This window comes from Dermacentor variabilis, chromosome 8 (assembly GCF_050947875.1).
Source record: "Dermacentor variabilis isolate Ectoservices chromosome 8, ASM5094787v1, whole genome shotgun sequence".
Lineage (NCBI taxonomy): Eukaryota > Metazoa > Arthropoda > Arachnida > Ixodida > Ixodidae > Dermacentor > Dermacentor variabilis.
The window spans coordinates 128,551,939-128,624,027 of record NC_134575.1 but is presented as its reverse complement, the minus strand read 5'-3'; the positions used below and the strand labels follow the sequence as shown (position 1 = coordinate 128,624,027).

The window sequence follows — 72,089 nt, the reverse complement described above, 5'->3', positions numbered from 1 at the left end:
AAAAGCAAATAGCAGATCCCAAAAAGCATAGAGAGGAAATCGGAGGCGTTTACTACACAGTCTGGAAATATAAGAAACTGGTAGATATTATACAGCAGGAGATCGGATAGACACGGCAAAAAAAAAATTACACATTGGAACGCGGAAACCTTGCTTTATTTCCCTGTTCTGCCGATTACAAGTTATAGAAATTGAAAGGCGCAGTACCAAAAGTAACTTTGCATATAAAAATAAGAAAATACAATGCAGGTATTCACGGTTTAGCTCGAAGGGCAAAGCAATGACTGCGACAGCAAGCAAACGATGCCTCCTCTGCTATGTAGTGGGAAGGGCCCACCGTAGGCCACTGGGCGTCATAGGTATATATCCGACGCGACAGTTAGTGCACATGCTGCGAAACTGCGTCGTTCGCGCGAACTAATACACACGTTTAAAGGTGAGCAAGCTTGCACTCGGCGAGCGCGGTTAACGAGCGGTACCTGTGGGCTTGTACTTAAGGGACCCCATGAGTACTTTGTTTAGCGCAAAACAACAGACACAAGAAAGACGACCCCCAGGACAAGGCGCTACTCTCAACTGACATCATTTTATTGCGTCACTTCTTTATACACAGCTGAAACCAGAGGAACATGCGCAGTGGGCACCATGTGGTGGAGCCAAAAACATCCGATCACAGGAGCGCACTCATGCGACAGAATAAAAAAAAAAAACCAAATTCGGCGTTGTACAAGGTTAAGGAAGGCACACTAATGCACTGTGACCCCAATGACTGAATGCAGAATGCTTCCGATAACTCTCGGGCGGTGGTGTCACGGCTCTTTTTCAAAATCGTGGTATCACGAAACATGGGTTTACGCTTGCATATTTTACAATGCTGAGCCAAATGGGAACCTGTGCCTGTTGGTATGGATCGCTGATGTTCTCTAAGGCACTTGTTAACACAGCGGCCTGACTGCCCTACATACACTTTGCCACATGACAAGGGAATCTTATATACCACACCGACGCTGCAATCTACAAACTTCGCGTGGTTGTTTTCACAATCTGGTTTTTTAATTCTTTTAGAAATACGGCTGCACAACAATGACACTTTCTGAGGAGCGGAAAACACTACCGGAATTTGATATCTAGTGGCGACATTGTTTAGATTGTGAGCCACTCTGTGGCAATACGGCACAGCTTCAGGTCTCTTCTTTTGTGTAATACAGTTACTTTTGTGCCGCTTCCCTTTCAGTTTCTGAAGCAATACCTCCGAGACTGACGTCACCACCACGCTTGGGTAACCAGCAGCCTGCAGCCTATTTAACTGTGCAATGAAACTCAGGTTCGCAGAGTGATGACAAGATTTCATAAACGAAGATTCTAGACACATCAAAGCAAGGGCGCGTTTCACAGTCTTTGAGTGCGCAGACGCGTAAGGTAAAAGTTCCTTACGTGCACGTGGCGAGTACATCCAACAGGCATGGCCTGTTTCTAAGGATAGCTGCAAATCTAAAGTCTGGAGTTTACCATCCCTAGATAGCTCATGTGTGAAAGTTAAACTTTTGCCATTGTCATTGAACAGAGTTAAAAAGTCAGCTACCCTAACGGAGCATTCGTTGTTAGTCTGTTTTATCACAACAAGAAAATCGTAAACTCGTCTAAAAATTTGAACCGAGTCATTGTTTAAGGCACTCTTAAGAGCGCGGTCGACAAACGATAAAAAAATATTACAAAGAGCAGTCGTCGCACATGAACCAATACACACATCATTTTTCTGGATAAAAAGGTTATTTTCGAACCGGATAAAAGTCGCACTTAAATAAAATTCACGAAGGGACATGAAACTTTCCGAGGACAACGCGGTCGCATTGCGAAAATCTACCTCGCCACTTTCTTTGATGCACGTCATCACACTGAGAAATAGCTCATCATGCGGTATTGGATAGTAAAGATCTTCGACATCAACAGAAAAAATCTTGGCTACTGAATGCTTGTCTTCCAGAAAGGAAACAACATCGAAAGAATCCTTTATACCATAAGGATCGTCAATAGTTAAAAGCTTCAACTGTTCTTGCAAAAAGCGGCTAACCAAAACCTGCCAACAGTTGTTTTCACTGACTATTGTACGGAAAGGCACATCCGGTTTGTGCGTTTTTGCAGTGAAAAAAATCTCTAGAGCAAGTACCTTACATTGTTTTACATATGTCACAATCTTGGTGAGGCCTATATTTTCCAACAAAGAAATGGCTTTGCGTTTTACCTTCTGAGCTTTCTCATTTGCCGTGACGAAATTCTTGTTGACAGCCTGAATGGCTTTTTTGTTGAAGACCGCAGACGGAGCTATCACAAAGCCGCCCTCTTTGTCGCTCAGTACTTCGTTCTGGCCGCCATTGGAATATGAACCTGGCAACGTTTAACGCTAGAACGTTATCTAGTGAGGCGAGTCTAGCAATGCTATTTGAGGAATAAGAGGGCAGTAAATGGGATATAATAGGGCTCAGTGAAGTTAGGAGGCCGAAAGAAGCCTATACAGTGCTAAAAAGCGGGCACGTCCTGTGCTACCGGGTCTTAGCGGAGAGAAGAGAACTAGGAGTCGGATTCCTGATTAATAAGAATATAGCTGGTAACATGCAGAAACTCTATAGCATTAACGAGATCGAGGGTGGCAGGTCTTGTTGTGAACCTAATAAGAAGTACAAAATGAAGATTGTACAGGTCTACGCCCCTACATCCAGTCATGATGACCAGGAAGTCGAAAGCTTCTATGAAGACGTGGAATCGGCGATGCGTAGAGTGAAAACTAAATACACTATACTAATGGGCGACTTTAATGCCAAGGTAGGCAAGAAGCAGGCTGGAGACAAGGCAGTGGGGGAATATGGCATAGGCACTAGGAATAGCAGGGGAGAGTTATTAGTTGAGTTTGCGGAACAGAATAATATGAGGATAATGAATACCTTCTTTCGCAAGCGGGACAGCCGAAAGTGGACCTGGAGGAGCCCGAACGGCGAGACTAGAAATGAAATAGCTTCATACTCTGCGCTAACCCTGGCATCATACAAGATGTGGACGTGCTCGGCAAGGTGCGCTGCAGTGACCACAGGATGGTAAGAACTCGAATTAGCCTAGACCTGAGGAGGGAACGGAAGAAACTGGTACATAAGAAGCCGATTAATGAGTTAGCGGTAAGAGGGAAAATAGAGGAATTCCAGATCAAGCTACAGAACAGGTATTCGGCTTTAACTCCGGAAGAGGACCTTAGTGTTGAAGCAATGAACGACAATTTTGTGGGCATCATTAAGGAGTGTGCAGTGGAAGTCGGTGGTAACTCCGTTAGGCAGGATACCAGCAAACTACCGCAGGAGGCGAAAGATCTGATCAAGAAACGCCAATGTATGAAAGCATCTAACCCTACAGCTAGAATAGAACTGGCAGAACTTTCGAAGTTAATCGAGAAGCGTAAGACAGCTGACATAAGGAAGTATAATATGGATAGAATTGTACATGCTCTCAGGAACGGAGGAAGCCTAAAAACAGTGAAGAAGAAACTAGGAATTGGCAAGAATCAGATGTATGCGTTAAGAGACAAAGCCGGCAATATCATTACTAATACGGATGAGATAGATAGTTCAAGTGGCTGAGGAGTTCTATAGAGATTTATACAGTACCAGTGGCACCCACGACGATAGTGGAAGAGGATAGCCTAGAGGAATTCGAAATCCCACAGGTAACGCCAGAAGAAGTAAAGAAAGCCTTGGGAGATATGCAATGGGGGAAGGCAGCTGGGGAGGATCAGGTAACAACAGATTTGTTGAAGGATGGTGGACAGATTGTTCTAGAGAAACTGGCCACCCTGTATACGCAATGCCTCATGACCTCGAGCGTACCGGAATCTTGGAAGAACGCTAACATAATCTTAATCCATATGAAAGGGGACGCCACAGACTTGAAAAATTATAGACCGATCAGCTTACTGTCCGTTGCCTACAAACTATTTACTAAGGTAATCGCAAATAGCATCAGGAACACCTTAGACTTCTGTCAAGCAAAGGACCAGGCAGGATTCCGTAAAGGCTACTCAACAATAGATCATATTCACACTATCAATCAGGTGATAGAGAAATGTGCGGAATATAACCAACCCTTATATATAGCGTTCATTGATTACGAGAAAGCGTTTGATTCTGTCGAAACCTCAGCAGTCATAGAGGCATTACGGAATCAGGGTGTAGACGAGCCGTATGTAAACATACTGAAAGATATCCATAGCGACTCCACAGCCACCGTAGTCCTCCATAAAGCAAGCAACAAAATCCCAATAAAGAAAGGTGTCAGGCAGGGAGATACGATATCCCCAATGCTATTCACAGCGTGTACAGGAGGTATTCAGAGACCTGGATTGGGAAGAATTGGGGATAAAAGTTAATGGAGAATACCTTAGTAACTTGCGATTCGCTGATGATATTGCCTTGCTTAGTAACTCAGGGGACCAATTGCAATGCATGCTCACTGACCTGGAGAGGCAAAGCAAAAGAGTTGGTCTAAAAATTAATCTGCAGAAAACTAAAGTAATGCTTAACAGTCTCGGAAGAGAACAGCAATTTACAATAGGCAGCGAGGCACTGGAAGTCGTAAGGGAGTACATCTACTTAGGGCAGGTAGTGACGGCGGATCCGGATCATGAGACGGAAATAATCAGAAGAATAAGAATGGGCTGGGGTGCGTTTGGCAGGCATTCTCAGATCATGAACAGCAGGTTGCCATTATCCCTCAAGAGAAAAGTATATAATAGCTGTGTCTTACCAGCACTCACCTACGGGGCAGAAACCTGGAGGCGTACGAAAAGGGTTCTACTCAAATTGAGGACGACGCAACAAGCTATGGAAAGAAGAATGATAGGTGTAACGTTAAGGGATAAGAAAAGAGCAGATTGGGTGAGGGAACAAACGCGAGTTAATGACATCTTAGTTGAAATCAAGAAAAAGAAATGGGCATGGGCAGGACATGTAATTAGGAGGGAAGATAACCGATGGTCATTAAGGGTTACGGAATGGATCCCAAAGGAAGGGAAGCGTAGCAGGGGGCGGCAGAAAGTTACGTGGGCGGATGAGATTAAGAAGTTTGCAGGCATGGCATGGCCACAATTAGTACATGACCGGGGTTGTTGGAGAAGTATGGGAGAGGCCTTTGCCCTGCAGTGGGCGTGACTAGGCTGCTGCTGCTGATGATGATGATGACAGATTTGTAGGCAAGAGTTTTTACCGAAGGAGGGGCACATATCAGATGTCATCGGAGAATGTCTAAGGTGCGGTTAGCCTCGTTAATTAATTTAGCGATGTAAGAGGACCATGAACTATCGTGCTTTAAAATAAGCGCTATGTATTTATTACAGGTCACAGATGATATTGTCGAATTACCTAAGAGATACGAGGGCGCTACATAAGAATGCCCACGATTGAAAGAGAATAATGAGGTTTTATTTACATTCAATGGTATTAACCATGTCTTACACCATTTTTCAACTGTTTTTAAGTCACGCTGCAGGACAGGGATATCTGAGCTATTGTTAATGGGTCGGTAAATAACACAGTCGTCCGCAAATAGGCGTATGTTAGAGGATATGTCATTAGGATGCTCATTAATGTAGATTAAGAAGAGAAGGGGGCCAAGAACAGAACCTTGAGGTACTCGAGAAAGCACAGGAGACCGAAGAGATGAAAAGTCATTTGCAAAAACGAACTGTTGCCGGCGGGTCAGAAAACTGCGCAACCAAAAATAAATTAGGGCCGAATCAGTGACCGCCTACCTCGGTCAATGATTAGGCAGTGACTGAGGTAGGCGGGAATACCGTTCGACACCAACAGGGAATCATACATACATACATACATACATACATACATACATACATACATACATACATACATACATACATACATACATACATACATACATACAGAGCCCCAGCAAAGAACGCGAAATACCCAAAGAATGCGAATACAATAAAACAGAAACGAGAATCACAAAGACTTGATTTTAATAATAGCGGCAGAACCTATGTCATGATGACTGTCGACGGTAGTGCTTAAGCACTAAATCAATATAACGACATAACTTAGTGTCACTGTCAAAGCGAGTCATTAACGAGGCGCGCGCTGCAGCGCGACTCCTCTTTCATGCTTCCATAAGAATACTCGGCGACATCTAGCGTCGCCATCGCAAATCCTGCGCGTGGCCTCCGAAATGCATGACGTCTGATAAACGCGCCAAGTAACAAGGCTTCTTCGTTGCCCTTCTTTGCAGATACACTGCGCCATCTACTGGTAGTGGTGAAAAATCCCCGCGTGGCTTTCGAGAGGATAATTGTGGCACACTGGGGTCTACGAAGGCGCGGCATTATTCCCTCGCTTGCCGCACACTCACTGGCACATACTGATTGGCCTAGGTTGGCAACAAATCCACTAAGGAGTGGAACATACCCAGTGCTTAAAATAGACAGCTCGCCAAAGCGTTGGCGCGAAAGGCGTTCATTGAAAAGCCGCACGTATCCTTTGAATTTGTGGCGCAGCCTGCTCATATAGGATTGTTGTCCTTGAGGAACCCGAACCCGTTAGCCTTCGATTCGGCCCGGCAATGCAGACAACTGAATTATATTTCTTTTTCTAATTTTAGAGTGACACATTCCCAATGGTGCTTACCTTGTTACCCAAGATAGTGCCAAAAACGTTCACTGAAGAGCGGCACACACCTACTAGCACATACCCAGTATTCCAAGTCGGCGTGAAAATGTTTCTCCGAGCTGCAGTGCTTACCCAGCCTCGCATCTAAAGCGACCTGTGTCTGCGTATAAGAGAGAGAGAGAGAAAGAGAGAGAAAACATTTATTCGGACCATCGAGGTGGTTGCTCTTGAGGTCGAGTGGGTGGTGTCCTCATTCCAGGACTCCACTGGCCATGGCTGCTCGACGTACTTGCTGGACGAGAGCTTCTTGTCCCGCCAGGGTATCGCCGGTCAGCTGTACCTCCAACCGCTCAGATGACGTGCTAGGCGTCTTTAAGTGTTGAGGTATGCCCCCGCACCCCCCACGAGATATGAAAGAGTGTAGAGCGTGTGTCGGCGCACCAGGGGCAGATGCCGCGATATGTATGTCGGAACATTTTACTGTATCTGTGTAGGTTTGGAAATGTGTTGGTCTGAATAATTTGGAGAGCTACAGCATCTTCAGTGCTGAGCCTTCTGTGAGGCGGAGGACAAATCCTGCGGTTTAGTCGCTGGATCTGTCGACGCGTGCCTTGCGTCGTCCTTCATGGAGTCCATGACTCATGTGCTTCGGTATCGGGTTCGCCTTGATCTTGCCTCTGACCTCAGGCGGGAGTGATCGTTGCCCATCGAGGGCAGTGAGCTCTGTTGCCGTTCCGGTCCGGTGGAGGATGGCTCTGCCCGCCGCCGTGTTCTGTAGTCTGGCCTTTTGCGAAGCCATAACCGCGTCCGACAACTCAGCGAAGGAGTTGTGCATCCCGAGGGCCGCTAACTCCTCGTTTGAGGTGCTGACAGGGAGATCCAGGGCCGTTTTGTACGCGCCTCTGATGATGGCATCGACTTCTTCTTGGTCGCGTTTGTTTAGCGAGTGATAGTGATACGTCATGCTATACGTTATTCTGCTGATCACCAGAGCCTGGACGAGGCGAAGCGTGTCCTCTTCTCGTATGCCCTTGCGGCTTCTTGTGGTATAGAGTTTGTAAACAGGGATAAGGTGCCTCAGAAAGGCTGGCCAACGTTTCGATAGGAGGACCTATCTTCGTCAAAGGCGGCCTCGTCATCCTCGGCGTGTTAGTTTTAAAGGGTTAGTGCAGTGACGTCACGTGCGGGTGTTGTCGCTGGCGGCTGGTTTTAAAGAGAGAGATTACCAGAGGAAACAAGCGCTGTCGTCCGACGTCTGTAAGCTTCATTCCCAAGACGAGGGGACAAGAGCGTGAGAGTGGGCACGCGGGGAGAAAAGAAAAGAAATAGAAGCAGAAAAAAAGAAAAACGGGGGTTGGGGAAGCCAGGGCGGCACCAAGACAGACAAAAAAAAAGGGGGGGGGAGAGTGAAAGAAAAAGAAAGAAAAATGAAATTTTTTTAAGAAATACGGGGGCTTGGGAGCGTGTTGGGGATGCGAAAGGTTAGGAGGTATTCAGGGGGAGTCGTTGGCGGCATGTTTTTGAGGCATTAGAACGGCCGGTCAAGCTGTCAGTGCGCGAGTAACACAAAAGACAAAAAAAAAAAAGAAAAACAGGCACACGCACACAAAAAAAAGACCATGAGTTGAAAGTGACTTCAGTAGCATAGCAGCAATACGTCGAGTAATTTTGAAATAGTTAAGATGGCGACGAGGAGCCTGCGGTGCAATGTATGGGGTGACTGAAAGGCAGCGGCATGGTCTTTCAAGGGGCACTGCCCCAGTCGGTCATCGTAGGTGTCGTTACGGCGTCATCCAGAAATGGCGATACTCTGGGTTGAGGCGCCGAAAAAGGCATATTGACTTCGGAATGTGTTGATGAGGGGGTTTGAAAAAAAAAAGATTTAAAAAAAGGGGGTGAAGGGAAGGGAGAGGGGGAAGGGGGAGCGAAACCGGAATAACAAACAGGAGGGTGACGCGCGCAGAAGCGGGCGGGGGCAAGTGTACATGGAAGAAGGGGGTTGTACAGTTAGTATTGACGTAAAAACCTGAAAGAGTACATTAAATTGAGTAGTAGGCAGGTAAAAAATTTTTTTCGAAATGGAAGAGTAGCTGAGGTTAAGAATTAAAGTTAGCTGGTGGCCTAATGTGTTTTGTGTCTTGGTTGATGATATGAGAGTTTCAGATTTAAGTTACCGCTTTTAAAGATTCTAAGTTGCCGCGTGCCAAATTAATTCCTGTCGGGTGTAGGCAATTAAACTTGCGTATGAGGTATGATTCCGTATACTTCCTTTCGCGAGGGGAACGGAAATTTGTTTGTAGTGTATAGAGCCTTGCTTTGTCAAATATATGACCATGTTCATTAAAGTGACTGGCTACTGCTTTGGGTAAACTGTGTTTTGTGTCCGCGCGGTGACCATTGAGTCTTGTATTAATTTGTTGCCCAGTCTCACCTATGCATTGGTGGCTACAAGCGGCGCATTCTAGACAGTAGACTACGTTGCTTGATGTGCAGGTGAAAGCCGAAGTTACCTTGTGTGTGTAATTCGACGCTGTACTCTTTACTGTAGTAGTAGATTGAATGTGTTTGCATGTAGAGCACCTGGGGCGGCCACAGGGATTGGTTCCCAACTTCCTTTTTTTCTGTAGTTTGGCGTGCACAAGAACATCTTTAAAATTAGTGTTGCGTCTGTAGGCTACTCTGGGAGGGTCGGGAAAAATGTTCTTAAGTTTCTGGTTGCTGGTGAGAATTGGGTAGTATTTACTTAGGATGTTGTTCACGTTTGGGAATGCGTTTGAGAATTTAGTAGTAAGAAGAGGCGTTGTTGTTCTTGTGATCCTCGGGCGGGGCTTGAGGACCTCGGCTCGATCAAGTTTGGTTGCAGCGATGTAGGCTGTTTGAAGGTCACTGTTTGGGTGGTTCCTGTTTGATAGCGTTTCTTTAAGGTGATCGAGTCTATCTATGTAGTCTTGGTTTTCAACGCAAACGCGATGTAGTCGTGTGGCTTGGCCTTTAAAGATGCCTTGTTTGCAATGTCTGGGATGGTGGCTGGTATATTCTAGGTACTGTTGTTTGTGGAAAGGTTTCCTCTACATCGTTGTCCTTAGCTCACCATTGTCAATGTATATTGTTGTGTCCAGAAAGTTTATGCGCTCAGTTGAGGATTCTGATGTGAACTTTATTGTTGGATGAACAGAATTTAGAAAGGCTACACATTTATCTAGACTGTCTTGACCATGTCCCCAGATTATGAGTATGTCGTCTATGTATCGTAGGTATGTGTGGGGCTTGGTAGTGCAGCGCGATAGCAAATCTGTTTCTAGAATCCCCATAAATATGTTCGCGTAGGTTGGTGCAAAAGGCGTACCCATGCTTGTGCCATGTATCTGTAGGTAGTAACTCTCTTCAAATTCGAAGTAGTTTTGTGTTAGAACTAATTCAAGGAGAGACAAGTAGACTTCATTTGAGTGCTGTGCATTATGTTTAGACAGCGTTTGTTTTATCGAAGATAAACCATCAGGGATTGGAATGTTGGTGTACAGCGCCGTGACGTCTAGTGTTGCGAGAATTGTGTTGTGGGGTAGTGTGCCTTTAGTATTAATGTCCTCTATAATTCTCAGCAGGTGGGGCGTATCTTGTACAAACGACGAAAGTGCTTTTGGCAAGTCAGCAAGGTAGTGGTAAAGGAATGTGGAGATGCTCTCTGTCGGGGTGTTGTTGTTTGATACTATTGGAGGGCCTGAGATAATAGCAGTGTATAGTTCAGCGGATGGAATTTTATGAATTTTCGGAAGGAGGTAAAAACGCCCGGCAGTTTTGTTGCTTGGTTTAAGAAATTTGTATTCTGACGGTGTTATCAATTCATCAGCCAAAAGTGATTTCAGCCTGTTGGTAATTGTCACTGTGTAGGACAATGTCGGATCGTTATCTAGTTTGCGGTAATGTTCTGAGTTGTTTAGTTGTCTGTAAGCCTCGTCCATGTATTTTTCTATTGGTCAAATAACTATACTTCCACCCTTATCTGCTTCCTTAATAACAATGTCATTCCGGCAACTCAGATTTGAAATGATATGACTCTCCTACGCAGTTATGTTTTTAGGTCGCTTAGATGTCTTGGATTGGCTTATAATTTCTTTAGTGACAGTTTTAAGGCGTATGTCAAGTTCTATGGCTTCTTCTGGTTCGAGATTCCAAGTGGATTGGGCTCTAAGTGGTGTCGTCCCGGTGTCTGGTGTGTCTGCAAAATAGTGTCGGATACGCATTCGTCGGGAGAATTCTGAGAGGTCCTTGTGAAGCTCGAATTCATTTATTGTGTTGTTCGTGGGGCAAAAGTTTAGGCCCTTGCTGAGTACGTCTATTTCTTTTTGACTTAATGTTTTTGAAATGTCTATAACATTGGAGCAGTTTAGTTCAGTGGAAGTTTCCTTCCTGTCTGGTACTTCTAAACTCGAGGTCCCTCTTGTCTGCGTGTGGTGGCTGTTTGGCTGCAAGGTTGTTTTTTGATTAAAATTTGCTTTTTTCCTTTGTTTTTGAACCAATTTTCTAGATTGTTTTTCGTCGTAATGTTCTAAATCTCTCGTCTCATCTGGTGTCAGGGTTATGTTCCGAAGTCTGTGGTTAAAAGTTTCGATTTGCTCTTCGCAGTGTTCTTTGAGGATATTCAAAAGTGAAAGTGAGGCATTATGTAATGTTGTTTGCCAGTTTGCACGATGCTGTGGTGGGAGTGTTTCTAGAGCTGGTACAGCCTTGAGTGTTAGACCTTTAGGAATTATATTTTTCTCTGTGCAGATTGTGTAGGTTTTCAGATGGGAGGTGTAGCTCACATGTTTTTCGGTAAGTTTTCTAGCCTGTAGGAATTCGGTGCTTCGTGGCATTGAAGAGTTATTGATTTGCGATGTCTGTCATTTACTTGTTTTTTTTTGCGGGCAGATTTGCGTGGGGTGTTTTTCTTTTCGGCCAGTTTATTATCGTATGCCTGGCTTAATTCGATCTCAGTCTCTGTTTGAGTTTGTGTGTGTGCAGGCAGGCGTGTGGGGGTCTGTGTGTAGACTTCGGTGGTGGGTTTTCTGTTGTCTGTTGCCATTGTGTCTGTTTGCACTGTGGTTGATGTCATTTTTGGTGTTGTGTGTGCCTTGTGGTTCTTTTCACATTCAGCTATCTGTGTTCCAACAGTTCTTGAGGTGACTGTTTCACCTGTGCAGTGGCTTGCTTCACATTCCACTGTCTGTGTACCCTGTGTTCTCGAAGTGACTGTGGCAGTTGTATTGTTCGCGGTGGCAGGCGCCGCAGAGTTGGTGGGGGTGGTATTTGAGGTGGAATTTAAAAGAGTTTTTCTGTACTTGTCATTAATAAAGGACTTGATGTGTTGGGAAACTAGCTTTATTCCACTGCGGTTCAAGTGGAAGCCGTCCCAAGCCAGGTGTTCGTGTGGTGCTTCGTGTATTTCTGCCTGGTGCATGGTGTCAACATTCTTATGGACGTGTTCTAAGTTGAAAATTAATGAGTTGAGCTTGTTAATCTCCTCATTGTGCTTCATGAGTGCATTAGTTTGGTAGATTAGTTTGTAATTCGTTTTATAACCCGCGAGATCTGGTTGGTGGCAGACCTTAGGGTTTGGATGGTGTGGGAGGCTTTCAGGTTGCTCTGGATCCAAAAACCCAGAATCCTAGTCTTATTGCCTTCCATGTTCTTCTGGCCCTCAAGATAGAGGTAGATAGGGCCGGGGGACTTGTAGATTCCTCCTCCGTGCACCCGGAACACCTCAGACTTTTCAGGCGCACAACGCATCCCGCTCGATGCCGCAAATCTCTCCACGGCCGCCGCGGCCTCTTGAAGGGTCGCCTCTTTTCGCGCTAGGTTGGTGGGTCACTAGACGTGATGAGCTCTTGGTGGCCCAAAGCGTGATGTCGCCTGCGTACAGGGCGTAACCTAGGTCGGGGATCTTCCGATGGTTGCCGTCCGGTCCGTCAGGAACGATTTAACGTAATTAAAGATGCGCTCCCCGCAGCTGATGTCATTCAGTCCCTTGAGAATTGCCTCGTGAGAGATGTAATCGAAGGCCCCTTTTAGGTCGAGTGCGAGCAGGCGGTATTCTCCTCCCTTCGGGATGCCCTTGAGAACTTCGTCCCTTAGGATTAGAAACGCATCTTGCGCAGAAAGTCTCGGCCTGAAGCCAAGCAGGGTGTGCGGGAAGAGGTCACCGCCTTCTATGTAATTTTGGAGGCGGGTTTCGGTGACCCTCTCGTACAGCTTGCCGAGGCACGAAGCCAGCGAGATGGGACGCAGGGCGTCGATGGCGGGCTCCTTGCCGGGTTTGGGAATGGTCACGATTTCCGCGTGCTTCCACTCGTTAGGTACGTGGCCCGTGCTCCAGAGTTCCTCGCGAAAAGAACGCGAGAAAAAAGTGGAGGAGGAGGATACAGTGAAAGCGTGAGGTGGAAATTGGAGGAGGAGGGAATGGCAAAAAGCTTAAAAAGAAAAGCGTAGGGTCGCTCTGCGGCAACGATGACTAATGTGGCGCCAGATGAACAATTTCAAAAGATGAATTTTTTTCAAAGGAAGAAAAGTTCCTAGTGGGACTGCAACCCTGTCCACTTTTTTATTAGCGGACACCCAACTTCCGGTCGGTGAGCTGGGCTGGATTGCAACGGTCCTACTCTCGAACTGCGAGAAAGGTACGGCTTGAGACAGCGCACTCGGAACTCGGCCACCGAGTAGTTCGAGCTAGTGTGCTGTCGCCCCACCGGCTAGGGGGTCGGAACCCTGGCAAGAACCGCGAGGATACGCTCGGTACGCTCCCCACAGGTGCTGACAACTCTCACCAGAGTTCAAACCCACCGCCTCTCAGGGTGTGGTCTAGTGCCTCGAGTCACTGTTCTATGCATGTTTTACACGCGTCTGTTGGATATAAACGCGGATAGCAGTGGTGAGATAGCGGGGCTAGGGTAGGTGTCTGTCTGGAGCAAGCGTAAAGTTACGACCTCGTTCCTGTTCACTTTATCGTGCGGTGGCGGGAATGTGCATCTTTTGAGTCTGTACTGTTGGGTGAGGTCTCTGAACGTGGTTAGGCGATCGCCCCACGCCCAGTGTGTTTCTTGTTTCTGTGTTTCTGTTGTAGCGCCCCAATCCTGCAGAACCGATGCCCCGCTCTCGGGGGCGAAGGCGGCCACAAAACCAGCGGCGGTACGGCGTGTGAGACGTCGAGCCGTGGCGTGGGCCGCCTCGTTGCCCGCGAACGGAACATCGGTGTGTGCCGGAGTCCACAGGAGGAATACCGTAGAATTTTGGGGTTGCGCGGGCGATGACGAGTCGCCGTCGTCAGAAATTTGGAGTATGTGGGCCGCTTCCCGCGAGACACGACCGCTCGCGAAGCCGCGGATTGCCGCCTGCGAGTCGCTGATCACGATCGCAGCGTTCGGCAAGCACACATAGTTATTACTAAAATATAGCTGAATATTCAGTAGCTTCTCTGATTTTTGTAAATTTCTGATATTTTTGCTCTCCATTCTTTGCCCGCTGGTTATACACGTGCTCATTCGCAACCAATCCTCTTTGTTTCAATTATCTCATCGTCCGGTGTTCCTTTACTTTGTGCGCTAGCTTTTCCGCGCAGAACGTGACGTAGCACCAAGCCTAATGGGTTACCCTTGGAACCCTCCAAAATAAGTAAGCGGCACTGTGACCCAAGCGCTGTAGAATGCTTAAATATGTGTTGCTACGTCTACCAACTAACGCAGACTAAGCTTATAAGGCTATAAACATTTTTTTGGAATCTTCTCGTTGCTTGCTCTATGTCTAGTTATCTATGCGTGTATCTAAGCATGCTCTCGCTTAACCACTCTGCCTACAACTTGGGTCACTAGGTAGCCCGTGGTCTAATCAGCTCGGGGCTGCTCTTTTGAAGGAATAGGGTAGAAAGCGATCCCTTCGACCAACTCGGACTATTGGGTATGTATGCAAAATAGGGTATGTGATGATGCTCCGTAATGTCGCTTTTTAACGCGAACTTGAGTGAGTAGATATGTGCCACTGGTAATTTGAGGCTCTTCCATGAACCTCTCTGATGCTAGCTTTCGTCCATGGGTATGTATCACTGCATATGTGCCGTCCTTTAAGAATGAAGAATATATAAAACATATCGACAGTACTTACACAATAAGCGTAATATCGATTGATAATAGTGCAATGAAGCAGACGCGCCCCTGTGTATGTGCCGGCTGAAAAGGAAGACGAAGGACCGTGCCGTGATCGCGAGCGAGCCCCGTGCTACGGACAGCCCCTTGCAGTGCCTTGAGAGACCTAGCGTTCCACAACGTTGTCCACTCATCTAAATCTCATCGCACGTTGACCACTCATCTCTAAATGATAGAAGCAACACCATCTTTTTGCAAAAAAACAAAACAAAAAGGAAACGCCAGATCCCATGCACTGTGCGAACTGGTCTAAGCGAAGCTTTGGTGAGAGGCGACGAGGGAAAACTGTGCTCCACAATAGCAGACGCGCGTCAGTTTTCACCTACGAATCCGCGCGATAACATACCCGTAAGACTCATCAACCGTGATGGCGCACAAAAAGCAAAATGAAAATGACACTAGAAAGAACGCAGAATGGCTTTAAAAGTGTAAACTATTTTCAATGAACCATCCTTCCGTTGATTTTGTTGTATTTTGGAATGCTTCATTATTGAATTCCGCGCCGATGACGGAATGCCGATACGTCCGAGGGACATCACGGGTTGCAAACCATATTTCTGTATTTCCGACGTATTGGTGAACTGAAAGTTACTCAACTTCTTATATGTTCATTTCTCTGCTCTTTTAGAATACCATGTACTTCATTTTATTGAGGTAAAATTACAAGTAGACCTAAGGAGACAGGGACAAAATCTACGGCGTCATGGGGAGGAAACTGGTGTGGTAATTTCAAGATAGCGTAGCCATCACTTTTCCCCTTTTTTTATGTCTTTCTTCATTTACTAATTATTTTTTTCATGGTAAGGGTGGCTTTTATTTTTTCTTGGTATTGTACAAGGGATATTTACTAATGAAGCTGAAATATTTTTTTCTCGTATTCAGCTAGGGACGATATTACCGAGCAATTAGTTGCGGTGAAGTACTATCGTTGATAGATTTTGCGTCTCTCTACATCGGGCGCGTCCAAGTGCACAAACGAAAGCGTTTGGTCACAGCGCCAGAGACGATATCATCTGGAGCGGCAAATGACGCTCCAGATGACGAGCGAGACCGCAACGCCGCTACCACGGTGTATAATGTGGCGGCAGGCGTTTGCGCGCAACCCCTCGCGTGGATGTGAGCATAGTATCCTGCAATAATTATTGATCATGAAATACTTCATCTCCCTTTGAGGCGAATGCCAGAGCCGTTTTCTAGGCACTCTAACGAGAACATTCGGGCAAGTTGCGAGAGCCAAGCGAGATGCCCCCCTTCCCCCCTTTGCGGAGGACCGCATTACATTGGCTAGTCTCCCAAAGAAGTTACCAAAAAATGCTGCTTCCATGTTCTTGCTAACGTTTGTTCACAATATTACTCAAGCTGTAACTTCTCGTACGCCGAAGTTGTATTTGCAGTTTCCAATAGCGATATTCAAAACGTAGATACAGGGCACCACACACTTTAGTTCTGGAACATGCAATTTGCTGCGGATCTACTGCGCTCGCCGAGCTGCGGCGTGGCGTGGCACCGGACGCGTCCGGAAGCACCGCTTTGCCTTTATTGAAGAAAGAAAAAATTGACTGCGGCTTAGCTTAGTTAACGCTCGATATGTAAAGCGAAAGCTTGGGTCAGCCTGGTTAAGTATTCGTTTCACTTGGTTAGCCTTTGGTTTAGCTGTAATTGATGTACTTAGTTCTAGAATCATCGTTAAGCTTGCTATGACTGCTTTGCCTAGGTCGCTGGCTAGACATGACTGTGATTAGGCTTAGACAGACACGCATCGCTCGACTTTGCGACGCCTGTTGTGCCACAGAAAAAGTGCAAGTGGTAGACATGCAAGGCGACGCCGCGAACATGCGTATCGTCGAAGCACAAACGGACAGGGTGCGAACGCTGTCGCTACATTGATCTCGACGGTGCGACGCTTGTTGCATTCCGGACCCTCTTCAGTGAAGCAGCTCGAGGGGCGAAATCCGCAGAGTAGTCAGACGCCGCTTGGTGACGACGGCTCAAAGCCTCCCACTCCAGCGCACAGCTGAAAGACGGCCCAGGCTCCCTCATCCATGGCCAAACTCGCACTGACTAGGCGAGCGCGGGGCTGCCAGTCCAGGCGCGCGGCGAGTCAAGTGGTCAGGCGGCATCCCAGGTGCTGAGAGCGCATGTTCCTAGCCGCCGCCGCCGGCAGCGGCGGAGATTGGCGCGGCGGGTCACGCGATGCGCTGCCAATGCTACGGCACTGCTACGGCCAAATGAAGGTCAAATTGATGGAAACGGCGAAACTCGGCTCGACTGCGTTAGGAAAGCTTTAAAAATTAGAAAAGAGCATTACGTCACGCTGCCAGCCTTGGCAAGCGAACGCTGCTTGAAGCCGGCCCTTTGCTCAGTGGCGGCCCAATACGTGACCTCTTGCGTTGAGATCACGGAGCAACAAGTGAGATGTGCTGAGGCGCTTGGTCGTTCCTCTTTCAAGCGCTTTTCTTCTAGCTGGGCGGTGCATCGGTCTCCGTGCCTTCTTTCGTTGCCTGTCGTGCCGCCTTCAGCCGGTTTTCTTCTAGTTGGGCAGCGTTCATGACTAGTACACAGCGTGGCGTGGTGCGGTGTGGTCTGGTGATGTGTGCCGTTGCGAACAAGCACTACACCCATTTTAGCATTGTCACTTGTACCATTTTTCACCAATATGCTTTGCCGGTTGCCATTTCATGCTTACATCTACTCTCGAGAACAGGAGAGCTAGTTTCCCTTGTAAGACGCCCTATGGACACGGCAATGCGTTGCTGGCGCCCGACCACTCCCGCACAAAGCGCGTCTCCACTTCCGCTCAGGTGCTGAAGTACGTTGCTAATTGACAGACGCCTGGAGCGATGTAAGGAGGAAATGGGGAGACTAGTGGTGATACATCGCTGTCCAGTGGGTTGCCCAGCAAATGCCAGACCTCAAAGAAGGGTACAAGTAGTGTTATTGATACTTGGTGATTGCGAGGGGTTAACTTTCTTTATCCACGTTAAGTCGTCGTCATGCACTGAGAGAGCTTTAAATTATTTGTTGGTTAGGTACTTTGTGAAATGTTTATTGAAGTAAAGAATGCGATCTGTCTGGGAGTTAGCAACTGGGCGTGATGTGCGCGAACTCGCCATGGTCTGGAGAGTTTGAATGTGTATCGTGAAGAGGTATAGCCAGTAGGTTACACATGACAGAATTATGCAGAGGCCGTGCTACGCTGTGTAGGAGTGAAAGGTGATTGCTAATAAAGAAATTAATTATATGCGAGTATACGACATACTCCATGATATTGAAAGGGATACTACACTCTATCTCACATGTACCTTGTAGCGCGGCCGTAGGTACGAGGGGTGCAGAGGCAATGCCCTTGCGCAGCGATATATAGTTCCGGATGTAACTGGCTGATTATTGGCTGCACTAGAGAGTTTTATTTCGGCTAGCTATATGATACGGTTCAGCCATGCCTTACATGTTATGGTCTTTGTGCATACCCATAGTATACCGAGAATTACTCTAGCAGTTACCGCCGGTAACCGTAATAGCGACCTTAACCATGATCAATTATCGCAACATGGCAGCGCCCTTACAGCGCCGACTATCCGCTTCGATCTATATTACTTACCGAAGCGATCCAGATGGCCCCCATGTGAGAATCTATTACTCCAAGTCAAAGCAAAGCGCAGTACGACAAGCTAACCAACTTTGTTCTATATGGGGGGATATCCCCATCACCGTAACGACACACCTAACCATGAATACGGGGATAGGCCTAATTTCCGAGGATGACCGGATGAATTTGCGCGATTCGGAACATCTGGAACGATGCACCAATGAACACGTAACCAGTGTACAAAGAACCAATATCAGACGCGACAACACGGAGTTACAAACTAGGCACAATATAGTTGTTACCTTTGGCTATGGCACATTGCCGTAGACACTAGCAACGCGATACATTAAAATCAGTCTACGATGGTCCATTCGAAACCCGCTGTGCTGTTTCGAATGCCAGAGGTATGGGCAGGCTTCTCGGTGATGCCGTGGTTGGCCAACCTGGGCGAAATCGGTAGTCAAGAGCATTCTGCAGACGACTGTGATGCCGAGCCTCTTTGCATTGTGATGGTGGCCGTCCTGCATATATATTCTAGAACATGTGTAGTCGGAATAAATGGAAATAATTGTGATAAAATTAAAGGAAAACATAGCTTTCGGAGAAGCACGACAGCGCATCCCAGGAACATTTGCATAGAGGACATCTTACCCCGAAGCGGTGCATCGGGAGCAGCACCACAACGCCACTTGACGGCCGCCCTCGTCACGCACAGCCGGCATGCAGCGTCGCCACGCTGCCACGTGGTATACGTGCAGACAAGACGGCCGTGCCTTGCCTCAACTCGACCGCACTGGAGGCTTATGCTAGCGCTGGAAGCAGTTAGCACAGCTCAGAGGCTAGGACTAGCCTATCAGCCTCTGGGACGGTGGGCTCCAAGATGATGTCTCCCGAGGCAAGGCTTTCACGGAAAACACAAGGCTCGCAAGAGGCGATGTAGTAGGGCTTATGGTAGGGCTCAAAAATAGTCCTGCAAGCTAAACTAAGATTCCCCTGTTTGATACACACAGCAAAACATTTATTTTAATATGTAGTCTAATAATTCAGTGGAACGTCAGAGGTCTACTTCGTAACGCTGATGATATTCGAGAACATCTCCGTGAATTTAATCTAAAGGTGCTGCATGTACAAGAAACACACTTGAATTCTAGGCATAGAAAATTTCCATGACACTATGTTATTTTCCGTAAAGATCGCGAAGAGGCCACTGCGTCGTCTGGTGGCGCAGCAATTGTGGTATATAAACGTACTGCCTTCCAGCGCATAGAACTCCAAATGGCGCTCGAGGCCGTTGCAGCTCGAGCTGTACTGTCAAATAAACTTGTCACCGCATGCTCTCTTTATACACCACCTAATTATAAGCTGCATAGACAAGAATTCCAAGCTTTAGTACATCCAATACCTGAACCTCACATGTTCCTTGGAGATTTAAACGCACACAACACCCGGTGTAGGGACTGTCGCTGCGATGCGAGAGGACAGGTTAATTGAAAATTTTGTTTTTCTCCAATGGGGCCTGTCTGCTAAAAAAAAAAAATTACCGACGATTACGTTACTTCCTAATGCGAAATTTGAGCGCAGCAAATAAGCTGTTTCACCTTTTCGATAGATTGAGGCAAAGAAATCGAGCAACACATGTATGCGCTATCACAGAATTTTTTTTTATTCTTCACACGTATTCCTTTAACAAAGACTCCACTAACAGTTCTTGACAGTCATGAAGGAAGCTTTGTGGTCGGAGAAATAGACTGATATATGTTCGACTTGGTACACCAATGCTTGATTCTCAAAGACGAGATCTATACAAGTGCCTCGCGAGGTTGTCACAGCCGTGGGACGCGTTACGAGCGAGAGGAACGGGATGTTCTCCCGCATAAGTGTTAGGAAATTGCTGTTTGTCTTTATGTCAAGCCGCCACCGATCTGGCTCTCTGATTGCCACCGCACAGGGCGAACGGCAGCGGCAATTTCGGCTCGGGCGGTGCACATATACAGATCCGCCGCCACCGATCTGGCTCTCTGATTGCCACCGCACAGGGGTTGCATTGGAGGAGGAGCGAAGAAAGGAATTAAGTTCGAGCCGGCGCTTTGACAACCGGAGACTCGCAGGAAGAGGGGGGAGGGGGGCGGCGTGTACACCCAGCGGCAAACGATGGGGGCAGAAGCGCGCGCAGCAAGCGGACAACACGATAAAGGGAGGAGGGAAGAGATAGCAGCAACTGACTGATGCCGCTGACGCCGATAGTGAGTCAACCCCAGCTGCGGAGTTGGTTTCAGGGACAACACCGCCGATGCCGACACAAACAATATGATACCCTCGCTTCCGCAGCGCTAAGAACCAGGTGTAGCCGTGGGAAGGTGGTCACGTATTCGTCGACGTGCCGGGGCCTACGTGAAATAAGCGGCGCGTCGGCAACTGAAGAGCACCCTATCCGCCACACAAGAACAGGGGGGGGGGACCCTTTCCTCCTCTTTCTGCATGGCGGCGACGGTGTTCTATGCAGTCACGTTATCTTGACTCTCTAGCGGCGTCAGCGGCATCCAGCGGTATCAGTCGGTCGCTGCTAGCGCTGGGGGGATGAAAGGGGGGCGGAGCTGGTTACGAGGCCGACGACAACGCCGACGACGACGCGAAACCCAGGAACGGACGCCAAAGAGCTGCGCTCTAAAAAAGAACAGTCTTTAACAGTTGTGCTGAGAACACATATTCCTCCGTAGACTTCACTATAGCGTCTCCGATACTCTTGCTGTACATCCAGTGGAGTTTTATTATATATGCCTACTGCAGCGACTACTTTCCTGTACTGCTGAAAACAACAAAACAGGAAAAAAATGGTCGCCACACGCCCTTCGCTGGAAGGTCGAATCAGCCAACTGGAAGCTGTTCCGAGAGCTCACGGGTTTGTCGCGGGTCGAAATGAGTGCTCTAAGCATAGGTGACGCTGTTATGTACTTAGCAGCCTTCATTGCTGATGCTGCTTCTGAGTGCATCGCACAAGCAAACGGACTCTCTACCGAACGTCGTGTTCCATGATGGAATGAAGAGCGCAGAGAAGCGCGCACGAAGCAAAAGAAAGACTTGGGACTCCTTCGCGACTGGCGCACGGCGAAAATTTAATTATTTTAAACGCACTAAATCAGGGGAAGATGGACGCGCGGACAAGCTAAATGGGAAAGCTGGCAAAAGGACATAGCACATATCAATTTATACACGGATGAGAAGAAATCTTGGAACAGGTTTAGAATAATGCATCGTTCGGGCGCCACATCTGGTGCAATTATTAAATGATAAAGGAAATATCCTGCAAGACCAGGCGAAATCTTTAGGGGCTCAAGTTGAAGAGGTATCTCGTTCTGCAAATTATTCAAATGAATTACTGAGGAACAAGATGCTAATAAAGAGGAAGGCACTTGAGCGCAAGTGCAGGTCGTCTGAAGGATATAACAGCCAATTTATTATAGTTTAACTCTACGCAGCGCTTAGCTACTGGCTTATGTCTGCGCCGGGATCTGACCGCATGATGTATGGAATGATAAGACACCTCCACTCTGAAACTTTTATCACAATCCTCTCACTTTTTAACATTATTTGAGCATCTGGCTACTTTTCTGCCTGTTGGAGGGAAGCGATTATATTTCCCATTCTTAAGCGGGAAAAGGACGCGTCTTTGTCAAACACGTACAGACCGATTGGACTGACCAGCTGTCTCTGTAAGGTCTTGGAATAGATCATAACTAGACGCTTAAATAATTTCTCAGAAATAAATAACTTATTAGATCTTTACCAGTTCGTTCATAGGGAAGGTAGGTGCACGAATGACCACTTCGTCCGCACTTAGTCAAGCATTAGAGACGCATTTGTACGCAAACATTGTTACTTTCGGTGTTTTCAGAAATGAAAAGACCTATCATATGACATGGTGCTATGGAATCCACTAAGACTTGTTGGCAAGGGGGATCCAGGGAAACAGGTTATGCATAATTGAGAGCTACTTGTCAAATCAAACATTTCGTGTAAGAATTGGCAGTACTCTCTCCCGTACGTTTATTCAGGAGACGTGTGCCACAGGGAGGTGTACTGAGCTGCACTTTTCTTGAAGTTAAAATGAATTATCTGCGTGCGTCTTTACAACCTAAGATGTTTTACTGGGCCCACGTAAATGGTGTGCAGTTTGGTTTCAAGTCGTACAGCTTGGCCTAAACAAATTGTCAAAATCTGCCAATGAGGATGAATTGAAGGTCGTTTAGAGTAAAAGTTTCTGCGTTGTGTTTAGAAGTGTAGTGAACGCCATCCGCGAACCGAAATAAGGGGCGTACGTTGGTACGGCTAGTTCGTAGCGGAACTCTGTGGCCCCATTTTAGACACCTGATCGGCTAGTCTATTAGGTGCGGCTAGCCTATTAGGGGCGCTTTGAATTAGTCATACAAGCGCACGCCTGTTTTAGCGGCATGCGCACGGCATTCACTACACAGGGAAAAGAGGCTTGGTCCGCGATCACAATGTAATGTTTTAGGGGCAACAGTTACGTCTGACTATACAACACAAATTTTAGGCGCATTTTGGATGAGAACTAACCTTCATTTGGCACATGAAGCATCTCAAGCAGAAATGTCTAAAAAAACAATCAACCTTCTTAAAATTTTATCACACACAACATGATGCAGTAGAAGGAAATGGCCAATGACCTTGTACAAGACCCTCGTATGTACACGTCTGGACTCTGGTGCTAGAGGGAATTAGTTTGCTACACAAAGTGCCCTAACGATGCTTGATCCTGTTCACAAATTTGGTATCCGGCTAGCAACAGGTGCTTTTAGAAGTTCAATAGCATGGCTCTACGCCGAGTCGAATGAGTGGCCTCTGCATCTACAGAGGTCCTATTCCAGTTTTACATACTTCCTGAAAGTAAAGTCAAATTGTTCACATCCTTTATATTCTATCATAAACGATAGCTCACGTGTCATACCCTTAGAAAACCGTCCTTCAGTACGTGAACCCTTCTTACTGTGCGTGGGGAAACTCGGTGTAGAAATGGGTTTTCCACTGTACCACCGCGGCAGTGGCAGCTCGTGGAATGTGACACGTCCTTTGTTGAACTCAGTAAGCACGCTCCTTAGATGTACTTTCAAATGTACTTTCTAGAGTTTCAGTCAAAACGTCTTTGCCAGGAGTTTTATACAGTTGCATCAAAGTCGCATGCCGGCATCTCTTACGCAGCTGTTGCCTCGTCGTTTTCGGCATCTGACATTCTGCACCCCGCAACTAGTATCTTCACTTCTGGGGCATTCGCAGTAAGGTCGGCTGTGCAGTATATTGACACGTGACTTGCTTATCTTTTTTTTTTCGGGTGACTCTTTACACTGGTCTAACGAATATTATTGCTTAATGCGGGACGCGCCCGCACGTATCGGAAGTTTCTCGAATGTTACCGAAGGATCTTTCTGCTGTCTGTTGTCACCGAAGCTTGTCTAATCTGATTGAATTTCCGACGCGAATTGTGTAGAACTTTCTGGAATACACGCGGGCCTGAGCGACTAATCATGAACCTTCGGTGCATAAAAGCCGACACACTTGACTGGCAGATCAGATTTTGACGATCGCCGACCGGGTTCGTCGCTATCGCTGTGCTTTGAGTGTAACTTGGTTTCGTGGGCACAAGTTCGCCCAGTAAAAGCTAGTTTCGTCATTCACATATTTGCTGCTGTTATATCCACTGTCACTACCACGTGATAATATTAAAAAAAAATTACAAAAAAGTCATTATATTTACAGACTTTCTAAGTGCCGCAAGATCTATAATGTCACCGCACAAATACATCAATCATGGGCTCAAGGAGCATTATGCAGTGCTCTCCATGACAGATATGTACAAATAAACTGCACGTCATCATATGCTGGGTGCCTGGGCTCAGAGGTATGCAGGTAATACGCTTGCAGACAAAATCGCCACATCCATAGCAACAAAATAGCTAACTCTTCAATACCTGTTTGTGCCGGAGATGTGAAGCGTTTCATTTCAATAAAACTCAGGAGCTAGTGGCAACGTTTGTGGGATAGTGAAGTCTGTTGTAATATCCACTTCCTAATATCACATTTTGGCAATTAGCCATCAACGAAATCTCGACAAAATGATGTCTTGTTCTGTCGTGCGAGAATAGGGCACACGTTTGACAAAAACAAAAACTTGCTATGTGGTGGTGAACCCCCAATCTGTGGTCGATGTGCTGAGACGCTGACCGTCCTTCACGTTTTGCGGAGTGTCGAAATGCAGAAGTTGAGAGAAAGAAACACTTTCCTTTAACGTACCGGCAACTTATGCCTCTCCGTCCGGAAATGTCCTTGTTTTGTACAATTGTTTTGTATCATCAGCAGAGTTTTATATTTCTCAAGTGATGCTGTCCTGCATGTTATCAGGCTAGGAAATTCATAGCACATCCCCTCGTCAGAGGGCATTGCTGTGATAGTATTGTTTTGTATACCACCTGTCTACAGACCATTGTGTTCAAGGGCTCTTTTAAGGCAGTAGCGCTGCATAAAAATTTTTGTCAATGACACGTTTTACTATATCAGCGTTTTGCAATGTATCTCTCATGTTCCTAATACACCTCATTAGTCATTCCCATAATTTTCTTGCATGCATTTTTAGCAATCCACCGTGACCATTTTAGAGCGCCTGTTTCTGCGGTGAACGTAGGCATAACAGAGCGAGGGAGGGCAGCGAAAGATGAGAGATAATGCGGCGCGAAGCGCAGGATAAGAAAAGTGGACATTGCACCGAAAGTGAAAGAATAGCCGAAATAGCGCAATCCTGTCCCAAAACAGCTGTGGCTTCTGCAGGCGTCGGCAAAAAATCGCCAGCGCACTGCAGGCCGTGATTTTCGTATTCTGGCCACTAGTGTGAATTCCAGACGTTGCGGTGCGTCTAGCGAGTCCAGTAACTGGCAAAGTGAACTCATGTACAAGTACAATTTTGCTTTGATCTAGTTGAACGATAACATTCCAAAAAATTCACTGCGCTAATTAGACGTGGACAGCGAACCCGTCCTTTTGTATGTGTTCTATGTCCACGTCTCATTTGTGCCGTCGAACTTCTTGAATCAGTCACGTGATTGTACTCATCATATAGTTCTATAGCTGTTCTGCTGTCACATTGTCTGCACGGTCTCTATATAGGCCGCATTGTTCGTTGCCTGCAAAGCGCATCTTGCATGTAGTTCGGCCCCCCACGGTTTTTTCTTCACTAGTCTATCCACATGGACCATCCTGCCCTTAGAGAGGAAACACGAGAAAAAAAAAACTCAGTGCACTTTCACTCTGTTAAGACGGATGACCAACGAACCTCTGTATGTGGGTTCCTTAATACCAAACTGCACCTCTGCCGCGGGTCGGCCCGGCATTGCGCTATCTTCGGGTTTTTTTTCTACCCGCGGAAACGATAGTGGGGAAAGTAGCCCTTAACAGCGTCGCTGTAAAATTGTTCGTGTTATTTTAAAGATGCTGTTGTGTGTGCTTCAAGTTGGCGCAAATTGTAAACATTTGCTTATTTTGTTTTCAGCAAGCTGAACTATATGTCGCTGTTATTCTTATGAACAGAGTGTCTACCAACCGGTAAAACCAGGAAAACCGGGAATTCTCAGGAATTTTTAGTATTCTGGAAAAACTCACGGTAAACTCAGGAAATTTGTGCCTCTATCAGGGAAAATTAGCTGTAATTTTATTGAAAGGGTCGAAAGCCGCGGTAATGCTGGCTCGAGTAACAGACAGGAATCGTAATGAATCGTCTTTGACGCCCTGTCGTCGGCTGGCGGAGTTGCGAGTGTAAAGTTAACGACCGGCTTTCCGGGTTCCCGATAATTTGGACGGCTTCGCGGCACCACCACGTACCCCATAGAGTCGATGTATCAGAACGTCTCAAATTTCGGATGCAAGAACTCTTCGCCGTCCGATTTTCCGGGCGTTTTGCCGTCGTCACAGGTCCAAAACGGCATTTATCAAAGCCACCACCGCTGCCATTTTGATTACCTCGCTGCCTCGAACCGGAGCTCTCGCACGCAGATCCGCTGGCAGGCGAAGCCACCACTGCGGCAACGCTAGGCCTAGCTGCTTCGACGTTCGCTATCAATGTTATTGCCATTGGGTGCCGTGTTTTTTATTGAAAGAATTCGTTGCTGTCAGCAATGGCACGGACTCCGCCTTCGTGGTCCTCGCGATTGGCTTAGAAGCTTGGAAAGCATAGTGCATTCCATAATGCCGGTTCCCGAAAGTCAGCTTCGCCTCTGTACAGAAATGTTACTTGGTGAAGCACACGCAAAAGTACTGCAGTGAAGCATAACAAGCGTGGGAAGGGGCTATTGCCACGGGGCACAGTAGAGAAGAGAGAGAGAAAATAATGCAGACAAAGGCAGGGAGGTTAACCAGAGGTAGTTCCGGTTGGCTATCCTGCGCAGGGGGAAGGGTTAAGGGGGATAAAAAGAGAAACAGGGTGGAAGGGGGACATAGAAGGAAAGAGAGACAAGCACGAACAAAGCGCATACACTACAGAGCGGTAGGGGCGGCATTCTTAGAGTCTGTCGTGAAGCCCCGTAGACCACAAGAGCCTTAATAGCGCGAGTAAGGCCTTCAACGCGGATGTGCTTTCGGAGCATTGGCCTAAAGCTTTTAGTTCTGAAAGTGGACGTTTGTCCAACTGGTCCAATACTCTGCACATCACTTGTCTCTCAGCATTGTATCGCGGGCAGACACAGATAATGTGTGCGAGCGTCTCGTCGATGTTACATGTGTCGCACGTGAGGCCGCTGGCCATTCCTATGAGGAAAGCATAGGCGCGTTTGTAAAGGCAACGCCTAGCCACAGACGGTAGAGCATGGTCTGTTCACGTCGTGGTAATCCAGGCCAGAGGTACATCCGTATGTCCGGAGACAACGAACGCAACCGACACATGGTGAAAACATATGAGTCACGCGTGCACCCGGTATTTCCTGTCACGGTACGAGCACCGATATGCCTAATGCGTGTACCGACAGGCCATCAGACCGTTTTCGAATGTGCCTGTGGCGGTTTGAGCACCTAAGGGCTGTGAATGACATGCATTTATTTTTCCCAACTGGCCGATTTTTCGGACGTCTTCACGGCGCCTAGGTAGTTCGAAAAATCGGACGTGAACTGTGCAACTGACTAAGAAGCTTAAAATGGGCCGTGGGGCGAACGAGTGGCGGAAGGAGGACAAGAACAGAAAGGACCTACGCACTGAAGAATGAACGGGAAAGGAAGCGTGCTGCCGCCGTTTTGAAGGAGCTTGAGCTCAAAAAACAAAATCTTGGCTGATGCCGAGATGTAGGTGTCCCTCATCCAAACCAAAATATACTCTTTAAAGCAGTGAAACACAGCACTGAGGCGTCATGCGCGGGCTGAGAGTATGTCAGGACAGTTGAGGTTGAGTTACGAGCTTTTGAGAGAGAATCTCAATTGTGACAATGTTAGGGCCTCATACCACTGAGCTTGCTATCAGTTGACAAAAACAGCTCATATTAGAAAATATTTCCTTCTGTATGCAACTACTTTTTATTCGTATTGAGAATGTCCGACTCCATTTGCAAGTTTTATCGAACAGATTTTATTTGCTGAGCATATTACTAACCTCTCCCTTATTTTCTCTTCTTGAATACATAAACACTACTCCTTAGTATTAAAATTTGGTAAAGTCGTTTTTTATTTTTTTTCGTATGCTTACTAGAGAGTGACATCATCGGGCGATGTCTTTTCAGCCCGTCTTGACATAAAACATAATTCTGCATCACTCAGGGAATTTCGCAAAGGCACTGCGAAAAACCTGCAAAACCCATGGCATTTGGAAATGTCAACTTGGTAGGCACCCTGTACGGAAGACGCGTTTCTAGTTCGAGATATTTACTGAGCTGTTACTTAGTGTTCGTGTTTTCGAACGCAGCTCTTAGGCACCCGTTCCCGCGGCGAGCGTCGGTAACGGCGTATCCGAGTGAACGCGCGCGGAGGATGAAAGAGCGAACGCTGTGCGCAGCGGGGGATGAAAAACGCGCTGAGAGCGATGCGAGTGCGAGGAGGAAGGCGGAAGGGGAGGGTGCTACGGAAGCTTGACGCGGAAAGCGGAGGAGATTTTGGCGAAAGCGTGAGAAGAAAAGCGCAGTGCCGACAAAGCATGGCCACGATGGCTACGAGATGAGGCCAGAATATAGCGCGCGTCGTCTGGGAGGCCCGTCTGCGGCGGATGCTGTGATTCTCGCCCACGCGTCAGCCACGTAGTGCCTCTTACGATCTCCCAATGTGCGAGGCTGTCGCGCCACACTTCGTTTCGTTCGGGAAGTGGCGTGCGACACAGATTGTCGGCGGCAGGCAATATATCGTGAAGGGAAAACACTTGTTAGCGCTGTGCTCAAATTTTCCGTTATGAAACACTGTATTCGTCGGTAAATTTTCTTGTTCTATTACGTGCATGCTGTTTTAATTGCTCAGTGGACGTTATGGCCGTCTGCGCGCGTGCAGCCGCAACCTATAGGTTGCTTCACGAGCAGAACTTTCAAAGTGCATTTTTGAGGATTCCAATACCTGAGCTTGCGCACTTCACAGTCCCATTCACATACGCTGATTGTGGCGACTGATTTTCGTATATTGCTCCTACCGTATAAGGGAGAGATTGGCTCCGTGATTGCTAGCCAATTACGCAGTGCTAATTACCTCGAACCAAAGTTTTGCTTGCACCAATGTGTCCGTGAAGGCGAGCGGCATCGACCGATACCAGCTGACCCCAGAGGTGCGTTTTTCTTTGTCAAATTTTCGTGACTGCTTCTACTGCCGCCGTGCTAGGCTTAGGCGTGTTCCGCGGACACTAGGCCCAACAACACCGTCGCACCGACAGCGGCCTGCCGTACATCCCGGCGGCTGCCGCTCGTCCGCTCCGAGATGGAGGCGCCCTCTGAAACAACAATGATCGTGGACAATCACATGTGCGTTCAAGTTCAGGGAACAGAGATATCACCCGAGGAATACCACAGCGACGCCGGATGGACGCTCGCGGGGGAACGCATGTCAAGGCTGCGCCAGCGGACCCCCGCCAGCGGCAAGCCCGACGGACCCGGCGGGAGTCAAACAAGCACGAGGTCAAAATTCTACAAGAACGTCAGAGCCTCGGCCATCAAGGCAGCACGCATGCCAGCCATGCCACTAGAAGAAACCAAGATAGTTGTCAGACCCAGAGGGGGACTGGACATAGTCAAGACCGGCACCACCACCGTCGCTGCGGCCATACTCGCTGCGGCCAAGATCACGAGCGAGGAAAGCGCCGCGGACACCATCTGCCCCAACACACAACAGAACATCATGGTCGTAAGTACACCGAACGAAGACAACGCGGCAAGGTACGCTAAAATCCAGGAAATATCTATTCAAGGCAAACCCTACGAGGTCAGCGCATATCGCACGGCACCTCACGACACCGTGAAGGGCATCATCAGAGGCATCCCCATCGACGCGAGCGCCGAAGAGCTAGATAGAAACATCGTCAACGAGGGGAACCCGCTAGCAGTGGCCACAAAAAGGATTGGAAGCACGACCACTGCGATTGTGGTGTTCCAGGGACCCAAGGTACCGAACTTCGTCCGATACGGAGTCACCCTGATACCGTGCCACCTCTACAGGAAACAGATCGACGTCTGCGAGCAGTGCGGCCGAGTGGGACACCGCAAGGACGTGTGCCCGACCCCCACAATGAAGAAGTGCCTGGCCTGCGGACTCGAGAACCCTACAGAAGACCATCGCTGTACCCCAAAATGTAACTTGTGCGGAGACGAACACCCGACCGGAGACCGAACGTGCAAGGCGAAATACAAGATCCCCTACGTAGTGCGCAAGCGACAATGGGAGCGCCGACAGGCCGAACGCCAGCTTCTGTTGGAGAGCGATTTCCCGCCACTCAACAAGCCGCCAGCTGCGCGAAAGTCAAGGACCCCATCGGAAAACCGCGCGCCCAAATCCAGAGACAGCAGTTGCTGCACGAGAAGCCTCAGCAGGAAAACGTCACCATCACGTGAGCGAGTGAGCTGGGTCGACGCAGCGAAAGGAAACAACATAAGGAACGCGCAGAAAATCACCGAAACCACGAAGAAAGGAGATATGGATAAGTTCCGGGAGGCAAATGAGCTCCTAAGAGAAGAAAACGCAGCGTTGCGAGCGATCATCAACAACCTCACGAAAGAGATCGCCGAGATCCGTCAGTTGTTGCTATGCAACAATGAGACTCTACAGAGACCCACGCGAAGCACAAGCAAGACCGAGGAAACGACAACGAACATCCAGGAGAAAGCCATAGAGGAACCGGCACCGAAGAAGCGAGCCATCGAGGCCACGCGCACGCAAACAGAAAACGATCGCATCGACAGGCTAGAAGCGAAATTCGAAGCGACATTCAGGAAACTCGAACAGCTAATCACGACAAACATCACAGCAGTGACAACACTGAAACAAACAATGGAGACCTAGCAAGCCGAGAACACGAACAGATTCGCCTACATAGAAAGGACCCTACAGCCGATGGTAAGCTACCCGACGTTTGCGCCCCTCTTCGCGCAACATCCACCGAACCAGGGAGCCCCGTACACACCAACGCAATCATGGCCGCCAACGCAACACCAGCAGCAGCAAGTGTAACCGCATGGCAGTGGAACTGTCGCGGCTTCGCAAGGAAGAAGGCAGTCATCCAACAGCACATCGTACATGCCGCGCGCAAACCAGACGTTATACTACTACAAGAAACACTAACCGATGCACCGTCCCTCCCCGGCTACAGAGTGCACAAGAGACCGCCCGACGGCAGAGGCCTGTGCACCCTGGTCAGGAAGGGACTCACGTTCGTCGAACACGAGCTGCACAGCAATATCAAGATCGAGCACACACTCACCGAAATCATCCCGGGCAAGAAGAGAAAAGGAAGCATATTTCTGTTCAACGTCTACAGCAACCCATCGCAGAGAAAACAGAGATTCAAGACATTACTGCACAGAGCCAGCACCGCAGCGGGCCGCATCACGTTGATCGCATGCGGAGACTTCAACGCGATCAACCCTGCCTGAGGCTACAACAAGTACACAGTAGAGGGCCGCGACCTGTACCAAGACACCACGGAACTAGACTTCACCCTGATCACGGACCCGACACATCCGACCAGAATTGGTAACTCCGTGTCCCGGGACACCACTCCGGACCTCACGTTCGTCAAGAACGACATCCGGGGCGCGATCACCTGGAGAAACACGGGGACCGACCTAGGTAGCGACCACACCATCGTTGAAATCGGCATACCGGAACACAACGACACCAGCATCAAAACACACAGATGGATAGACTGGAATGCATTTCGAAACGCCAGAAGAGCGACGGTGACGACGAGATCAAAGACATCGACTCGTGGACGGCCGAAATCACCAAGAGCATACGCGACGCGACTAAAGAGATTGAAACGGGCGCGGAGATCGACAAAGTAGACAGCCGGCTTGCGCATCTCATCGAAGCCAAACAGTCGATACTCAATCGCTGGAAGAAACAACGTCTTAACCGCAGAATGAGAAAGAAGGTGGCGGAGCTGAACCGAGCGATCGAGGATCACTGCCGCGCTCTCTGCACGCAACAGTGGAACGAGATCTGCAACGCGGCAGACGGGCATATGCACAGCGGGAAGACGTCGAACCTGCTGCGGCCCCTGCTCGGCGAAACCAAGACCAAGTCGCACCAAAGGGACAGACTCGCCAGGCTCATACATCGGGCGGTCTCAGCACACGGCATCGACGAAGTCACCAGGCGCATTAACGACAAATACCTGCCGACTACACCTACCGAACAACACGCGCCGTACAGCGGCCTGCCTAACGCGAAGCTCGATGGTGACATCGACGTCGAGGAGGTACGCGCGGCCCTGCACGACCTCAACAGCCGGTCGGTAGCCGGCCCGGACCTCGTCACGAACAAGGCTCTCAAGAACCTCGATGACGGCTCGATTTAAAAGCTCGCAAAATACTACAAGTGCTGGAGAGCGGGCGTGCTGCCAAAGCTGTGGAAGACAGCCAAGACCATCCTGGTCCCCAAGCCGGGGAAGCCGCCGGACACGGGTAACCTCCAGCCCATCTCGCTCACGTCCTGCGTGGGCAAAGTGCTGGAGCACGTCCTGCTCAACAGGCGGCAAGACTACCTGGAACGAGAAGGGCTGTACCCGGCAGCTTTGATCGGCTTCAGACAGCACCTCAGCACGCAGGACGCGATGCTGCAGCTCAAATACCGAATCATTGATGATGGCGGCAGCACCCGCGAAAACAAAGCAATCCTAGGGCTGGATCTGCAGAGCGCCTTCGATAAGGTGAAACACTCGGCGATTCTGTCCCAAGTCTCCAAGCTCAACATGGGCGAAAGATCCTACAACTATGTCAAGGACTTCCTCACGGACAGGACCGTCGAGCTACGAGCAGGCGACCTACAGACTCAAGAGAAGAAACTCGGGAGCACCGGCACACCGCAGGGATCGGTCATTTCGCCGATGCTGTTCAACCTGGTAATGATCGGAGTGGCCGAGAAGCTCGGGCACATCGAAGACGTCAGGCACACCATCTACGCGGACGATATCACGCTATGGGTGACCGGTGGCAGCGACGCCCACATCGAGGGTGCGCTGCAAGCCGCTGTCGACGCAATAGAAGACCAGCTGGAAGGCACCGGACTGAGATGTTCGCCGAGCAAATCGGAGCTTCTCATACTCCCACCTATCAAAAACAGCAGAAGCAAGACCAGACAACGCGAAAACGAAAAAATCAGAATCGTCACCAAATCCGGCAACGTGATCCCCGAGGTCGGCAAAATTAGGATCCTAGGCATGGTCATCGAAAAGCACGGAAGAAACGGCGAAACTATCACCCGTCTCAGGGCAAAAGCAGCCAACGCGATTCGACTCCTAAAAGGAGTCACTTCCCAAAAGGCTGGCATGAGAGAGGAGAGCCTACTTAGGCTCGTCCAATCCTTCGTCATCAGCCACGTCGTGTACGTTGCAACCTACCACAGATGGCTGCAGCACGAACGAAACAAAATCAACGTGCTCATCAGAAGAGCGTACAAGACGGCGCTGGGCCTGTTCGAGTCCACGAGCACGAACCGCTTGTTACAACTCGGAATACACAATACGCTCGAAGAAATAGCCGAAGCGCAACGGACTTCTCAACTGGAGCGGCTGTCCATGACCAAAGCCGGGAGGAAGATACTGGACGATCTGGGAATTAGACGCTCGAACGAGGTGGAGATGAAGCTCCCCGTCCCCGAAGAGGTCCGACGCCAGACCAGAATCGACCGCATACCGAGGAACATGAATCCCGAGTTCAACAACGGAAGAAGAGCGGCGAGGGCCAAGGCTCTCATTGACCAACATGCCAACGACGAACACGCGCGGTACGTGGACGCGGCCGAATACCAACGAAACGCCTTCGCAGTGGTCGTCATAGAGGCGTCAACCGGCGCCACGAGGCCGGCAGCGAGTGTGAGAAGCGCCGGAGCGGAACAAGCGGAGGAGGTAGCCATCGCCCTGGCCATCGCCGACGCAGACTGCCACACGGTGCTGAGCGACTCAAGACAGGCGGTGCGAAACTTCGCCAAAGGCCAAATCTGCAGGGAGGCTGAGCGCGTACTGCGAGTGGTCAAACTAAAAGAACGAAAAGTACGACTCAAGGGGTTCCCGGCGCACGCGGGCGACGCATCGGGACACACTGAGAACCATAATGAGACGGCACACGCAGCGGCGCGAGCGCTAACCAACCGCGCCCCGGCGACAGACCGTCCGAAGTGGTTCGGAACCAAGGACCGCATGACAGATTACAGTGAAATCACGAAGGCCTACCGCCTGGCTCGTAGGACTCTCCCACCCCCGCACCCGAGACTGAGTCGAGCGGAGCCGGTAGTACTGAGACAGCTCCAGACCGGATCGCTACCGAGCCCGAGACTGATGAATCGTATGTACCCCGAGACATATCCGACAGATATGTGCAGAGTTTGCCGAAGGGAGACTGCAGACTACACGCACATCTTGTGGGACTGCGTCAAATATCTAGAAGATTCAAAATCAAGAACACTCCCACCGCGGCTCGAGGCAGCCGCAAAGAGCTACGACCGAGACGATCAGCTCTGGGCCGTCCAGCAGGTCCTCGAGGCGCTCGAAAGGCACGGACCCAGCGAGCCGGCAACGGCGAGCGGAGACCCGCGCCGAGTAACGGCGACTTCGAGGATGACGTAGGCCCTCGTCGGGGCGCGCGCGCGCCCAACTGCAGGCATAAATAAAGTTGTCTCTAATCCAATCCAATACCGTATAAGGCTCAATTGTTTGCTGTGTTTTCTGTCTATGCTAACAAAACACAAATTAGATTGTTCATTTGAACTTATTACCAAAACAGAAAGGCAGGGCTGGTCATTGTGATATGCTTTCATTACTTTACCGCACAACAAATGAAGACATGGCAGAAGTTCAGAGATGATGATGATGAGTGTAGCGTTTTGTGGCGCAAAGGCCAAGTATGGCCAAAGAGCGCCAGGCCAGTGTTGATGAGTATGCAGTGGATCGATGAATTGCGAGAGGTTGGTGTGACGTGGCTCTAAAGGGGCCTAAAAATACGGCCGCTGTAAAGTGCGTAAAACTTATGTGTAATAAAATTATGGCAGTTGCTAATGAGGTGTGGCATGGACATGAAAGATACATTGTGAAAGAGCGATAATACACTAAAACGCATCAGAGGCAAACGTTTGCAAGAAGCACTACTGCCTTAACAGAGCCCTTGAAGCACAAGGGCCTGGAGGCATGTGCTATACCAAACCATTATTACAGCGGCATCCTCTGGAGAGAGAATGCCCTGCGAATTCATAGCGCTAATAGCATGTAAGACAACATCGTTTAAGAAACTTAGGACTGCCCTGCTGTCAAAACGTTAAGAAACATTACGGGACGAAGGGAAATGGGCTGCTGGTATGCTACAGGAAAGTGTTTTTTTCTCTCTGCTTCAGCTTTCCGACACTCCATCAGGACATAGAGGATGGTCAGCTTCTCATCACATCTTTACCGCAGGTTGGTGGCTCATTTCCAGTCAGCAGAAAACTGTCTGCCAAATGTGTGTCCTATATTCAGGCGACAGAACAGGACATCCGTTAGTCGTGTTTTCGTCTCGGAGAGCCAAAAACCTAACTGTGGCTTAATTAGGTGAAGCTTGTTATTTATTTTAGCGTCCCACAAGCGCAGCCAGTGGCTTCTTAGTTTCTTTCGGAGAAAATGGTTTAGATCTCAGGCACGTGCAGCAGCGGTAGAATTGATAGCTGGCGATGCAGTTGATGTGGCAATGTGGTGAGCGAGCACATTATCCTCAATGCCCCTATGTCCAGGTACCCAGCATATAATGACTTGCTGCTGAGACATGTATGATGTGCAAATCACGAAATAAAGCTCGGTAAGTACAGGGTTTCGGTGTTTACGCAGTGACATTGAGGCTTTAACGACGCTTAGAGAATTCGTGTATATAAGCGCTTTGCGTAGCCTTGGTTTCTTGACTTGTTTAACAGCGGACAGTATTGCATAAGCTTCCGCGGTGTGCTTGCTTCCGAATGCACGACATGGGATTCGGTTAAGGATCCATTTGAGCGATTCGCGTAGCCCAGCCCCAACCCAAACGGCCGAAAAGGCTCAAACGTCTTTCTGTCATATTTCAAATTGCTTTCACCGCAAGCTGCCAGGCTAAACCGCCAGCTGCCGCCGTCGCCACGAAGCTGACAAGCATCTGATCGTCACTACACATACCCTGCTGCTTCTCATGATTCCAGGAAAGTCAGGTATTGGCAGTTCCCACTTAAAAACAGAACACAGCCACGTCGTCACCATTTGAGCGATCCGCATAGCCCAGCCCCAGGCCATGCGGCAGGAAAGGCACAGACGCACAGTTTTCTGGGACATTTCTGGTACCAATTGTTGATTTTTATATTGTTAGCTCAGCTGAAAAGGCCCCTTGCGGATCGCTCTTCTGGTATTTGCAACTCCGTCAAATGCCGACCTTCAAAAAGACATTAACCCTTTATTCACAAACGCACCTCGACTCGACCCTCCACTAGAAGTGCTCCTTGGAGGCGGTTTTTCATTCCACAAATCGCCCTCCACTCGAAACACGCCTTGATTGAAGGAAAGCTCGATTGTTTTGCTCAAGCATCTCAAGTTTGCCCCGGAGTTATCTTGAGTCGCTCCTCGACTGAAGTTAGTGCGTAAACATGGCTGTCTTGTAATCTGTCGCTAGCCTTGTTGGCTTTTTCCAATGAAAGCCAGTTGCCTCAGTAGCTTTACTTTAGTTAACGATGCTGCGCCTTTTCAAGGGCTTCGTATTAGGGAACAGTGCAATACTCTGGAGCGCTTCGACAACGGATTCTTTCCATCCTGTAATATGCCCTGTTTACCGTTGTAATGCACCAGTTGCGACACAATCCCTGTTACATCAGCACTTTCACGAAGGTGACAGTTCAAGCAGGCACGTTGCTGCGCAAGTAAAGGAGCTAACTAACCAGCTGGCTGCCTTACGCTTTCGGGCGAATAACCATCAGCAGCGGCATCGCTCGCATAACCGAAACGTGTCACAACCTCCATCTCCATTTATTTGTTGGTATCGGGCCAGATATGGCACTCACGCACGGTAGTGCCGTCCGCCTTGCAACTTTCCGGGAAACGGTCGGGCCACTTACTGATGACGGCTAGTGCTACTGGCACCTACATCAAGCCGCCTCTTCTACCTCACCAATCGTGTCATGAAATTTCGGTATCTTGTAGACACTGGTGCGCAAATTTGTGTCATTCCCCCTACTTTTCAAGACCGCAGAAAACATTCCCATGACACGTCTTTTCTCACTGCCGTCAACGGTTGCAGCACGAAAACGTACGGCCAGACATCTGTCACTCTTGACCTTGGTCTGCGATGCCCTTTTCAATGGCTATTCACCGTCACTGACGTCGGCGCTATTTTTCTGCGGAAGTTTAACCTTCTCGTCGACCTTCGCAACTGCCGCCTTCTTGACTTCTCAAAAACCTGTTCGTACAAGGTATCGCCACGTTCGCACCACCTTTGTGTCTCGTATAAGCACACCCAGGCACAGAAACCGTGGTCCACCATCCTGCTGGAATTTACAGAGCTATTGGAAACACCCTCGCCAGATCGTCCAATAGTGCACAACGTCACGCACCACATTTTGACTAAATGACTACGTATAGGCCCGTCCTCGCCGCCTAGCACCAGACCGTCTGAAAATTGCAAAGCAAGAATACGAACACATGCTCGAGTTGGGCATCGTTCGTCCTTCCGACAGCCCTTGGTCATCTGCTTTACACACGGTGCTCAAGAAGGCGTGTGAATGGCGACCGTGTGGCGATTACAGCGCCTTGCACAAAGTGACGATTGCCGATAGGTACCCTATACCTCACATCCACGATTTCACAGCATCACTTCATAGGTGCCGTGCTGCATATTTAGCAAGGTGGATCTAGTAAAAGCCTACCATCAGATTCCTGTACAGCCTTACGACATTCCTAAAACCGCAATAATTACTCGTTTTGGCATGTTTGAATACATGCGCATGTCATTTGGCCTCCGTAATGCTGCTCAACAATTTCAGCGGTTCGTAGATCAAGTACTCCGTAGCCTTACATGTTGCATCCTCTGTTTAGACGACATTCTTGCATTCAGTCGCTCTGCTGTGGAACACGAAACTGACCTACGTAAGGTGTTTGAACGCCTTCTTCAATATGTCCTGGTTGTAGAAATCTTGAAGATTGAGTTTGGCGTTGCTTCTCTCAATTTCTGGAATCCAACCCGTCCAATCCCTTGTCCAAGCTATCAAAGATCTGCCACGTCCGTTTTCCACCAAGGGATTACGGGCATTTCTGGGCTTTATTAATTGCTATCACCATTTCATTCCTCGTTGTGTTTCAGTTTTGCAGCATCTGCACATTTTACTCTCTGACACATCACAAGCTAGCAGGACTATATCGTGGACTAATGCTTTGAACCTGCCTTTATCTCTGCCAAGAACGCCCTTGCTGCCACTACTCTACTGGCACAGCCGCAACCAGACGCTCCAATGTCTGTTATGATAGACACCTCGGACATAGCTGTTTGCGCCGTGTTTCAACAACTGGTTGGCAAGACATAGCAGCCTATATCTTTCTTTTCAAGGAAGCTGACACCGCAAGAAACCCGCTACAGCACTTTCGGTCGCGAATTGCTAGGATTGTACCTCGCAGTCCGCCACTTTGATCACAATCTCGAAGGGCGTCAGTTCTTTATTCTCACCGACCACAAACCGCTCATTTATGCTATTACCTCCAAAATTTCCTCGTAAACTCCCCCCGAAATTCGCCAGCTTGCATCATCTTCAAACTCAGTACTGATATTCGGCATATCAGTAGTACCGATAATCCAGTCGCTGAAGCTCTGTCAGGAATGTTTATATATGTAAGCCAAGTAAATCTTTACGGCATTGACTTCGTCCGCCTCGCAACCGCTCAACGCACATATCGTGAACTTCAAACAATCCGGACTACCAACGATTCTCTGCGCTTCGAAGATATCTTACTGCCTGGCTGCAACGTCACAGTGATATGCGACATGTCTACTGGTCGTCCTCAACCGTACGTTCCACAACAATTTCGGCAGCAAGTTTTTGACAAACTACACTCTTTATCGCGCCCTGGAGTATGTGGCACACAACGTCCGGTAACTTCCTGCTATTTGTGGCCGCGCATGAACGCTCACGTCCGTTGCTGGGCTCGGGCATGCATGCAGTGCCAACACGCCCAGGTCAGTCTATGAGCGCGCCTGGTCATTTTCCACAACCAGGCGTTCGTTTCAGCCACGTTGACATCGATATCATTCGTCCGCTACAACCGTCCTCGAACCAACGATACATACTCACCTGCATCGACCGCTCCACACGCTAGTCTGACTAATGCCACTCTCTCACATAACTGCAGAGTTCGTAGCACAGGCCATCTTAAATACCTAGATTTCTCGTTACGGCATATCACACACCATAACGACAGACAGAGGAAGACAATTTGGCTCGTCCCTCTTTCAAGCTCTCTCCCGTCTTCTGGGTGTAACGCACCATACGAACGACAGCTTATCACCCAAGTTGCAATGGCATGGTAGAACGCTTCCACCGTCAACTGAAAGCAGCACTTCATGCCCATGACTCCAAGATTCCGTGGACAGAGTGCCTGCCTTTTGTTCTGCTAGGCCTCCGCACAGCTCTGAATGCAGATGCACAGTGTTCCTCAGCAGAACTCGTTTTCGGAACGACACTTCGCATACCCGGTGACTTCTTCGCCTCGGAACCGTCATCTGCTGACCTGCAATCCTACGCCGACCGCCTTCGCATTACAATGGCCACTGTTATACCACTGCCGCTTCGTAACGATCGCAGAAATGTTTACATGAGCCCATCTTTACTTCATAGCAGTCACATATTTATCCGTCACGACACTACTGGCGTTCCTTTACATGCTCCTTACGACAAGTCCTCAAGGGTGATACTAAGTTTTTCACACTTCTTGTCAACGGGCGCGAAGAGACAATTTCCATCGACCGCTTGAAGCCAGCTCATCTAGACTCTGGCAGTGCCATCTACACAACTTAAAGCGCTCAACGGCAGTGCCTTCATCCCTGGAGAGGTAGTTTTATAGTGGTCTCATAGACCCGCGCGGTAGAAGAGGAGACTGGACTAGCGCCATCAGGCATACAGGCTCGACGATGGTAGTTGCGTTATCAACGCAGTCATGTCATCGTTATCAACGCAGAATTGCCAAGAATTGGCAATCCTTTGTGTGCCTTCTGTTCCTACAACATCAATTCTGTTTGTAACGGAAAATAGTCACATTATTGTTCAGTCGGAAGCGTTTTCTGCTCACACAGATGGCGCTCACGCTCATGTACCCCCACTATGAGCCGCCTTGTTTTCAACTTAAGGGCTTCTGTCGAAGCTTCGCTACCAGATGAATTTATCTTGTTATGTGCCAGACCACAATGGCGGGGTTCTGACGGAGTTCTTTTCTGTCGGAAGGCGGAACGACAGCTTCACACATCCGGAACTAAGCTGTCTTCAACTCCTCGGACTCGCGTTGAAAAAAGAGCTATGTTGATTGGCATTTTTAAGTGAAAATATAACAATTCATACAAAAACAAAAACGAATTGAAGAAACTCTTAAAATACATAGCAAATGAGCATTACTACAGCATCCATATAGTAGAAGTTACATTTTTTGCGGAAATAAAAACGAGAATGCTTTAGAACAGTTTCTTTGTTGTATATATTTAGGGAACTGCGGCTCAAAAACGCAGTTGCATAGGAGAGGAAGGTGCCCAATGCGGGAATTCTTCTGATTAGCTATACAGCTGGTCGGGACGTAAGCTCACACATTGCCGCCAGCCTGATTAACCAGAAGTGAAATGTGGGCTACGAGAACGCCTGTTTATTACTAGTTGGACATTGAGATAAAGTCGCCCATTATTCAGCGTTGTTTTCCCTATATTATGTGGATTGTTTTTATTGAAGAAACGAGCATGCCATGCGCCTGAATACTTGCAACTGTGGCCCTTTAGCCATATCTTCCATGGTTGTGCCAAAAGATGAATTTATTCACTCGGAGCTTTCTGCTGACGGCAGAACTTCAATCCATGACTTAAGCCAGTTCACGGCAGCTGTCAAAATGGCCACGAATGATCTTCTTCACTTCGTCCTGGAAAAGAAAATGCAGAAACGCGAAATTATGTTGTTTTTTCTTCAGATGTACTTGTTGAACCGGTGTTGTTCCTTCATTGTTTATAAATCTACTTCAGATAATATGTGTTCCACGTGACATTACTAGGCCGATTTTACCTACGAATTTTGAGTGAGCACGGGTGCTGGCGCGAGCGAGGGCTTGCTGCATAATTCGGAGGTAAAGCGGCCCCAGCTGATAGCCACTGCGTGATCATGGCCGTTGGATCTAAAAGTCAGTTTCGCTCGACAGGCAAAGCATTGGCGGTGATAGCAAATTATTAGACAACCATACTAATTAGTTTATTGCTGTTAGTGTTCGCTTACTAGCTAGATTAGCAAGCAGGTTGTCTTGCGCGCTTAGGAATGCACTAACACATCTCACTCGATCACAGCGGACACTCGCTGATAGTACGCTGGCGTGATGAAGAGCGGCGGCAGCGGCGACTGAACTTCCCCTCGCGCTGCCGCTGGCTTCAACGGGGATTGCACTGTTAAAATGTTTGCACTATTTCGGGCTAATCTTGTCGAACAACGATTGTCGTCTGTCTTGCCGGCATTTTCTTTCTTTAACGCTGCGTGCGCGATACTGCCAGGTCACGGACGGCATGCGCGTTATTATGGTAACACAGCATTCTGGACAGAGAAGTAGCGAGCGCAGAGCTTTCAAGAAAGAAAATGCACGGAAAGAGATGACGAATATTGTTGTGGAATAAGATTACTGCCAAAGGGTGTGAACTCATTCACAGTATAGGCGAGCGACGTCACAGCGCACTCTAAGCCATCAGCTGTCTCCGGTCGGCTAGCCTTCAAACTCAGCGCAGACAACCTGCAACATAGGACGAATGCCGTCGCTCATCTGCCGCAGCCCGTGCAGAAATGAAATGCGCATTTAGCGCGCTTAGGGGTGTGAAAATATTCGAAACTTTCAGATAGCTAATCGAAAAGCGTCATATTCGATTCTGTTTTAGAATCGAATTGTCGCAATTTCTGAATGCGAATATATTTTGACTACTTTCGAATAATTCAAAATGTGAACTTCGCCCAGAAAACATATGGTTGTAGGAAAAAGACGGCAAATTTTCAACCCAGGGACATTGTACAGCCATTCAAATATCAGAACGTGCGTAGTGGAACAGGCTACGTCAATTACGTAGTCATACTTTTCAGGCAGTACAGCGATCATTCCGACTCCTTTAAGAGCCTTTTGCATGCGAAGGAACTACGTGTTTGCTCCTGATTCTTCATTTGTGCTATTAAGAAACGGCAATTCATAACATACTACGTGATGACAGAAACTTCGTAACTTCAAGAATGTTGGTTTGTAAACATTGTTTTCCACTAACTGTGATAACGATTATTCATTATTCGAAGACTATTAGAAAAGTATGGAATATTTTATTCCATTCGCTTCAGGCGATATTAGATTTGTATTTTATTCGGTCTCAAAATAACTATTCGCACACCCCTAGCGCTCCTTGATAGCAGGTCTGTGCGCTATGCTTGACAACGTCAAGCTGCTTGCACCAGAATTTCCATCACCAGGTCCTATGTGACGTGGGCGGTGACGTGAAAAATACCGCGACTTGCTCGGGTTCATCTAACACCACCTAGATAGCGCAAGGCCTGTTCACTACGTCATGCTACTGGCCCAGAATTTTCATTGGCAAGGCTGACGTGACGAAGGCGGTGACGTCAAAATCACTGTTGCCCACTCGGGAACAGCCTCACTGGATTCTATGACAGTCGGGTCACTAGCATGACGTCAAGGATCGGAGTGAAACGGCCCTTTGCTATATAGGTGGCGTTGGAGCATCCTAATTAGATTCTATGACAGTGACGCAAGGTAGCATGACGTCATGGACCGAAGTGCGCAGTTCTTGTGCTGTCTAGGAGGCCTTTTTTCGCATCTCTCCTCTACCCCCTTCTGCGAGTGAGATGGCCTGCACCCTCACCGCCTTCCTCTTATGTGAGCGCAAGAAGACACTGCTGCATCAAGCCGCTATTGTTGTCGGCTCAACGTGGCAAGCTTTCGCTCGCGGTGGAAATTCGCCTGAAGTGTCCGTATACTTGATAAGAAGCCGTACACTTTTATCCATTGTCCATAGTGGACCACAAAGGGACACGTTTAGATGAGTACTGAGATGACGATTAGTACATCTAACTTACCTGTTTGGGAAATGCAGAGTGGTCCAAGAGAACTTGACTCAAGAACGAATGCCGGCAAGCCCCAGAGCTTCCTAGCTAACTTAAGAGGATCGCTTTTCAACTTATACCTGTTGGTTTTGATGTGTTTGTGACATGGCTTTACTAATACAAAGTTGTCAGGAAGGAGTAGGAAATCGCCACGCTAACTATACTGATACCGATGACCATGGTTACTGCTATCTACTCAGCAGACGTAGCCGTACTTAGCCGCCTGACTACGGTTATCAGAAACCGAGTTTTGCATCCACGGTCGCCTTTCGAAAACTGAGAAACAGGCAAAATAGCGCTTGCCATACCAGTTGTGAGGGTAGCAGCGTCATCTGAACTCTCGAGCGAAAAGTGCCTTGACTGACTAGTCTTGGGTCTACGCGGGCATTAATACGCATTTCGAAAAATCACCTCTGCTCACTGCGCTGGAGCCCGTAGAATGCATGCATATATGATGTGAGCGGGAACACGTTTACTCTGGAGTAGATAACATAGGATTACAAAAAGTGCCACGTAGCAACACACACATCGGGATATGGCATGGTACGTACACAGCGTCTGTCCCTCCTAGGTCCCCAGTTGCCGGACCACTAGCCACTCTATAGCTATAAGTGGCGGAGCAGCACAGGGGCTGAGGCGCAACAATAGGAAGCGGTTCGGCATGGAGGAGACCTCACATCCCACCCCTCTCAAAAGCACTTCCCCCACTCTCTCATGTCAGTTTTCGTAGTCCTCCAGCCACCTCGGCTGACGAATATGACGACCCGGTGGATTGATAGCATAAGGGTTCTCTGCTACGGCGGTCTTCGCAACATAGTCCGCGATTACCGCAGGTACTTCGGGACAGGGTGTTCTGTTGCATCTATCTTGCACAGACTCCGTGTGTGGCGCAGCGGACAGTTTACGTCCCTATTCTCAGATTCTGTATGTTCAAGTGGCACGGTAGGAGGCGCTCCTTGTAGGTTCAGAAACGCTTGGTCGACGTACGGTGGACGAAATGGCTTCATTTGGCTAGAGTGAACAGTTCTTTCATCCCTTGCTGAAGCACTGGAAGGATGGGCAGTGAAATGAAGAACCACAAAGTTGACGGCTGTCTTTTGGTCCACAATCCTATACAGGTTCTTGAACGTGGGGCGAGCTTGGATGTGCCATCTGTGATAGGCTCTTGACGTTGAAGCCAGACGTACTGATCTATTTGGAACTTGGCATGGCGATGTTACTCACCGTAGCGACGGTTTCATTGCTGCTGAGCTTGCACCAAGTTGTCTTGGGCTTCTGCACGACTTTCTGTACGACTCAATAACCTTGCCTCAAACCTACTTGTCACTGAATGGGGGGATTTTTTTGTGGATAATTTTCAAGAAACCCCCTCAGTAGTCCAAAGTACGAAAATCTTAAGCTCGTTTTCATCATGGTCTTCATGGAAAAGACGGCGGTGACGAGTTTTCGTTTCCAAATTGAAGGTTCAGCGCCACACGTTTTCTTCAGCACCGACGCAAGATTTGCGCTGCTTCGCTTCACGAGACCATTGCTCGACGCACGGTATGGAATGGCTGCTGAATTCCGTAAAAAACTCACGAAGCACTTAAATTCATGCTGATTGAAAGCACGGTCATGATCTGAGAAAACATTTTCAGGGACACAATAGCGATAGAACACTGAATGCAAGTGCTTAATTGCGTGCTTTGTGCTTGCTGGGGACCCAAAATCAGGCACTCCGAAGTGCGTAGCAAAGTAGATTACATTCAATATAAAGTTATTGCTGTTGCCAAGATGCTTTGTAATGTGGTCCATTGCAAAATGAGTAAGTGGTACATCTGTCTTCGGCATAAAGCACACCTTTCCCACGTTTCTCACTGTAGGGCGGTTTTAAACCTTGCATATCAGACAGCCCTGCATATATAGAGTCACAATAGTGTTCATCTGTGGCCAGCAATAGCGGTCTTGTAGCTTTTAATTGTGCACACTTTGCATCCATATGTCCGCTGTTGCGAGATATTTCAAGAGCTGGCTGGCATAGCTTGAGTGTGCCAAAATTAGGCTTAGGCTGGAAGGCATACAGTGATACAGTACGTCACCCACAAAGAAGAAGTCCACACTTCCTTCACTGTAAGATAAGACCTTTTGGAGTATGGATAAATACTCCTAGTCTTCCTGTTGAAATTGGCACCGTGTTGCCATGGGATCGAAGGTGGCACACGAAAGAAGGGAAAGCATGTCAGCGACATTCCCTTTGCCAGGCTAGCGTTGAACCGTAAAGTTCTACCAGGTCCACCAGCATGCTAGTAAACCGGTGTGAGGGATTAATGTTGGTGATGAAACAGGCCACAGTCCAGTTATCCGCCAGAGGGGAAAACGTTCGGTAAAAGGGGTGCGAGCGGAATTTCAAACAGATAGCCCAACGCCTTCCGAGGTAATCACATACATTACTGTATGACTTCTTTTCGGAAGCTGCGAGCGCTTTGCATGAGTATTGAATGACAACGTTGTTAGCACCTTGTCGTTGAGACAGCACAGCACCGAGTGCCACCACAGAGGCATCCGTTGTCTCTGTAGTTGGGGACGTAGGGTCTAAATGATGCATTACGGGGGCTGAAGTTAATGCTTTTCGAAAAGCCTCGAATGCAGAATCACAAGCTGTAGCTAATCTGAATGTTCCGGTACTGACAATTGCCTGAAGAGGTGCTGAAATGTTGGCAATGTTGGGTAGGATTCGTGTGTAACAAAATCACCGCCCAAGCATTCTGTACAGATGGTTAACAGGCGAAGCTAACACATGCGACCCCGATGTTATCACTGGGTTAATCTCGACAGCTCATTAAACGACGGTTTAGTAGGCAGCCGGATCCTCGGTTCACAGTTACGGCTTGCGCTCGGCTGCACGAGCCTGTTCTTGTCCGGGCTGCAGCATCGGCACGGCGTAGAACTCGTTCCCGGTTCTGCTCGCGGCATTGCTGATAGAAAGCTACCTGCTCCTCAGGAGTACGCATGACGCGTGGCCTACCCATTTCGGAGCCGGAGGGAAACTGCTGCGCGTGCGCTCAGCTGCGATGGAGGTCAACGACGTCACTACTGGCGCTCTAATGCATCACCACCTAGACAGGAAAAGACCTTTTCACTGTGATTTATGACATCATGTTACCTGGTCCGACTACCATAGAATGTAATCGGGATGCTCCCGAGTAGGCAAGAGGGATTTTAACGCCACCGCTTTCACCATGCCGGCATTGTCGATGGAAATTTTGGGCCAAGTAGCGTGACGTCGTTGGTCGCAGCAAACAGGCCTTGTACTATCTAGGCGGTGTTGGCTAATCACCCGCCTCTCTTTCGTTCTCTTATTGCCGCACATGCGCATGGGGTTACGCCGCAGGAGTTTTCGGCGTACAGGCGACCCAGAGACGGACGGGAGGTCGGACGAATCGGCCAGCCATTATAGCTTCGCTGTAATTGCTGTCTGTAGCAACCGTAGTACAGACTAAGTATTCGTTGGCGCAGGTATCTTCAAGACCACTTCCATTTCTGCCGGGTTTGGTTGCTTGCCTTCTTGGGAGAGAACGTACCCCAGGAATGTCAAAGATGGCAGTGCAAACTGGCATCTGGAAAGTGTGACTTTGGAGCCGCTTTTCAGAAGTAGACTGAGGACTTCCTGTAGCAAGTCTACGAAGTCGAAGTTGGTGCCAATGAACAGGGCATCACCGAGATATACACGGACACCATACATTGCATGTCGCCGCTTGTTGTCGAAATACCTTTTGCATAACTTGATTAAAAGTTCCAGAGGCGCTGTTAAGACCAAACGCCTTTCTTGTTCAATGAAAGGTGTCATGGTGGGTTTTGAAAGAAGCTTTGGGCTGATCTTCCTCTCGTACCCCAATTTGCCAGTAGGCGAATTTCAGGTCTAGGCATCCGAAGAGAGAGTTGCCAGCGATGTCATCGTTAGCCTCCTCGGCACGGGGCGGCGGTCGTGCAATGTGACAGTCGGTTTACTGAGAGGGAGATAATTCAAACAGAGCCGCTTTTTGGTGCCTCTTGAAACAACTACTGCAGGAAGGGCCCATGGGCTTTAGAATGGCAAGATGACATCGGTTTGCTGCTCAATGAATGTTGCATCATCAGCAGCATAACGGTACCGTTGTCGGCTATACCGCACGCCTGTAGGGGCAAGATCGAGGGCGTGTTCAGCTCCCTCGTAGAGGCACAGATCATCGTCGTCGGTGGTCAAGAGCTTTATATGTTGCTGAAGGAGATCTCGGACGACGGCTGTTTGCTCTTGGTTTCTCTGTTCTTGGTGTCACTCAGGATGGAACTTGTTTCTTCCATTGTTGAGTTGCTTGAATAGCTGGGTGGCTCGGTTGTCTTTTCATTGGTGCTGCTTTCAGCAACGGCTTTATCATGGCACGCCAGTGACAGCTACGATGGCTGGTTGACTACTGGAATTGGTTCGAGCTGTAGGCCTCCAGTGGCAAAGTAAGTGAAGGTAAATGGGGACTGGGCCAGCGTGTAAACAGCGTGGCGTTCGAAATCCTCGATAGCACTTTTATTCAATTATATGAAATTTGCCGTCACTGTCGGCGTCGCCGTGATGTTCCGTACATATTACAAGGGCAACAACAATGTCCCCACGCGTCGTATGCTCTATGTACAAATGAAAGGACGCGAGAGAAGCCGACGATCGCGGCTCGATCTGGCGCGCGCGAGCGAAGAAAGCTGAGAGTAAACGCGCGGTGTTCCGTCGCGCGAAAGGCCTTGGGGGGATGCGAGGAAGGCAGGGGGAGGGGGTGGCGTTGTGCTCCCTCAGGAACAGCGCATTTCGCGACCCGGCGCAAAGGGAACTGTGGATTGCGGCTCAATCTCGCGCGCCATATATGGAGGAAATCGGGGAGGCAGCACGAGAGGTAGGGGGCCGGGGTGATGGCTGTGACTCCGCCACCAAGTGTGTACATTGGACGGCCGCGCGCGGTCGCGCGCGCCGTATTTGAAAGGGATTTCCTGACGGCTCATACCTCTGTGCGCGCTGTCTTCTCGCTACTCTTGCGTTGATGCTGTCGCGCTTGGTCACACCAGTGTTTTGACAGCGAGTGCCCGTGCTTATCGCGTGTTATGTGTTCATGTTTGCTTTCGCGCGCTGACACCATGCTTGTTATTTCAGTTAGCAAGTGAATGCTACCAAGTTTATAAGGCCGATAAAACTACTATCCTTCGTAGAGCTGTCTACTAATTAGCCATCGCAATGGATGCTTCCCTTTGGGGGCAAAACTGGGCGAAGCCAACCGTCTCCAACGACGGAGATTGTTGGCTTTGTCCAAGGCGACAAGGCAGAGGATATAATGAAGTCTTCAGCCAATATTGCGATCTTAGAGCCACTTTATGGAAAGGCTTCGACTCCTCGGACACCTGTGACGTGAGCTTCTATCACAGCACATTGCACAAATGATCCTTCGAGGCGAGAAAGGGCAGTGGTATGCGGTTTCGTGTTGCCTGGAAGTTGTTGACGCGGAGCTTTGGGCTCACTGCACTTGGCAGCCAAGTCACCTAACTGTCGGCAATTAATGCACGTTGGTCTATTTAGGTCCTGGCCTGTGGGGTATCGAGGGGCACGGTGTTCGGAAGAAATTGTCTTATGTATAGCCTCTTGTTCACTGGGCGGTAAGCTAATAACCCGGGTTAGCTGTGGCGATGGCGCGGGTCGTCGAACAGCGGTTGGCTGGGATAAGCGTGGGATGTGCACAGGACCACAGGAGCTCTTCATTGTCTTGGAAACTGTCCTGGCGCCCTCTAACATGAAACTATTCTAATATGTTTTTATTGCGATTGACTGACGTCAAATTTACGTAACCGCCATCGCAAGCATCGGGTGGTGACCGGCAGAATCGCTTTGGCAGCCCAATCAAACGCTCACGTCGTTTATAGGTGGTCACTTTTGTATGCTTTCAAAAGAAATAACATTGCCTATATTGAGCGGTTTTTCTTATCTAATTGGCTGACAAGAGGTGAAGAACATGCTCAAGTGGCGACGGTTTCCATGGGGCCGAGCCAGCACACTGAAAATAGATAACTGGATGAAGAGGGAGGAGCCGGCGTCTGTGATTAGTCCACTCTCCCTCACTTAAGTTGCGGTGGCTTGTCTAAAATCGCAGCGGCGTGCAACGGAAGGTTAAAAGTGCCGCTAAATCGTATCCTCAACAAAGAACAGCTAGCAGAACGGTGTCGTATACGTGCGGAAAGGGCTCGACAACGTTGTACGGCCAAGCAAAAAGTTTAGTTATACGCAAATAAACCCATGCTCTCCGGCAGGTGCGAGTAGCCAGTGCATGAGCCATTGGCGGCAGCCATGTTGCATTCTATTGAGAAATGAATAATCTCCAGCTATTCAGAAAAAATCCAGTTTTGTTCGGCATAGTAATGCATCTCTAACGCGTACACCTCACTTTAACGCAAGGAGTTTTCGCGGTTTTGTGACGTCGAGTGACATACAGGTGAAGTGGGTGCAGCCTGAAACCTTTTTGAACAATATCAGAGGATTAATGACGAAGAGGCATCGAATCAGAAATAATTACTTTTTGTTTGTTCAGTCGAATCATGCATAATCAGTGTGTACATGTCATGTCACTTTGGGAGCTTTGGCAGTTTTGGTGACGTCACAGGACAAACAGGCGGAATTCGTGTGGTCCAAAAGAGTTTTTGACCAATCGTGCACCACTGAGTGCAGAATTGGAATCGAAAAGGTTTGAATCACATTACGTTGTAGCGCCCTTGCACATCGCGAGAAGCGGGCGAGGCGGTCATGGTCACAAGTACAATTAACCTCGGTCAAAATGCTTAGCAAATCAGCAACAGTTTTCGGTCTCTGCACTGAACTCACGCCACAGCCACCTGGTCGTCGTGCATCCCTTTCATGAGATACTGGGTGCGTTCTTTCTCATGGATAGTCACCGGAAAGCAGGTACTCATCCTGGGTTTGGCCAGAAGGTAGCTTAACAAGGTTTCGCCTATGTTTTGTGCCCGCTCGGCTACTCGTTATTGCCGCTGTATAAGTGAAAGTTTCTCGCAGAACTGGGTTAGGAACCCGCACTTCTATTCAAGCTATGTTGTGAACTGGCTGCCTGATGTCACTTCCCAATCCGCTGCAGCACCCCGTAGTTTAGAAGCAGCGATTGTTAAAAGTGTTGATGGTGCGCAAAACGCGAGCTGCTGTGTGCGTTCGAGATCCTCGATTTGGTGAGCGGGGAAGCCAACGCCAACGCTGAACGCGGGGACGGTAGCGGATAAGTCACGCAGCCTGGTGACGTTCATGGGTCGGATGGGTGCAATATACGCGGTGAACGCAAAGTGTTGTTGTGGAAACGCTGTGAGTAGTTGTGTGTTTTGCATTGAGCCCGGTGTAAAGCGTGGCATGGCTGGCATCGTCGCTTGGATTGTAGCGGAACCATGTGCACGCTTGAAACTAGCAGAAGTTGCGTCAGTTGACCAACTTGCTGTTTTCTCGGCAATGTCAGCTAGTAGACACTGAATGAGCTCGTCTTTTGAACTCGAGGTGCCGAGCTCACGCTGCGTCAATCGTTCTCTGATGACGTCGACTGCAAATTCGATGAGAGCGGCGGCAGTAGCCTCTTCGCAGTTGATAAGCGGCATGGCGACGGCGAGGCGATGGGCCGGTTGCTTTGCCTATGTGGATGAAGGCGCAAATACTGGGCTGGGTTGAAGAGTCGTGAAGTGAAGGCTATCGTATAGTTCGTAGAGTCGACTGCGCAATATGCGAGTGGGATGAGGTTTAGTGTGCCCCAGATAACATCGACTTACAAGGAGCGTGACGTAGCAATACACACGCGCCAAGCTTTGGCGTCACACACACACAGCGTCTGCTCATCATAGACTCCAGTTGCCCTACTACTGGCCACTCTATAGCTATATGTGGCGGATCAGCTCAGGCGATGAGGCGCAGGAGTAGGAAAGGGTTCAGTGGGTAGCAAACTTCACAATGAAAAAAAAAGTTATCGCAGAAGTGAACGCTAGGCTGCCGCATGGTTGTGCACCATTGAACAAGAAGCAGCTAATTTCTGTAGACACCACGTGCCACGAAACTTCGAACTAACCAGAGGCACACGAAACATTCAAATCAGTCGCAATACAGGGTCAGAACTGCCAATCGATGCCATAACAACCAGATTAACATAACTATATGTACATTACAATAGATTGGCTTGCTTGTGTTGGTGCCTTGACCATACAAGGGTTTAAATACTAATTTCAAATACAAATTAGCGGGCAAAAAAGACACGCCTCTTAAATACAATATCACTGTATTATTCGTTGAAGGAATTGTTGGAAAAAAGTTACCAAATCAAATACTATTTTATTGTACAAATTGTACAAACACAGGCTCATGCTATTACAACGTATCCGCATTTCTTCCCTAGACTGAGCCCGCGTACGGCAGCAAAGCAACTTTGATAAAACCGCGCTTAGCAACTCTAGCGTAACTCTTGTTTAAGCTGCCCGTGTGAGGGAGGTATTGCGCGACTAAATCACGCCGCAGCATGAGTATCAGCAAACCGAGAAAGGGGGAGCGAATGCCAAAACGTCGTTAATGCTTCTCAATAAGAATAAAAAGTAGCGCCATCCTTTGAATCTTTCCTGGTCACAACATACTGACACTGTACTGGCTAATTGTCTTCGGAAATTGAATTGTTCACCCTCAGACGTTCGCTAAAATTCTCCACACCAGCTGTCCGCCTCCTGGCATATAATACAATAGTTCCTCCTATTTTAGAATATGCAGAAATCATTTGGGACTCTTACACGAAAACAAATATTGAAAAATTAGAAAGAATTCAAAAGAAAGCTGTCCCATTTATCTACAATTTCTACAGTCGAACTTCTTAACAGGTCTCCTTAAACGTAGTGGCTTCTCTTCGAATACAGAACAAAATCGTGTTTCCCGATTAAAATTCTTTTTTTTTCAGCTAATGAATGGCCCCTACCATAATGATACCTCGCACATCTTAACACCTTTAACTGGTTATGCTAATCGTCACAAACATTCCCTAGCAGTAACCCCGTTAACACCGCACAACAACGGCTTCAAATGCTCTTATTTTACAAGAACAATAGTTGATTCAAATAAACTTCTCGATGAAGTCGTTACACAAAATTCTTTATTGCGTTTTAAAACACCTGCATTCATGACTCAACCGCACATGGTTTATTTACTCCTTTTTTCATGCATTCTGTCCTTTTGCCATGTTGAATTCAAGCGTCGGCATGATTGCTTGAGCTGTATGTTTGTATGAATGTACTTATATGTTTACCATCCTGCTAAGATCTTGTAAAAGATCGCAGTATCCATAAATAAATAAGTAAACAAATAAATAAATAAAATATTGCCGCCGTCCTCCTCCCCTGCACTTTCCCTCGATGCTCGGCCCACCAATTGGGTGAATGCCGTCACGTGCTCTCCGGCGTTGTTTTCTTGCTTGTTTTTTGTTTCCACCGACATCGTGGTGCCAAACATTGTGAGCGTCATCCGCAGGCACCACCTTTCGCGATTCCTTTGTGCTTTTTCAGCCTAGTCCCGTGTTTGCGATGACGTGTTGCTGTGCCTTCGGGTGCAGCAGACGTGAAAGCGACAGCAAGCGGCTTTCCGTATTCCATCTGGTAAGCGAGACGCGGAACGGAGCAAGGTCTGGTTTCAAAGAATCAGCCGGGCTGGTTTCAACCCAACGCAATAATCTCGGCTATGTGAGTTAAGTGAGCGGTCCTTCGCCCATCACTCATCTCACATGCTGTCACTTGTATACGGCTTCATTAGTTTTTCGTTCTCCTGAGAGCCGCATGTTCACGCTGCGTATATTTGCAACTTTCGCGCCCGACTTCAGTCATGTCGTCTTCAAACGCACGTGATTTTTATCCACTCAGTCATACATTCCACAGCGTTGTCTTTGTTTAGCCTGAATGTGTGCGAAATGCACATTTTGAGTATAGCGCCGCACGTTGCGAAGCGGTAACGGTACATAGGCACACAGGTGCGCTGATGAAGTTACGATCATTACAAGCCGTTATCGCTCCTTAGCGCCTTTCGCATCCGCGACGAACCGTTACGAACCGTCACCAAACGTATTCGGGCGGCGGCGCCGCCGTGCGGACCTTGAAAGCGATCTGCGATGCCGACGAAGTGTTCCCACCGCTTACTTAGCGTTGAAGAGATCCGGGCGGCGAACGCGGAGAGCGTCTTCGGAGAGCGTCTGCTAGTTGAGCACCGCGTAGGGGTGGCCACGGCCGGCAGAAGAAGCAGTGAATGCCGGCGCAGGAGGAGGAGAGAGGACTTTTAACGCGATAGCGTTAAGGAGCTCGTGTCGCAGAAAAGCCGGTGTCGTCGGCGTCCGCGGCGTTGGCCGTGAGCGATAAATCACGGCAGGCACTTCATAAATAAAAAGCAACTTTTAAGATGGGCTGGGTGGGAATCGAACCAGGGTCTCCGGAGTGTGAGACGGAGACGTTACCACTGAGCCACGAGTTTCTTTTTTCTTTATTACCTTGATTTCAACACCTCTCAAACGCGTACAAAGTAAGTCATTTGGTGCAGAAAAATAATATTAGATCACTTCGAGAGACTGTACATATTTAAAAGGCACTCAAGGATGCTTCAAAGCGGTACAAAAGCGCCTCTAGTGAACGCGGTGTTGCCTTAGAAACGAGCTGTTTCTAAGGCTCAGGCGTGCGTCGCTTGCTCAGGCGCACATTTCGTTGTCGCGCCGAACGCTGCTCGACGCTCACCGCGTCCGATGCGGGGCGCGTAGTCGCTGCGCCGTAGCCCATTGTCTTACACCGCTTGGCGGGTCGACGGGAACGCTGTCGCGTTTCACTCTTGAAGGCGAAGCTTAAGCGTCCTCCAATTTTTATTTCACTTTTATTTTTATTTTTTATTTATTAGAGAGGACTTTTATTTCGTTCACGGGGTTTTAAACGTCGTGACTTCCTGCTCCCACGTGATCACCTTCTGTGTCACGACGCCGCAACACATGCACCTTCTAGTAAAGGAAACCGAAACAGATTAGAAAAAAATATAAGGTCATCATTTAGGGCGCTCTGAGGCTTGTAAGTATCTCACTGTGGCGTGCCGCTCACTGTGAAGGTGAAAACATTCATTAGCTACCACAGTGCTGTGGCTCAAGCAGCTGAACCCGTCGACATCCCTCCTCGAAGACATCGTCTTTCCCGCTCTTCGTGTTTGCCTTGTTTATCTGGCTTGAGATACAAGTTGACCTAATGGCCGAATTTGGAGCCTCACCAGATCTATTGGTTCAGCGGAGCACATGAAACAACTTTTCTTGCTGTGGAACAGAACACGCACAGCCGATTTCAGAAGTGCAAGCATCTATTCCGATGTGGCCGCAGTTTCCTGCGCATGCCCATCGTACGCGTGTTTCCAGATTCCCGCACACAGTGCAACTTGTGAGTCGTGACAATCTGCTAGTAGCTTGCGGCGGCTGAAGAAGTAGTTGCTTGAACAATCGTGCAAACTTTGAACACGCGCTGTCACCTTATATGCTAGAGTCATTTCGTCCGAACCGGTGACCGTTATTTCTTTCGGTTCGGGTTCAGTTCCGCCCAAGATTGCGGTTTGGGTTTGGTTCGACCCCATGGATCCAACCGACATGCAATAATCTTTTGTCAAGAAGCTTTTGTGAAGCAGGTACATAAATGTCATGCAGATGATTATATTCTGAACAGCGTTTTGCACTATGACCCTTACCTACCTGCCAGTGAAGACGACAAGAAATAGAGACCCCCACCACGTGACCCACGTCACCGCACATTATATTGTATCTGCGACTGGCCTGGCCTTCTATGACACTGTATCAAATGTAGGCCCTCTGACTAGAATCGGCTGACTTTGAAGATAGTGCAACAGTAAACTGCATTTTGCTTGGGGAAAGGCGCACAAGAAGATGCGCCCGACCGCAAACCCTAAGAAAGTCGTGATAGAGAGGCTTACGTTAAAGAAATAATAAAATAATTGCAATATTGAAGACCTGTGCTCGTTGCAATCAGGATATTTAGGTAACATTTTTTTATCACTGAGTAAATTTGTAAAGAAGAAGTCCAGCAGCTAGGACACCTAGGAAATTGAACATGGTAGTGATGTGCGGCGTCTGACCTATTCTGCAAGACAGCAGCACGCAGCCACAGTCAAAAAAAGTGCATGGAGTGTTCGCAAAAAACAATGAAAAATTTAACTGAAGATATGTATAACAAAGCCGATTTTCGAACTCTTTTCAACGTGGTTTGTAGCATTCACTAGAATAGGAAGTGCATAACTTACGGAATAGAACGGCCTGGTTACTTGTGCCGTCTGCAATGAAAAAAAGAAAAGGAACATGTAGGCAGGTGATCTTTTGATGACTGCAATATCGTATGATTATATTAGAGTGCTTTAGAAAAGTGTTCGTATGTGCGTTATGTACAAACTCTGACAAACGCTGCTGTTGAACGCAAACACAAAGCGTTCCAAACAAATGGTAAAAGGAAAAACGCCTCTTGGGGCCTTGCGCTAAAGACCTACAAGCCAAGACAATCCATTAAAAACCATCTCGCTGTAGCTATGCCGACGAGTCTCATCAGGCCTACGGACGCCAGAACGACTGAACGTCTTCAGAAATAGAACGTGCTAAACGCTCACAACTCTTACTTGAGGTAAGTTTAGTGGAAAAGAAAACTCATTTCAAAAGGTACTGGTGGTCAGCGGTCGAGAGCGCTGGCGATCATGACAACTTATACTGAAGCGGGAACTAGGGCGGTGGCCGATGTTTGACAATACTATTTTTTAGCATGGGCTAACATTAGATCCGTCCGATTCACCTGTTCACGTCGTGTCCCACCACGAACGAGTCTCAGGTGGGACCCGACGAGATACGAAATTGTGCTCCTATGCTTCAGCGGTGGAAGCACAATACTACACTCGAAGCGAATGTCGAGGTGTACGGGCGCTTGAGAAAGTGAATATATTTGAGCCGTATGAATGTGTTGTACTGGTGGTACCAAAACAAAACGGGAAAGGAAAACATTTCCCATGAAGGCTTTCTTGAAAGAATTGCTGATGGTGGAATAAAAGCCAACTTAAGGACCACATGTAGACGCGACTTAATGTCAAACACGCCACATTCCTGACGCGTCGCGGGATGAGCCTTCTGTTGCGACGCTCCTTCAGCGACTGAAAATCCACACATCGCTGATGGCTCATGCGCATCATGTGTCAAAACACAGACATAAGCAGTAAATCAGTTGATTAGGACCATGCGCGGATAAATCGAACAAAAAATGTTAGGCGTAATCTTAAGAGACGGGAGAGAGCGGTGTGGATCGGAGAACAAACGGGGATAGCCGATATTCTAGTTGACATTAAGAGAAAAAAAAGGAGCCGGGCTGGCCATGTAAGGCGTAAGGTAGATAACCGGTGGGCTATTAAATGTATAGAAATGATGCCGAGGAAAGGGAAGCGCAGTCGAGGACGACAGAAAATTAGGTGGTGGCTAGGTGGTTTGTATTTAGAACTAAGGTTGAAAAGTGCGAATAAAACAAAGAAACGAAGAAACAACTACCACAGACAAGCGCTGACTGGGAAGCTTATTTTAAATTCTCCAGCCATTTTATGCCTTTTTAAAAATATGAAAAAAACTTCAAATAATCTTCCAGTTGGTAGTCAGCACTTGCCTGTGGTATTTCTTTCTTCGTGTCCTTATTTTATTCGCGTTGTTGAATCTCAGTTCTGACAAAGGGATTTTAACGCGATAGCGTTAAAAGCCCTTTGGGACAATTGTGTCGCCATCGGCGTCCGGCGTCCCGGTGAGTGAAAATTGCCGTGTACATATAAGTATAGGTATATGCGATGGCTAGCTATATGTCATGCAGTGTATGTAGGCTATATTGCCACACGATTCTATCACTAAAGTTGCCCACACCTTGTCGTATTCTACACAAAGCTATTCCTCGGAAGTTTGAGAATGACAACCCACAAACAAATCTCATGAAACAGAACACAGACAGCTAATGCCTTTTAAGTTAAATCTTCTCAGACTGAAATATTAGAAGTGAGAAACAATAACAGAAACCTGAAAATGATGTAACGTTTTTGCCGCGGCTGTGCACCATCTCCAGGATCGGCCGACGCAAGAGGCCGCCTTTGTACCAGAAATCTCCCTTCGTGCATAGCGTTCGTCGCCAGCGTTTCCCGGTAAATATTGCAGTTGTTTAAGCTGGATTTGCCGGGAAGCGTGGGAAGCAGTCAAGGATCTTTGAATGCTATCGTGTTCCATTCTTAACGTCGAAGCTTAAGTGTGCTCCAACTTTTCAACTGCGCTTACACTCAGGTGCTGCCGCTTCGGAGGAAGTTGAAACCGGTATTAGGGAGGGTTAGAAAAAAAACGCGAATCAGCCCTGCATCTTCACTAAACCTTTTGAAATGAACGGCATGGATCAGGGGGCGCCATTGGTACACCGCTGAAATGAATGTCACAATTGCAGCAGCCCTTGAAATAGTCCAGATGATGAAAGTGTATCGAACAGGCCTATTGGGGCTTGCGTTACACTGTTAACATAGCGTACGTAAGTCGAAGTTAATCAACAAGCGTAAGACAGCTGACATAAGGAACTATAATATGGATAGAATTGAACATGCTCTCAGGATTGGAGGAAGCCTAAAGGCAGTGGAGAAGAAACTAGGAATTGGCAAGAATCAGATGTATGCGCTAAGAGACCAAGCCGGCAATATCATTACTAATATGAATGAGATAGTTAAAGAGGCTGAGGAGTTCTATAGAGATTTATACAGTACCAGTGGCACCCACGAAGCTAATGGAAGAGAGAATAATCTAGAGGAATTTGACATCCCACAAGTAACGCCGGAAGAAGTAAAGAAAGCTTTGGGAGCTATGCAAAGGGGGAAGGCTGCTGGGGAGAATCTGGTAACAGTAGATTTGTTGAAGGATGGTGGGCAGATTGTTCTAGAAAAGCTGGCCACCCTGTATGCGCAATGCCTCATGGCCTCGAGCCTACCGGAATCTTGGAAGAACGCTAACATAATCCTAATCCATAAGAAATGGGACGCCAAAGACCGGAAAAATTATAGACCGAACAGTTTACTGTCCGTTGCCTACAAAGTATTTACTAAGGTAATCGCAAATAGAATCAGGAACACGTTAGACTTCCGTCAACCAAAGGACCAGGCAGTATTCCGTAAAGGCTACTCAACAATAGACCATATTCACACTATCAATCAGGTGATAGAAAAATGTGCGGAATATAACCAACCCTTATATATAGCTGTCATCGATTACGAGGAAGCGTTTGATTCAGTCGAAACCTCAGCAGTCATAGAGGCATTGTGGAATCAGGGTGTAGACGAGCCGTATGGAAAAATACTGAAAGATACTTATAGCGGCCCCACAGCCACCGTAGTCTACCATAGAGGAAGCAACAAAATCCCAATAAACAAGGGCGTCAGGCAGGGGGATACGATCTCTCCAATGCTATTCACAGCACGTTTACAGGAGGTATTCAGAGACCTGGAGTGGGAAGAATTGGGGTAAAAGTTGATGGAGAATACCTTAGTAACTTGAGATTGAGTAACTTGAGTAACTTGAGATATTGCCTTGCTTAGTAACTCAGGGGACCAATTGCAAGGCATGCTCACTAACCTGGAGAAGCAAACCAGAAGGGTGGGTCTAAAAATTAATCTGCAGAAAACTTAAGTAATGTTTAACAGTCTCGGAAGAGAACAGCAGTTTAGGATAGGTAGCGAGGCACTGGAAGTGGTAAGGGAATACATCTACTTAGGACAGGTAGTGACCGCAGGTCGGGATCATGAGACTGATATAATCAGAAGAATAAGTATGGGATGGGGTGCGTTTGGCAGGCATTCTCAGATCATGAACAGCAGGTTGCCATTATCCCTCAATAGAAAAGTGTATAACAGCTGTGTCTTACCAGTACTCACGTACGGGGCAGAAACCTGGAGGCTTACGAAAAGGGTTCTACTTAAACTGAGGACGACGCAACGAGCTATGGAAAGAACAATGATGGGTGTAACGTTAAGGGATAAGAAGAGAGCAGATAGGATGAGGGAACAAAAGCGAGTTAATGACATCTTAATTGAAATTAAAAAAAAAGAAATGGGCATGGGCAGAACATGTAATGAGGAGGGAAGATAACCGATGGTCATTAAGGGTTACAGACGGTTCCAAGGGAAGGGAAGCGTAGCAGGGGGCGGCAGAAAGTTAGGTGGGCGGATGAGACTAAGAAGTTTGCAGAAACGACATGGCCACAATTAGTACATGACCGGTGTAGTTGGAGAAGCATGGGAGAGGCATTTGCACTGCAGTGGGCTTAACCAGGCTGATGATGATGATGATGATGATGATGATGATGATGATGACGACGACGACGCAAATCACAGAAACCACATAACGTACGCACCACGCACAATCTTTTTTTAGGTTGGTAATGACCTCGCGCGTACTTGGAAACGCTGTACAAAAACGGTTTATTTTACATACTGTGGACACAGCAAGCCTGCTGTCTCGTGTTATCGAAAGGAAAACTGAAACTGCCGTGACTACACTTATGAAATCTATCGCGTATAATATATTTCTTCTGAGGAAGACGCACGCACGCACGGACGCACACACGCACACACGCACGCACACATGCACACGCGCGCGCGCACGCACGCACGCACGCCCACACACACACACACACACACACAATCACACACAATCACACACACACACACACACACACACACACACACACACACACACACACACACACACACACACACACACACACACACACACACACACACACACACACACACACACACACACACACACACACACACACACACACACAAACACACACAAAAACAAACACACACACACACACACACACCATTTCGATTCATCTGGATAACAGTAACTAGGATTACTTTACCGGTGTGGGCTCGCGGGTGCAATATATTTGTCATCAATAATCGTCAGCCTATTTTATGGGCACCGTAGGACGAAGGCTTCTCCCTGGAATCTACAAAAACCTTTATATTACCTTTCTCCTCCGCCAACGAATTCCAGCTTGCGCCTGCGAATTTCCTAATTTCATCACCCCACCTTGTCCAATGCCGTCTTAGATTACGCTTCCCTTCTCTTGGTACCCATTCTGTAACCCTACGCATTACACGACCTGTCCAGCTCCATTTCTTTTTATTAATGTCAATTAGAGTATGGGCTATCCCTGTTTGCTCTCTAATCCACAGCGCTCTCTTCCTGTCTCTTAATTCGTACCATCACTCTATGTGCGGTCCTTTACTTGTTTTCGAGCTTCTTTGTCAGTCTCCAAGTTTCTGCCCCATATGTTAGCACCGGCAGAATGCACTGAGTGTACATATTTCTTTTCTATGACAGTGGTAAGCTTCCAGTCACGATCTGACAATTTCTGCCGAATGCACTCCAAACCGAAACCTTAAGAGAAAGAGTGTGTAGCAGTAGGGTTGAAGATTATTATGCAGAAGACAATGATAATGATCAATAGCCTGGCAAGGGCAACAAGAGTTCAGGATCGCCAGTTAACGTGTAGAATCTCTGAAGGAGTATGTTTACCTAGGTCAATTACTCACAGGGGACCATTATGATGGAAAGGAAATTTACAGAAGAATAAGTGCAAAATATTATTTCTCCTCAAAATCGGGTAGTCTGTGCAAATAATACCAGGGTGGATTCCAGGAGGCCTATAACGTAAAAATATTCCCATCTGTTTCTATTCCAATCTCCTGACGTCAAATTTACGTAACCACCGACGCAAGCATCGGGTGGTGACCTGCGTCCTTCTGTGAGAAGCCCAATCAAACGCTCTCCTCGTTTATAGGAGGTCAGTTTTGTTTGTTTCCAAATGAATAGTATTGCCTACAGTGAGTGGTTTTTCTTATCCGATTGGCTTACAAGAGCCGAGGAGCACGCTTAAGCGGAGGTGGTTTCGGTAGGGCCAAAGACAGCGTAGCGAATATAAATTACCGGATGACGAGGGTGGTGCCGCGATCTGCGATTGGTCCACTTTCACGTACATAGCTGTGGTGGCTGGCCGAAAATTGCGGCATCATGCAACGAAAGGCTAAGAATGCCGCTAAAACGGATCTTCATCAAAGTGTTCGCAGAGCGAGGTCATAAACGTGCCGAAAAGGCTCGATAACGTTAGACGACAATACAAGACGTTGATATACGCAAATAAATCCTTGCTTTCTCGCAGGTGCGAATAGCCATTGCCTGAGCGATCGGCGGGAAGCCATCTTCTATTTCTTTCGGAAGGGTGGGCTCTCCAGCTATTCAGAAAAAAAGAATCAGCTTTGTTCGGTGTATAAATGCATCTTTAATGCGTGCATGTCACTGTGACGCGGTGAGATTACGCGGTTTTGTGACGTGACGTGGCAGACAGGCGATGTGGGCGCAGCCTGAAACCTTTTAACCAATAGCAGAGGGCTAAGGGCGAGAAGGCGCCTGATCAGAAATAATTTTTTATTCGATGTATTTATGCGTAAACAGCGTGTACACGTCATGTCAGATGGGGAGCTATCGCGGTTTTCATGACGTCACTTGACCGACAGGCGATGTGGGGGTGGCCCGAACATTTTTTGACCAATCGTGGATGGCTGATTGCAGAATTGGAACAGGAAAGGTTTGAATAGCTTTACGTTATAGTGCCCCAAGACTAATAAATGTTCTTCAATAGTTCAAAGCATACTAAGTTCCTCGCATTCTATTCCCGAACATTTGATCCGAGTTCAACGAAGTCCCGATGAACTGCTGCAGAATTACTTTGTCGTAGCGCAAACTAAACGGAAAGGACAACAAAAAGGCACATATGACACACACAGTGTTCATCTGTCCTTGTCGTTCAGCTTACGCTACAACAAAATAACATATGCCGTACCAACAAGCCCCTATAGCTATGTTCATTGTGCTGCAGAACGTTTTTCTTGTGTTTGCTTTTCCCCCGTCCTGATGCTGGATTGTGGGTCGTTACTTCTAAAACGAAATTGAGGATGATCAAGAATAAGATGCCGCTGACGAGATAAATGCGGAATAAAACGTACAGCTATTAATGGAAATACTGGCAAATCATTTGAGATATACTTGGAATGACGGATTACTGCCATTTATTTTGTGTATAACGCCGAAGAAGTGAAATCTACATAAACGATACAGCACTGACTTGGAACATGTATTTACTATTAGACTTGAAATTATGCTTATTCAAGAACAAAAACATTGGGCACCAGTATTAGAGAGCATAAAAATAAGAAATGTAACAAAAGAGAGTGAGCCGTTGAATGAAATTATTTACAGAGCAGTAAGTGTGGCGCGAAACCATTTTCGAAGAATCTTCTCGTGCTATGCAGCATTATATGACTCAGCATTTCCTACCGAGTTAGTGTTGTATCGCGTTGCTACCGCGACATGTTTCACTCCATCCGTCGTCGTAACCGTGTTCAGAATCCTATTACGCGGCCAAAATTTCCACTTTTCTTGATGCTGTGTCATTGTACTACGCTCATCTTCGCAACCCATGCGGCGCTCGGCAAGACCATTGATCTTAGTTGTGTGAGCTACTTACGACTGCACCGTGGTGCTTGTGGCAGAGCTTCCGAATGACACATTCGATGTCGGGGCACTGGAGTGACTCGCGTGTCGCGTCCATTATCTTGACGACCTATGGAAAGAAACGTCGTTCAGTTTATGCACAGAGTCCACAAACACGATAAAACTATGGTAGTCTGGTCATGCATGCTACGGTTAGTCAGCCCATTGAGAAGAAAATTATTTTGTTGACAAGCTATTGACTAACGGATGACTGAAGCAGCAGGACGATGAAACAGCAGCATGACTGACCGTCATCCTCCTGTTTTGCCAACTGTAACGGAGTCGGGACCTCGTCAAGCTTCTCAAGCTTTCAGTCCCGCACTCCTACTATCCAAAGGAAATAAAGTTGATTGATTGATTGATTGATTATTAATCCATTGAGCGGAAATAAAGTTTAGCGGCCTATTCTTTCTACCGATGAGGCTTATTTGGAGCTCTTATGTTATTGCACGGTGACATTCTTGTACATAAAAAGAAAAAAAAAATGCCGCAAGCATTTTGGTAGTAAGTAAGGTAGTACTTGTGGTAGGAAGTTAGGTAGTTAGTAAGCATGAAAAATATCTCTTTGAATTGTTTGCCGACCACACACAGTAAAAATAAATCATATCAATCCTGATGTCCGCGAGTTAGCGTTGTTGCTTATTCTAAAGATCGTTTTCAAAATGCTGTTCAGCTCGCGACCTCTGTTTTGTTGCCGGCGCTTTTATTAGTAGGTTTTTGCTGGCGACAGAGTGACCACGTAGGGAACGGTAGCAAGGTGCTTCACGACCGTTCTTTAGAGCCTTTGTTAACGAGAGCCTAAGCACACCGTATCAAACCAATTGATTGTCAGTAAACTTTCCACAGTAACCGCCTCACAGTACATGTGTATACGACAGGCATCACTGGTCTATAGGAGATGCACGTTGATACAGGAAGTGACGAACACATCACTATTTGTTATCGTATTTATTAACGCTGCGTTCATGAAATTTGCGAATACAGTGTTTCCATTTTCTAACATTAACGAGCCATACACGTCACCGGCCCTTATTGGCATTGTAGTTATAACTGACATTTCTATGTGAACAACATGACATTTTGGCATAATATCAAGACGCGATGCGTGCTCTTAGGTAGTAGAATCAGTATGGCAATGCAACCAACTTTTAAACATATGCAGCGGCGTCTACATTATTGCTCAACCTGCGTGTGGTACCACGATTGACAACTTCTGCTATGGTAACACCAATAGTTTTCAATAAAATTGTGCCGTTTTTGTGGAAACCTGCGACGGTGTCATCTTTGTTCAGATATATCTGACGAACGCTAACACTTCTGCAAACGCTGCAGCCATTTGAACAGATTATCTTTAGCCGAAAAGAAATCGCTTGGAATGACTGATGCTCGTAGGTTGTGGAACTAGGGCACCAACAGTTTAACATTATGTATGTGAAGGGTAACAAAGAGGATAGCGCTCCACGCATTACGAGCACTCCAATTACTACGCTTTAGTTACCAGAGACGGCAATCTGAAAGCCTGTTAAGATACTCTGTCATGCCGAGATGTTTGAAAACACGAACCTCTTCACTTGCTTTTTGCTTTACGCAGGCAACTACTTCCTTGAGCTTCTGGTCGTCGAGGTCTGCAAGAGAAGAAAGAAGCGCTAAGCGGACATTTTATTTTACCATTAATATTGTGGCGAGCAGCGGGTTTAAGACTGTTTACAGCTGAGCTAACACAACAGCGCTTGCCAAACGTCGCATAACTCTGGCGCCTACTAACTCACTATTATCATCGCCTCTATGCTATTGCCAATTACTGCAAGATCTAGCTGACGCGTCAGAATCATCCTTACTGTTGGGATTATATTCGGAACGGTATAAACTGAGAAAATGAGACGGTTAAATTAACTAAGTGCAGCCGCACTGCAGAGTGGTCACAGAAAATGAGCGTTAGCTCACAAACCGGATAGAAAAGAGCAAACAGACCCTGCATTGTGGGTTATGTGGGACGCCGTAGAGGGCTTGCAGAGAAAACCATTTTATTTTTACTTGCCGGCTTTTTAAAGAAGCAACTGCGCTCCCTGACTACCTCGGAGTGGGCAAGAAGGCGTAGATTATAGGGTCCTTGTGAAGGATTGGACGCGAGGTCGTACAGTAATGTAATAATTTAAAGCACAAATTGCAAACACACACACACACACACACACACACACACACACACACACACACACACACACACACACACACACACACACACACACACACACACACACACACACACACACACATATATATATATGTGTGTGTGTGTGTCTGTGTGTGTGTGTGTGTGTGTATGCGTGTGTGTGTGTGTGTGTGTGTGCGTGTTTGCAATTTTGCAATTTGCGCGCAATTTTCGAATACAGCGTTTCCATTTTCTAACATTAACGAGCCATACACGTCACCGGCCCTTATTGGCATTGTATATATATATACATATATATATATATATATATATATATATATATATATATATATATATATATATATATATATATATATATAAGAATTAGTATGCGAATGATAATTATAAACATCTGGTTTTTGGGGGAGAGTACAGATCCTGAAGCAAGTGAACAGGAAATACACAGATGGGGCTTCTCTGTGTCTTTCATGTTCCCTTGCTTCATGATGCGTTCCTTGCGCCAATAAAATGTCCAGTAACCTTAAACCAACGTTCTTAGAGATACTTCAGTTTCACAGCTCCGCTCAGGAGATGGCCGAAGTGGTGGTCACGCGAACTAGCGGCGCTGCGAACGCGTTTTTCATCACTTTTTGTTTCGTTTCTGGTAGAAGTTGTTCCCTTTCTGGTACGTTTCCGGTTTCCATTTTGAGAAGTAGTTATTTCACAGTTCTTAATTTTGAGCCTCTTTGTGAAAATTTGTGATATCTGAGCTAGGTATTGTAAATGCGTTTCTGGTAATGAACTTGAAACTTGACTTCTGCTTTCACTTCTGGTTTCATGTTGGTAGCGCTGCATCGTCAGCCATTATCCTTCTGCGTTTTGTAGGTGTTGTGTGATGTGTCGTGATTTGCTCTCTTGAAAAGTTTCTTGAAGAAGCGTTTCCGTGTCTCATGACAGCAATAAGTTCCTTGTGCCATGCTGTATTGCCCCAGGCTGCACCAGCGGCCTGAGACACGATCGATGCCGCTGGGCACCATTTTTTCGCACCGCCGCAAGACGCTGGAGAGTTTAAAAGTTGGGAACGCATGCTACAACGAAAAGACAAACGCCTCACAAACAAATCAAAAGTGTGTGAACGCCACTTCGAGGACGGCGACATTTTGAAATACTACAAGCATGTTGTGGGTAACAAAGAAATATTGATTCGTCGCGGGAAATGGATGCTTGTTCCCGGCCCACTTCCTCGGCTCTTTCCTGCGCTGCCTGAGCACATCTCAAAGCCAAAAAATGTGAAGCGAAAGCGACGTCCACCAAAAGAACGAGCGCAAGTGCCGTCAAGTACATCGGGCGAAGCTTGTAGTGACAGCGCTTCAACTTCAAACCTGCTGTTGGGTTTGGAAGAAGGAACTTCAGAAATATGCGCTACACACTTTGCGCTCAACGATCTCACGAACGTGACACTGCCTTCTGCGCTCTGGAAGTTCGAAATTGTTGAGGACGACGCAACACAGAAGCGATGCGGAGTATTTTATATGAGGCAACTGGTAGCCGGGCATCTGCGAGTAATGAAAACTGTTGTGCTTGAAGAGGATGGTACTTGCTGCATAAACGGCTACAGCAAAATTCAGAAGAGGCTATAGTATTTCGAGCTGCGACTAACATTGCAAGTGTGGAAAGAATCCTGAGAGAAGCAGACAGCTTGAACATATGTGCGGGCGTGAAAGCAGGCCAGCGTGACTCGGCGACATCAGATAATATGCATCACAAGCAGTGCAATGTACTTACAAAGCAACTAGTCTGCGCGCGTTGTCTCCGTCTACAGAGTGAACTTCGACTGAGCATTAAGCTCCGAGCGCAACGCTCAAGCGATATCAGAAACTACGCAATGTGAAGAAGAGGCTGCTTAGGGCGGCTGCTGCGCATCAAAAGCAAAAGAATGAAATTTTGGCTCTGAAGAAAAGGCTTTCTGAAATGACCGATGACAGAATCGAGGGAGCGTTGGCCGAACTTCCTTGCATTTATGACATCGTTTAAACAGTTGAAGGCAAAGTCTCCGTGTGGCGCGCGGTACAATGCGGACGGGCTTCTGAATTATTTAATAATGAGGATAGCGAGCCCTCAAGTATATAAGCTTCTATCTGACATGAATGTGCTGCCCTTGCCCTCCCTGAGCCGTCTCACACAAATTCTGAAAGGAATACCATGCAAGTACGGTTTCAATCCTCTCTGTATGGAAGCTATTGGAAAACAGCTGGGCAACAGAGCAGATGGGAAGAAATTCGGCACACTGATTTTGGATGAAATTAAGTTACGCCAGGCGTACAATTTTGACAAGTCAACCTTCAAACTTGATGGTTTGGTGGACTATACGGTGGTATTTCAAGTGAAGGAACTGACCAACTTGGAGATCATGCGCTCGTGCTGATGTTCGTACCACTTATGGAGAGCTGGGTGCGACCGATTGCCACCTTTTCCACGAAAGGTGCTGCGCCTGGCAGGATTTTAGCAGAGCTGGTGTTGCAAGAAGTAATGCAATTGCATAAAAATGGTGCTATGGTGATCGCCGTAGTCATTGACGGAGCTGGGAACAACCGTTCGATGTGGAAGCAGATGGGAATCAGCTGCAACGTAACCTCACCTTCTCACAAGATTCCACATCCATGCCTGCCTGAGCGCGCGTACCTTTATTTCCTGTGCGATGTGCCACATGCCCTGAAGTGTGTACGCAACCATTTTCCCAAGCACAAATATGGACAGGTGCGCTAGCGTAGTTTATTTCATATATAACCTGTGCTGATTGGCGTCGATAACTAGCTGACAGAGTAGGTGCAAGCAGCCAGGAAGAGGGCAAAATTGCTTTGAGCAAAAGTTGTTCAAAATTACTTTTTTGTGCACAAAAGTAAATAAAAAGTTTCACTGTGTTTGTTGTTTCCTTTGTTCGACAAAAAAGAAAATGAATTAAGCTTTGACCTAAATATGTTCACAGTATTTAACTTCGTCCTTGCCACTGCTCGCAGATCACTTCCAACGCATTTGCACGTCCAATAATATCTGCGGACAACTATAAAACGTACATGTGTCAATTAAATTTATTAGGCGAAGAAGCGTTGAAGGGGATGGATCAATTCACCACAGCGTTGTCTCAAGCGGCTGCTGGGCGTGATGCGTTAACGTCCCTACGTCTGCACAGGCGCTCGCCGTCTTTAATTAATACGCATCTTAAGAATAAGCAGCAAAAAACAAAGCCCCCGCTGAAGGGAGCACCGTGGCGCTTTTATAGGGAAAAAGTTGGTTGAAAAGCGGAATCGCAGTGCACGAGCGCTCATTTGTGGTGTAAATGCAGCCTCTAAAGACTAGCTAGACCTGTCATTCAAAGGTCCTTGGCATAAAATATTGTTCGGGCAGCCAAAACATAGTCGTCAAAGAGCGAACGGCCCAGGCCAGTTGGGGAAAACGACCCACCGCAGAGATGACATCGTAGGGGTAGACGATGCGCGCTGCGTGAAAGATATGTCACTGCAGCGCCGATAGTGCACAGACACCGTGAAGTCCCCGTTACTTACGCGCGGCAGGTTTGTCACAAAACTCAGACTGCGTATCTAAACTACATTTACTGACGGATAAGCGCATACAGGCCTGTTGGTGCAAACGACACGTCGCAGCAGGAGCAGACGACGCGCGGCGCATGACGAAAGACGCGACTGCAGCGCGGTAGTTTCAGTGACACCCATTGCGGCCACGTCGGCCAATGGGTTCGCATAGGGAGCTGCGAAACTGAAGTATGTCTAACAACGCTGCCTTAAACGGCATATTGCCTAAGGAGCTGGTTTGAATAAGTATGAAGTATGAGTTATTCGAAAATGTGAAGTGTAGCTTAAAAAATTGGAGAGCACCTAAGCATTTCCCTATGAGTTGTAAATGAAGCATTATTGCCCAAATTGAACGCCGCTGAGCGGTTCTTCGAGTTTTTCACTGCGAGTGATGTACCATAGCAGTGCGCGATGCCCCCCCCCCCCCCCCCAAAAAAAAAGAACAAGCCGCAGCCGCCTACGCCGCCAACGCCGCATGCCACCGACGTCCTGCGCGACGTGACCGAGGGAGCAGCAACGGCCTCCAAGGCCGGCAGGCGTGCGAAACACCTAAGCCCACTGGGTGTGTGTGTGTGTGTGTGTGTGAGAGAGAGAGAGAGAGAGAGAGAGAGAGAGAGAGAGAGAGAGAGAGAGAGAGAGAGAGTTACGCACCGCAGGACGGCTTCCGAGAGCGAGACGGCGGCCCCCACACCCGCACATCTGTGGTGGCTAGCTGGTAACGTGGTGTCGCGGAGACGCCTTCTCCCCTCACTTAAGACCGACCGTTTTGCCCGCTCGGCTCCGATGAGGCACGCTCGTGACGTGGCATCGCAGCCAATGGGAATTCAGGTGGCGTTTTGTGGCTACAGACACCGACTTTTTCGCTCAATGTACCATTGCATGCTTCCGCATCAACAAGTGAAATAATTGTGATTATATATTTCGTGATGTATGCAAGTTCCTTTGTGTATGTCATTTTAATGTATCTGTATGTCATTGTAGAGATTTCACACTCCCCCTGTCGACGTAGGGTAGATTTATTTGTAGCAAATCTCTATATGGGCTTTATATAACCTGGTGTTCACAGCTTTTTTCCCCCAGGCTGGTGCTTTTATTTGTATGTACGAAGTGGTCCAACGTGTTACTAAGAAAAAACTATTTCATTTACAGCGCTTTGTTCATCGTATTCATTTTCGTTACATTTGTGTGCTATCGTTGGGGTTACCTTGTGGTTAGTGTAATAAGTTTCGAGAAGTTGTGTAAAGCTGTCATAATGTTTTCTATCATTCAGTTGGGCAATGTGAAAGCAGCAACTGGGCGGAAGCATCAGCATCGTGGATTGAGATCGCTTTTATGAAGTGTAAAGGATTTTATAAGATATTTCAAATTAAGGCCTTGCGCAAATCTGTGTTTCTGCCACCGGTAATACTTGCTGTGTCCTCGCGTTTTGTTTTTCTGACTTTTTTAAGGTCCTGGCTGGATATTATTCAACTTTGAGGCCGAAATGCCTTCTAAAAATATTTCCACGATTGAAATGACTTAGTGCCCCCTGTTAGGTTTGAGTGAAACTCCTTTTTTGTACATTCACTAATACATCGGACCGTCGGTCGGCAGGGGTAAATGATGTGAGTTATTTGGTAAGAAGCTACAGCGTTGTCGCAATAAAGTTATTGCGACAACGTTGTTTTTGGCAGTGAGGTTGTCGATGGAGTTGTGTGTTGTTTTCAGCAAGCCAAGTGAGTATTGGTAAATCTATTATGAGTACATGCCATGTTTACGCATTGTTTGTATGCCATTTACGTAGTTCTTCCCGAGCATGACAACAAAGAATTGCAGGTCAGCACACTGATAGCTCGTAAAAAGATATTGACTCGTAGGCTTGGTTATATTTTACGGGTGAGCGCTTTTCACCGTCTAACAAACGTTTTCGCTTAGTGCGGGACGCGCGTGCATGTATCGGAAGTTTCTGGAATGTTATCAATAGTTGTATTCGCTGTCTGTTGTCACCGAGCCTTGCGTAATCTGACTGCATGTATTGCATGTGATTGAAGAACATCCTACTGCGATGTGGCGCCCCAGAAATCAACATCACCGATAGAGGAACGGCCTTTACAGCGGAGCTCATCCAAGTCATTCTGCAGTACAGTCAGACAAGCCACAGGAGGAGGACAGCGGCCTACCACCCGCAGACGAATGGTCTCACGGAGCACCTGAACAAAACCCTCGCCGACATGCTAGCAATGTACATACGTCGACGCCGAGCACAAGACCTGTGATGCTGTCCTGCCGTACGTAACGTTCGCTTACAACACGGCAGTGCAGGAAACAACACAGATCACTCTGTTCGAGCTGGTTCAAGGCAGGAACCCGACGATGACTTTCGACGCCATGCTGCCGCACGTCACCGACGAAGACAATCTTGACGTCGCCGCCTATCTCCAGCACGCCGAACAAAACCGACAGCTCGCTCGCTTGCGGATAACGAACCAGCAGAGGACCGACAGCCGATAGTACAACTTTTGACGACGCTACGTCGAGTACCAGCCCGGCGACCGTGTTTGGGTTTGGACCCCAATGCGCTGACAAGGACTTAGCGAGAAGATTTTACGCCGCTATTTCGGACCCTACGAGATCATCCGACGCATTGGCGCACTCGACTATGAGGTCGTACCAGACGGCATTTCGCTATCACAGCGGCGCTGCTCACGAGCTGAAAGAGTTCACGTTGTGGGACATAAGCCGCTCTACCCGCGGTAACGAACTTTGGGACTCTGCGTAGCTGACCTTCGGATTTACTTTTTTGGAGTGTGTCGCTTTCGACTTTGTTTCCTTGCCATGTGTTGTTATGTTTCCCTTTCCTGTTATGCTTGTAGCATCGGGACGATGCTTCTTGAGAGGGGGGGCGGCATTGACACGTGGACTTTATCTTTTACGGGTGAGCGCTTTTCACTGTCAAACAAATGTTATCGGTCAGCGCGGAATGCGCCTGCATCTATCGGAAGTTTCTGTAGTGTTATCGATAGTTCTATTCGCTGTCTGTTGTCACCGAACCTTGTGTAATCTATTAAGGACGGGAATGGTGTAGAATTTTCTGGAAGACACAGGGGCACCAGCGATTACTCTGGAACGTTCGATGGCTCGTGTATAAAATCCCACGCGCGTGATCGGGAGATAAGATTTTCGACGATCGCTGACTGCGGTCGTCGCTGTCGCCGTTCTTTGAGTGTAGCCTGTTTTTGAGGCCACA

General features: G+C 47.7%; 1 protein-coding gene across 1 annotated transcript; it reads left to right on the top strand.

Annotated features, from left to right (window-relative positions):
- Positions 1–29,396: 29,396 nt before the first annotated feature.
- Positions 29,397–38,642, top strand: LOC142591568 (uncharacterized). Its single transcript, XM_075703881.1, has 3 exons — positions 29,397–30,829; positions 35,472–35,532; positions 38,520–38,642. The coding sequence occupies exons 1-3, from the start codon at positions 29,397–29,399 to the stop codon at positions 38,640–38,642; spliced, it is 1,617 nt and encodes a 538-aa protein (XP_075559996.1).
- Positions 38,643–72,089: the final 33,447 nt, after the last annotated feature.

Bases quoted from the DNA above. Each gene is read 5' to 3' on its own strand.
- LOC142591568 (XM_075703881.1), top strand. From the start codon at position 29,397: ATGTGCGTTCAAGTTCAGGGAACAGAGATATCACCCGAGGAATACCAC. The intron at 30,830-35,471 runs GCTAGAAGCGAA...TCTCTGCTTCAG, and splicing joins GAAAACGATCGCATCGACAG to CTTTCCGACACTCCATCAGG. The intron at 35,533-38,519 runs GTTGGTGGCTCA...ATCTCTGCCAAG, and splicing joins TCATCACATCTTTACCGCAG to AACGCCCTTGCTGCCACTAC.